We start from the raw sequence: 72,089 nt of genomic DNA, 5'->3' as shown, positions 1-72,089 counted from the left end.
CAGACCTGTTGGCTCTGTATGCAAACTGCAGGGGGTCCAGGAGGGGGGCCGTGAGGGTCTGGAGATAGGGGAGAACCAGGCGCTCAAATGACTTCATGACCACAGATGTCAGAGCCACGGGTCTGTAGTCATTTAGTCCAATGATCCTAGGTTTCTTGGGGACAGGGATTATGGTAGAGGACTTGAAGCAGGCAGGCACATGACATGCCTGCAGAGAGGAGTTGAAAATGCCAGAAAACACTGGGGCCAGCTCGTTTGCACAGTGTCTGAGGGTGGCAGGAGACACACCGTCTGGGCCGGGAGCTTTCTGAGCATTCAGACTCTTAAACTGCTTCCTCACATCTGCTTCATGAATATGAAGAGTTGTGGTGGGAGGAGGTGGTGTGAAATCCTCTTTTGTGCGGGGTGAGGAGGGGGGTGTTGTAGGTGAAGTGTTTGAAGGTGGTGATGGCTCTATGGAGGGGGGAGAGGTGGGGGAATGAGTGTCCAAAGTGTCTCTATTGTTGGGGCCGTTGGAGGTGTGAAGGCTGCCTGATGGCTCGTCAAAACGGCAGTAAAAGTCGTTAAGGGTGTTGGCCAAGAGCGAGTCATCAGTGGAGTGGGGGGTTTTAGGCTTGTAGTTGGTGATATTCCTAAAACCTTTCCACACAGAGGCCGAGTCATTCTCTGAGATCTACTGCTGCATCTTCTCAGAGTGCTGGTGTTTAGCAATGTCCACTTCTTTAGTGAACTTGTACTTGGCCTCTCTGTAGCAGTCCCTGTCTCTGCTTCTGAACGCCTTTCTCTTTTCCAGCCACAGCTTTTTGAGTTTAGGAGTAAACCAGGGTTTGTCATTGTTATAACTCACCCTGGTGCGTGATGGCACAATGCTGTCCTCACAGAAGTGGATATAGGAGGTGACAGTGTCCGTAAACTCGTCCAAGCTGTTAGAAGCAGCCTTCATTGTGTCCCAGTCTGTAGACTCCAAACACGTGCGAAGCTCCTCCACAGACTCGTTGCTCCACAGTTTTTTGGTCCTCACGACAGGTTTGGAGAGCTTCAGCCTCTGTCTGTACGCGGGGATCAGGTGGCTCATGACGTGGTCAGAAAGTCCGAGTGAAGCGGGGGGCACCGCACGATAGGCCCCGCTGATCGTGCTGTAACAGTGGTCTAATGTCCTCACCTCTCTGGTTGGGCATTTAATATACTGCTTGTATTTGGGAAGCTCATGGCTCAGATTGGCTTTGTTAAAGTCCCCAAGAGCAATGATGAGAGAGTCCGGGAATATCCGCTTCTGTCTTTAAAGCATATACAATAGGATTGAGCAAAGGTGGTATGGTGTGTGTCAACGTGTAATTTATCATTCTAGCATTAGGATCAATGTAGAAGGCCATTGCTACTATGTTAGTGATGGCAAGAAGAAAATGACCACAAGGATCAGGTGAGAAGTACAAGTTTTTAACGCTCTGACTCGTTCCTCTCTTGAAGTAGTCCTCCTCAGTGCTATGGAAATACAGATATATGTGACTACTATGAATGCTAGGGGAATGATGAGAATTATAATGACTAGGGAAAATGCTAACTTGAAATTTAAAGATGTATCATTACAAGCTAGATGATAAATTGGTCCATGATCACAATAAAAGCTGTTTATTACTAAAGATCTACAGAATGAAAGACGATTAAGAAGCCCAACCATGGTTGCAATTGCACTCACCAAAAAAATCCATACAAACAGCAGAATAGCAGCAATTGATGTTTCAGTAACAATACTATGATACCTTAAAAGACAAATTGACTTTTATTATATCAAGATAGCACAAGAGTGTGATGATCAAAATGGTGACCACTTCCGGGACAAAAACAACTGTATTATGATGCTAAAACAACTTCTACTCTATTCAAGAATCTGCACAGACAGCAACTTAATGCAAAGCTAGCTAAGAAATCAGAATGTTGACCCCAGCACATCATTCAGTCCAACACCGTCAACAGGTAACAAAGACAGTGATGAGCAGCCCGGGTTGCAGCATTCTACCCTTTATTTCTCAATTTCTCCTCAAAGAGGAGAGGTTAGAAGCCATGGCACAGGGAAGAGAGGCCACAAGTGCTACTTATGCAAAATAATTTATCGCACAGACAGTTTTTTTTTTCATCACATGCGCAGTACAGCCCTGTGTATGCTGCTCTAACACTGTCCACAAACGTAACAGGGCTGGCTGCTTTAAACTTAATTTGCGATTCAAAATGAACCAAGAAGTAGGAATAGATAAAGGAATATTTTGGATTGGCATAATTACATAATTATACATCAATATATGGGCATCTTTATATTAACTCATTCACTGCCATTGACGTCTATAGACGTCAATTGAAAGCATACGTTTGAAAATGGCTGGCAGTGAATGAGTTAATATAAATAGATAAATTATCTATAGATATATAGATAGTGTATATATGTGCATATACAAGAACAAATACATTTGATGAAATATGATAAGCACTCACTTCCTCTTACTTCTTTTCAAATAGGAAATGGTTCATATTTTCTTAGTGGAATTCATTGCCTGAGGTCTGAATGATAAGTTTTGTTCATTGTGTTTATATGTAGGCTTTCTTTCAGATTTTACATATGTCATATAGAAGAACCCATAGTCACATATTCATATGTTTAGGGACATTATTGCTAAAGAAATTTTTTTTTACTTCCTGATCAAATAAAGGTGAATACACAGTTCCAACTGTCCTCCTGGTTTTTATATTTAAATATATAACTTTAAAAAAATCAGGTACATAAATTCAACTTTCATTCATTCATTGCTTTTTTAAAACTTTTTTTCAAGGGTTGTGGGTGTTAAAATTATTTTCCATACAATATACAGTATTCAAAACATTTTATGTAAACATGATATACAGTGAAGAACATAACATAATACACTATTTCTAAATGTAATATTATAGCACAAATAGCTAGAACTTGTTTTTTCTTTTTTTTTAAGTATACTGTAATAGTCCCAAATAGGTCAATATAATAGAAACATTTGGTTCACCATTTTGTGACTGGACTTCTAATATTATTTATTTTCCAAAGCTTCTTGACTGCATTCATTACTTCTTCTGTCTTTAAAGCATATACAATAGGATTGATCAAAGCTGGTAGGGTGTGTGTCAAAGTTGAGTTTATAATTCTGGCATTAGGATGAATGTAGGAGGTCCATACAGCAATGTTTGTACCTACAAATGGTAGGAACAAAATAGCAACAAGGATCAGATGAGAAGTACAAGTTTTCAGTGCTTTAAGTCGTTCCTCTCCTGATGCAATTTTGCTCAGCGCTATGGAAATGCAAACATAAGTGCAGGATATGAATATTAGCGGAATAAAGACTCCTATACTTACAACAACATTTGCCATAATGATATTTAAAGATGGATCATTACATGCCAGACGATATATTGGTCCATGATCACAGAAAAAGCTTTTCACTACAACAGAGTCACAGAAGGAAAGACGATTAATAAGCCCAACAACTAATGTTGTTAGACTCAACATAACAAGCCATATAAACAGCAACATTGATGTAATAGATGTTTTAGTCACAATGCTATGATACCTTAAAGGGAAACAAATTGCTATAAGTCTGTCATATGCCATCGTGACAAGCGTCCATGACTGCACACCTCCAAAAAAAAAAAACAAAGAACATATAACTTAAACAGGCCTCATAAACAATGTATCTCCTGTCAAACAGAAATGTGTCTAATAGTTTTGGGATGAGAGCTGTGCTCCCACACAAATCTGTCAAAGCCATGTTGAACACAATCATGTATTTAGGAGTATGAAGAGTCTTCACCAGCCAAATAACTGAGAGAAGAAAGCCATTCCCCAAAACAGTCATGATGTAGACAAAACACAGGAAAACATAGAAATATTTAACATGAGGGATGTTGGAAAATCCACTGAGATAAAATATTGCAGGGCGAACAAATGTGGAATTAGACTTAGTAGTGGCTTTTTCTTCTGAGTCCATTACAAATAGGTTTCCTTAGTCATAAAAATCACAGATAAAAGCATATAACACAAAGTGAAGCATCTGATCCAAAGTTGCTGTAATAAAATTTTGCCCAAACTACATAAGCAGTGCACTACAGTGAGGCGTCTCATGACCAACCTGGTATTTGTATTTTACCTCTAAGACTGTGATGCAGCAGAAGCAAGTAACTTTGTCACATGGCCATCTTATTTTCTACTCACTGGGTGGCAAAAAAAAAAAAAAGGTAAAATTCCAGCAGCTCAGGTTTCAGTGTAATATAATAAAATTATATAAATTTAACATCACATAAAAATACTTAGCTTTTCAGGAGGTAACATTGGGAAGATTATTTTAGATCAGCATGATAAATTAAAATACAGATGTTTTAGCTTTAAATCACATTAAATCGTAAATTTAACAACTGTACTAACAGATTTTTCATGTTATTTTGCATTAAATATGTTAATGCGCTCTCTTTAATTTTTGCATTTATACTGATATTTCATGCATCCAAGGAATAGCACCAAGAAACTAGAATCTAAGTCATGACAAAGGAAGGCAAGGTAAGGCATACTTGAAGATGTTCAAGTTAAACAGGTTAAAACCTACATCTTTCATTTAGTAGTCTGTTTTCTTTACATAATAAATTCAATTACCATTGTTCTTTGAAAAATATAGTTAATTAATATGCATATTTTATACCTGGCTCTATAGTTTCAATCAAAGCTTTGACACAGTTTTCATTGAAAAAAAAAATGTAATCAATCGCAAAGTAAAATGTGTCGCTATGAATCTAACTGTTAGAAACATCCTTAGCAACATAAGCGTATGTGCCCCAGTAAAAGTAGACTAGTGCCAACAAATTCATTAAAATTATTTGTTAGGATCCCTGGGTTTTTAGACCCAGGGTTTTGTATTTACAGTTCTTTTGGGTTTTGTGATTCCTTGTTTATTGAGAATCTCTTATGCTGTTTGACTCTTCTCGTGTATAAATAATATACTATAGTTTCCTTTATAATTTATTTTATCCTTTGCAGTCTCTGTTTATATTCTGCTTCTTCTTTCCTGTTTTATTGTGAAAGTCTTTTGTCTTGTGTGTCTTGTGTAGAGTTTACTTCCCTTGTCTTGTTATTCCTCAATATTCCCGATTTACTTCGAGTGTGTTTCCTATGTGTCTCCAGTGCTTTGAGTCATTCCTCTCCCGACGCAATTCTGCTCAGTGCTATGGAAATGCAAACATAAGTAAACGCTATTAATATTAGAGGAATACAGATTAAACTAACTAAGGAAACATATGCCATTATGCGGTTTAAAGATGTATCATTGCATGCCAGATAAAACACAGGTCCATGATCACAGAAAAAGCTTTTCTGTCACGTCCGTTGTGGCAGACGTGTGGAGTTAGTAGAAAGGACCCAAAATGCAGCAGCTCTGGTGCAGGTGAGCATTTATTAACAGGAGTGGATACAAACAGCAATGGCGGGGGAACATGAAACTGGAACCTAAACTGGGCAGAGCTAAAGAAAAACAAGAGCACTAGAAGGCCATAAAACAAAACACGAGTCCAAAACCAAAAGAAGACAAAAAAAGAAACACACCGGAGCTCAAGAAAACAAAGTCCAAAACAGAACAGTTCAGGGGGCCGGCCCGGGAGCCGACAACACAGGAGCCTGAACCGTTCAGGAGGCTGACCTTGCGGACGGCAACGGCGGCGACGACGGCACTGGTCCGGGGGCCGGCCGTGCGGAAGGCAATGGCAGTGACGACGGCACTGGTCCGGAGACTGGCCGCGAGGAAGGCAACGGCGGCGGCGACGACAGCACTGTTCCGGAGGCTGGCCTCAGGCGAAGGGGGTCTGGGGGCCGCCCACGACCAGTAGCCTGGAAGGTGGCCGATTAACCACAGACCCAGACGAGGCAGGACCAGACGATGCTGAAGGCAAAGACACGGAGGCAGGACCAGGCGACGCTGAAGGCGAAGACACGGAGGCAGGGCCAGGCGACGCTGAAGCTGGACCAGGCGAAGTCGAAACTGAAGCTGGGCCAGGCGAAGGCATGGACGAAGCCGCTGCTGCAGGAGAGGCTGAAAGCACTGAGGCTAGACCAGCTGAGAATGGCGCTGCAGGCGTCGGCGTGGAAGCCGGAGACGGTGGCGCTGCCGGCGGCGGCGTGGAAGACAGTGGCGCTGCCGGTGGCGCTGCCGGTGGCGCTGCCGGCGGCGGCGTGGAAGCCGGAGACGGTGGCGCTGCAGGCTGGGCGGATCCCTTGGATCCTCCTGCGATGACAGAAGACGAAGGCCGGAGCGGTCCCTCGGACCCTCCAGCAGAGACACGAGACAAAGGCTGGAGCGGTCCCTTGGACCCTCCAGCGGAGACAGGAGACAAAGGCCGGAGCGGTTCCTCGGACCCTCCAGCGGAGACACGAGACAAAGGCCGGAGTGGTCCCTCGGACCCTCCAGCAGAAGCCATCACAAACCCAGCAGGCATGGAGTCCACTAGCTGACATAAAGGCAACTGGCACTGCACTGAGCACTGGCTCTGCCCAGGCAACGCTGACATGGTGCAGTTCTCACTAAACTTCAGGGGTCCAGAATCAGCTGGGGACTGAGACCTAGCCTCTGGGGAAGCCCTGGAGTGGCAAACTGTGCCAATGGCGGCTAAACCATGAAAAGCACCCTGAGTAGAAACAAGACTTTCTCCCTGCATAGAGTGAATGAGTGAAACTGGTAATACCGGAGCCTGAGCTACGGGTAGCGGTGACACAGGAGACTGAGCTACAGGTGACACAGGAGACTGAACTACAGGTGACACAGGAGACTGAACTACAGGTGGCACTGGAGACTGAGCTGAAAGTGACACTGGAGGCGCTGGAGACTGAGCTGAAAGCGACACCGGAGGCGCTGGAGATTGAGTGGAGAGCGAGTGAGCAGCTGACACTGGAGACTGAGTGGAGATATATATATATATATATATATATATATATACACACACACACACTGTGGCTAAGACCATGAAGAAGAACGAGTTAAAGTCTCTTGTGGTCAGTGGGTTGGTTGGGAAAGGTGTGTTCCCTTTAGACGCGGACACTAGGATGCAGCGTCGGTCTTTGAAACCTCTGATCAGCCTGAGGTTTGTACTGGGGATGGGACAGTGACACCTACTGTGGTCAAACCAGGTGGGGGAAAACCCCCAGCCTCTCTTCCACGGTTTGAGCCCTTCTCTGTTGAATCCAGTAATCCCAGTGTTGGTGCACGCTTAAAGGTACGTTTGGCTCGTCTTGAACTTGAACCAAAGAAAGGGAACGTAAGGATGAGCTTGAATTCAAGCTAAAGTGTCGGCAGCTAGAAGCTGAGACATCTATTAGGTTGCGCCAGCTGGAGTTGCAAGCTAACAAATTGTCTCCTGAGCCTTCTGCTCCACCTTCAGTGAAGTATGAAGATAACGTTAGTAATCCCTCAGATAATTCTCCCCCTGCTCCTGCACCTCCAACATTTGATGTAGGCAAAAACATTGCCCTGGTTCCACCATTCAGGGAGACTGAGGTGGAGGCCTATTTTAATGTGTTTGAGCGCATTGCTTTACATTGGCCCAAGGAGGTTTGGTCCCTTTTGCTTCAGTGCAAATTAATTGGTAAAGCACAGGAAGTATGCGCAGCTCTCACTATTGAGGACAGTCTTGTGTATGACAATGTCAAAAGTGCTATACTCAGCCTATGAGTTGGTCCCTGAAGCTTACAGGCAGCGTTTCAGGACCCTGAGGAAATTCACTGCTCAAACATTTCTTGAGTTTGCAAAGGAAAGGGGGATACTATTTGATAGGTGGTGTCAAGCAAGCAAAGTTTCAGAGTTTAACGCACTGCGTGAACTGTTATTGTTGGAGGAATTCAAAAACTGTGTTCCTGAGCATACGGTGCTGTACCTGAATGAACAAAAAGTTGCCACTTTGCAAGAGGCAGCTGTCCTGGCAGAAGAATTTGCTTTGACGCACAAAAGCGTGTTTGTAAATCTGAATCACCCTATCATGAACAAATGAAAGAGGACACAAAGCCGCACCCTCAACAACCTAGGGGTTCCTCGGGTTCCAAGTCTGATAGACAATGTTTTTACTGTCACAAAGTGGGGCATATAGTTTCTGAGTGTTTGGCTCTTAAACATAAACAGTTGAGGTTAGCCTCTGGTTTTTTCAAGGTTGCAGTGAGAAACTTATTTCCTATTCAGGGTGTTGAGTTTATAATGGGAAATGATATTGCTGGGGTCAAGGTACTCCCTGTTCCTGAAGTGGTGGATAAGCCCAGCTGTATCCTAGGAGAAGATGAGCTGTTGAAATCCCACCCTGATGTGTTTTCTGTCAGTGTTCTTACCAGGTTGCAAGCTCATAAGCTGGAGGAAGTGAACTTGAGTGAGACTGTTCTTGGATCTTGCAAAGAAAAGCGTCTGGACTTCTTTAAGTTGCTTGAAGACGTTTCACCTCTCATCCGAGAAGCTTCTTCAGTTCTAAGGTCAAATGGTGGAGAGTCCCAGATATAAACCTAGTGGGAGTAACCCCCCACAGAGGGACAAAAGGACCCCCTGATGATCCTCTAATCGCCTGAGCCAAGGTGTGAAACTGGGTGTGGGTCCCAATCAGCCAGAGTTTCGGGTATGTTCATTGTGAAACCTGGCCCCACCTTATCATGCGAATTCCTGAGGTCAGATGGCCCAGGATGTGAGTGGGCGTCAAGGCGTCTGGGAAGGGATCTCAAAACTGGATTATAGATGGCAGAGAGTTGGTGTCGTAAACCCCCGCCTCTGTTCAAAGATGGTCGCTCACAGTGGACATAGATGGCTTCTTTCACTCCTCTTTCAAACCATCTGTTCTCTCTGTCCAAAATGTGAACATTGGCATCCTCGAAAGAGTGTCCTTTATCCTTAAGCTGCAGATGGACTGCTGAGTCTTGTCCTGTGGAGGTGGCTCTTCTGTGTTGTGCCATGCGCTTGTGAAGTGGCTGTTTGGTCTCTCCAATGTAGAGGTCTGGGCATTCCTCGCTGCACTGTACAGCTCCTTTGACTACAATGACCTGGATGACTGAGAACCTTCACAGACATGTTCTTGGATCTGTTCTAACTGAGGACAGAGAGCCGGCTGCTAGCCTTTCTGAACCAGCACTCGATGAACAGGGTCTGACTACTCTGTCTGACGTTCTTCCTTTGCCAGTCTCATCTGTTCCAAGGATAAAGCTGGAAAACGTGTATGAATAAAACTCACAGGAATACCCTAAACAAGAAATTGCATAGATGTTCACTGTGTATGCTTTTGCATCCTTAATAAAATAAATGCATTGGAACTCGCTACTCCCCTCTGCGAATCTCTACCATATGGCTACCTTTCCTGTGAAGTGGAAGGGTTTGTGTGTCCCAGGAATCCCAGGGGCTATGTTGTCCGGGGGCTTCTGCCCCCTGGTAGGCTCTCCCATAGCAAACTGGTCCTGGGTGAGGGACCAGACAAAGGGTGATTCAGATGACCCCTATGAGAAGAACCCCTTGGGAACAGTTCACCCTGCACGGGATAGGGTTACCAGGGCCCTGCCCTGGAGCCAGGCCTGGGGAGGGTGCCCGAGAGGGAGTATCTGGTGGCCAGGCCTTAGCCCGAAAAAGAGACCCTGGGGGACTGATCCCTGACTACCAAAACTACCAATTGGGACATGGAATGAAACCGTGCAAAACGTTTCGTTGGCATTGTTGTGTTTGTTGAGGAGAAAACTTACAAACATACAGTACATCACTTCAGAGTCACACAACTGGCGATCAAAGATTTATGTAAATTTGACAAGCTAAACGCACTATATACTGCACAGCAGCGGTCCCCAACCTTTTGTGCACCACGGTCCAGTTTAATGTCAGACAATATTTTCACGGACCGGCCTTTAAGGTGTTGCGGATAAATACAACAAAATAAAATGATACAGACAAAGACAAAAACTGTGGTATTTTGTAAATATAATAATAAACGCGAATTCAGCTGTGTAATTGTGTAACTTTATTAGCAGTATACTCCTGAAATGCGCCAACAACATTGAGAATAACATCCTCCTCTCTGCCCCTTAATGCTCTCTGGTCGCTATGGTAACGCGTAAATAATGCTTTCAAAATAAGACACACAACTACAAAACGGGAAAAGACCCAGGGAAACCGACTTAATGATTAAAAACCCTGAAAACCATACACTTCACACCCGAGCCTCAACTCTCGCGGCCTGGTACCAAACGACTCACGGACCGGTACCGGTCCTGTTGGGGACCGTTGCTGTACAGGAGACACGGCACTAGATTGATTGACAATGGTCTCCCACAATACATTGCAGCGTTACGTCAACTCCAAAGCCCTATCGTTGAGTCACTTCCGGTATTTCAGACAATCCCTTTCCGTCAAGAGCCACTTGTTAATTTGTTGCGGACTTGTTAAAGTGTTTTCTTAAATGTTATTTTGTTGTCAATTTTTTTATTTGTTTTTGTTTTTTTAATGTAAAAGTGTTTTCGGAAATGTTATTTTGTTGTTGATGTTGTAAATGTGATTTGCACTTCCCAGCCACCGTACATTTAAGCTTAGAAACATATACTCACATATGCTTGTGCCAACATAAATCTAACATCTCCAATGTTTTGATTCTGCAATAGTAAGGTGGATCATGAAATGAGGCGAACAGAGGACCGGTCCAATAGAATTTAAAGGTAAGCACCATCTGTTAAACCAAAGTTGGATGAATTCTAAATTATCTGTTCGCTGAGTTAACGATCTTCACTGTTAAATTGGCTCAGTAATGCTGAAACATTAGACCAAGAGACGTTTCTTAAGAACTACAGGTTGATGTCTAAGTGTTTCAGGGCAAGTCGAGTATGGACACTAGAGCAAGAGACTTTTGCAAAGATCTACAGGTTGACGTATAAATGTTCCGAGAAGCGTTGGACGCTTTTAAAAAACACAGAATTTAAAGTATTTTGGAAGCCGGGCTCCCTATAAATGCAAAGTTCAGGGATTGGTATCCCCACCTGACTACGGACGCCTAGCGTGACCGGTTGGACCGGAGATCCAGGTTGGCGTACCTCAGGGACTTGGGACCCCGTTAAACGCTAGTGGTTAAGAGACCACTGGGAGTGGTTAGAGTCCACCCCCTTTTTGCCTTTTTTGGACAGCAGAACTGAGCTTGGGTGCTTATAATCTTAAAAAGAAGCGCTGGGCGCACGGCCGGAAATATAGTTGAATTCAACGAGTGTATAGGAATTGTGTGATTCTTGTTGTTAAAATTGTAAATACGTGGCTTCTATGTGAGGTGGCGAACATTCTGACAGACTGTTTCGCTGCGATGAAAATATTTAATGGTAGTGGTTAGAGTCCACTACTTTGCCTAGGACAGAGAATTGGAGTTGAGCAGGAAAACATGGTCGACAACAAGTAATTTTGAGATAATGCTTGTATATTGCTGCTTGGCTAAAGAAGTGTGCTAATTGTGCTAAAGGATTGTGTTAAATTCTGCTAAAGAATTGTGTCAATTGGGCTACTGCGAAGAAAAAAGGGTGTAGAAACTGAGGAAATGCAGTAACGTGGAGAGTGTGTGTGTATGTGACAGGAAGTGAAAGTGTCTGCATGCAGTCTGAAGGAAATTGGCTGATGTGAGTGCAACGAATGACGAGAAAGAGACATTTTAAAATGTGGATAGAAGAATCACAGAATGAAAGTGTCAATAAGTAGTGATGAGAAGGATATTAAATAAATGTCTTAGTTTGTTAGTACAGGTGCCCACGGACCTGGATCAACTTCCTTCACGAGCACAGCGGCCGGGTCAAAATGATAGATTAACATAATTGGCATGATACCCAGGCCAGGTTTTGGCTGAAATTTCACAGCTTCATCTCGATGTACATCTTATCCTGGAAAGAAGCTTTAAGGATGGTCAATCTCTTCCTGAAGATAAAAGGCAGCTCCAGACCAACAGCGTCGACTTCAAGAATCAACAGCTGGTGAACAGACAGCAGCACTGACTTAAAACTCTGAAAGGTTCAGCAGCATGTACAAATACTATCGTGGATGGAAGCATGCGCTCTTAATCACAAGCTGGGAAGTTCACCAGTGACATCCTTGTGTGTGAATGGACTTGAGAGGACCATCTGTTTTGCATTTGCCATGCTGGGAGTTAAGCAGCAAAAGAAGAGACCGAAAAGAAAAGAATGAACAGATAAGAAGAAACAGCTCATTGGTCCTCTGATTGCCAAAATAGTGTAGATTTAACAGACACTTGCTATCAAATGCTGAGGTTATCCATCGCTGAGAAATAACTCTCCAAGCTGCAGGACAACAGGTTGACTTCTGTGAAAAGGAAAATAGACTGGTATGACCAACCAGTGATGAGACAATAAATGTAGTTTTAAAATAGTAAATTGTGAGATGTCTTCTGCTGATTGAGCAATACAAGTGATTTACTGTATGAAGGAGATTCTTTTTTGTGGTAATATTTCAAATATGCATTTCTGTTGTCCTGTCAACTTGGGTTGACAGGACAGTGGGTTATGTGGGTTATGAACTGATATGAAAATTAGGTGATCATTGTTAGATTAGGAATAGATGGTTTGATCTCACAAGTTAACAGGATGTAGCAGAGTCTGTTAGAGTAGAGACTAAAAAAACCGAGTTTCCTGTTTCTGATGCATGGGTGAGGTTGATATACACCTCTGACTATATGAAAATAAACTTGCTTTGTAAAATACATGACAGCATGTTACAATATAATTGAGTAAAGTGATTGGGTCTGTGACTAAAATGAGTGCAGCAGTGCAGACCTGGAGAAGAAATTTACAATCTAGTGATGAAACATTGGCATGAAGTGTTTAGGAAGTGGTTAATGGAGAACATTAGTGTTGTGTGAATTTTGCAGTTGCTAACAAAATTCTCTGTGTATTTAGCAGGTGGAACTATGCCAGTTGATCCCAGACTCTCCAGAATTGTGGAGCACTTGTGGGCAACCGGCAAATATGATGTAGGGAAAATGAACAGAGGGGGTGACACTTAAGTCTGAGTTCAGACCAGATAAGCATCAGCATTTAATTAAAGCTAGAAGCAGTGACGACAGCACTGAATCTCGTGTTACCGGAAGTTCTAATGCCTACATCATATTGTTTTATTGGGAGCAAGAGCTTTTCTGGTTTGTTTTCCCTTTTTAAGAGAAAACAGTTCATTTTGGACGGGTTCTGAAATAGGTCTAATATTTTATATGTAACAGTGCACTTAGACCCATCATTGGTCAAGATGGCGCCAGTGTTTACGGCCTGCCGTCGGACTCTGTTTGTACTAGTGTTTTATTTTTACTTTGTTTTAAAACATGCTAACTCTCTGCTTGTATATGATTGCCAAATGGTGCTGGCTATAAGATCCTCTCAGTTAAAAAACTCTTTATTGCAATCGTGGATATCAGGGAACCTTCTCCCCACCGCTCCTGTCAGGAGTTCCAGCTTGCCTCCGCTGTGTTCCGGTGCTACCTCAACCTAGAGGGCGCCGTGGGAAACGCAGTGGTTTATTGGTGAGAATGAAGGCTACCTGGACACGATTTTGAAAAATACTTCACCCTGACACCTGTTGTCGGGCTTACGACAACAGGTTCCTCAGACACCTGTGAAAGGTTCCTGCAGTTTTTTATCAATAAGATAAAACGTCTTCGATCTATGATCGCTGATCTATGATCAGCTGCAATCTTTTGTAAATGGACGCAATGTTCTTGAGAGGTTTCAGTCTGGTTTTAAAACTCTTCATAGTATAGAAACTGCACGTTTAAGAGTTCTTAATGATCTTTTATTAGCCACTGACTCAGGTGACTCAGCTGTGCTTCTGCTTCTGGATTCTCCATTTATAGGTCTAATTTAATAGCTCTAGGTCTAATTTTTACAAAATATAACATTTGTTTTCATTCATATGCTGATGATACTCAGATCTATCTTCAACTGAAGGGAAATAGTTCTGCCTCACTAGAGGCAGAACTGGAGGCAGTGTATCGGTGAAGTTAAATCTTGGATGGCCTCTAACTTCCTTAACTTCAATGAGAACAAAACCGAAGTGATAATTTTTGGACCAAGTGGCAATCCCAGCACCTCTAATTTTAACCTGCACAGTCTTGAGTCTTTTGTCAAATCGCATGCCAAAAATTTAGGGGTTAATATTTGACAGCAATTTCATCTTTGAAAAACAGATGAGCTCAGTCGTACAGCAGTCTTTCTTCAAACTGGGGCTTTTATCTAAGGTGAGATCATTTTTATCTTTTAAAAACATTCAACGGGTGATTCATGCTTTTATTATATCCCAGCTGGACTATTGTAACTCCTTATATGCTGGAGTTAGCCAGACCTGCCTGGCAAGGCTGCAGTTAGTCCAGAATGCTGCAAACAATGGTTTCTATGATCATTTTTCTATGATTTTATGGTGATTTGTGTGATTACCAATTCAGGTACAGATAAAACGTAAGATTATAATGAACCATGAGTTCCCACAACTCCGGATTTTTTCCTAGAGAACCAGCGAGAATCACAAATCATTCCAGGCATAGCAGACGGCACAATCAGTGATTGAGGTCAAGGGTCGTGTCATTTGGGGTGCAGCAATAACCACGAGGGGGTTGGCGGAAATCCAGAAGGACCAGACCAAGAAGGACCAGCACGCTGAGTCAGTTGAGTAAGAGAAACACCCAGACCTCAACAAAAGGGGGCAGAATAATCCCCCGGTCTGTGGAAAAGACCTCAGGGTAGTAGAAAAAAAGTAGAAGCTGGAAAGTAATGGGAGGTCTGAGAGTATTAGCTTTACTAATAGTCTGTGTGATTTTTATGTTATGTTAATTGCCCGAACACAGTGGTCATCCCACATCTGGTCCACTCGTTAAAGGGGGACAGACTGTCCAGAGAGGGAAAAAAGCGCGGCAACTAAGAAAACTGACATGTAATGGGTATAGAAATAGCAACCTGGGGTTAGATTGGCTAATTCAAAATATAAAGGAACAAAAGGTGTCAGACTGTGCGGCGGGCGTAGCCACTTGCCTAGGGATGGGTATCGTTTAGGTTTTATCCGATACCGGTGCCAAACCGGTACTTTTGAAACAGTGCCGGTGCTTAAACGGTGCTCAAACCAGTGCTTAAAGAATGGAGAACACAAAATTGGTCCAAAAACCTCTCATGTTCAGCTGTTTTTTTGTAAAAAGATAACAATGTTAGCCTTTTCTGCAGCTATGGGGCATATATGGTGTCACTCTTGGCTGGAAGCAGTGCTTAATCAATGGAAAAAACACAAACTTTGTCCAAAAACCTCTCATGTTTAACTGTTTTCCACTTTTTCTTTGGTCATTTTAGCCTTTTTGGCCAGGGTGAAGGGAGTATCTGCCATCAAACAAGAAGACAGCCGCATGTAGCTATGATGATGTTTGCTAGTTCACCTTACATGCATTAATGTAATAACGTGGTTAGCCTACTCAACGTAAATTACACACGAACAACATTAAGCTACTCACGCAGAGAAGAACGGCTGTTGCTGCCATTATCATCCGTCATCATTTCTGCTACACTGGCAGGGCTAGGGGCCAGGACTCTATTCTTCGGGTTTTTGGGGGATGTTGCTCTGGGTCCGATAACTGGCAACCCACCCGCAGTAGATGTTCACGGTGTGAGGTCTTGCAGCAAGCTATCAAATACGGCGCATTTCTTGGCTTTTAAAAAAAACGCTATGCGTCACCAGGTGTTTCATCGGATTTGAGGTGTTACCTCCTTTGACAATATCACCTTAAAGCACTTGTTGCAGGCCGCTGAGTTTGCATCTTTTGCTGTGAAGTACAGCCAGACTTTTGACCGCTTCGCCTTGGGCATTTTAATCTGTAGCTCTGCATAAAAGAACGTACGTACCTAGACCGGCCTACTATCCTCGGAAACGTAAAATGATTGGCTAGAATCTAAAGTGTATCACAGCTTAGGAAAAAAAGCACCGAAATAAAGCACCGAAATGTGCGCTGCTTTTCGGTCTGGTTACTACCGTTTATGTCAGAACCCGGATACCGGTACTCATCCCTACACTTGCCCACACCTCTTCACTGAACCTGGCCCTTTCTATTCAAATGACACGTGGGGATTTGGTTGTATGCTTAAAATAACAAGAAGTGCTGTTTATATAGGAAACTGCTAAACTCTCTCCAGCCTGTTTCCACCAATTGACAATAAAACTAATCTAGGACATTTTACCCCAAGAAAAGCTAACTATACCTGTTTTGATTTTACAGTGAGCAACTAGGGAAGTCAGATGTATGATGCAGGAGAGATCCCAGTGGACTGGTGTACGGTGGTGTATCCAGCCCAAGGGAATGCCTCCAGGGAAAACATGACATAAATTGGCCCATGGGCAAGAGCGGCTTTGTACTATTATGCTGGGTGAAAAGGGGGTAAGGGTCTCAGGAAACAGGGCAGGGCAGCTCACAGCCCAGCGTAGATGCCAGGTGCTGTTCTAAAGGTCCACTTACTTGTTTGACTTATTTGTGGGGTTTCTAACATATATGGACACCATAGGGGTCCCTAGGGGAGTCACATTAATCGCATAGATCGCATTAATTATATACATTACAATGTCCTAAGGTCCTAAGGGGGTGTATGTGCAATGTTTAGAGATATGTGTTGCACTTTCATCCCCAAGAACACTGCTCCAGACAGTTCTGTAACCAGAGCCTGGAAGGCCTCAGAACATTATCCAAAACAATACATGAACAATGAAGAATACACAACCCATTGGAGGAATGCATGATATCTATGTTTGGGCAATGGGAAGGTTTTATTTTGTCTATTATTGGTAAACAGTGGCTCCAGTGTGTCATACTGTGACCTTTACGAGATGGCGCCTGGATTGAAATTAAAGTAGAGCAGAAAAACATGAATGTCAAGCAATTTGCATGACTGTAATGTCGGTGATATCCTACTTGGAGATTGTGTTGAAACCCCATGAAGAGAATCTATAAGAAATTAAATTGATAATTGACTTTGAACATGGGATTGAAATCACTACATTCGTAGCAATTCCTATCCCTACACACACTGAAAAGCTAATTTGACCTCCTAAATCTGTTTTCACATAGAATGTGTAAATGTCACAAGCTTTTTAAAGTTAAGAGTGTGTCTTTGTTTGGAGTAGACTTCATCTGCTATTACCTTTTTAATTAACCATAAGCAGTGGATGATTGTAAATGCCAGTCAAGTATAATTTCTTATGTGTTGAACTGGAATGTTCTGGTGAGCACAGGTACCAGTAGTACTACACTAAAGTACCAAGAAAGGAGATTTTTGCAATAAAATAACTGTAATATATCATACAGTTGTGTTTTCCAATGAGAAAGGCCGAAATTAGATTTACAGTTTTTATTTTACTTTTAAAATGATTTACCTTAAACTGGTTTAAAGTGCATTTAATGCTAAGGTGTCACAGCTAAATCATACTCTGGACATAAGTTTCCACCATAAAAAGTGACAATTAAATAACTACACAAAACTTAGAGACCAAGACCATACACAAAACAGAAACTTCCACTAACAAGTCTAGATATCTTGAAAGTCACAGTAGGGCTTTTATTAACTGCCTTGAGGTTTAAAGTCAAATGCATATTTACACTTTGTAATGTTCATTGACCAGCATCAAATACACTATTACATTAGACTCTTTCACAGACTCTTTTACATTTAAAATAGTCTCAATTTTCAATAACAATTATAAAATGTTATATTGTTATTATGAGACATGAAACATTGTTTTGTTTGCCATATTTTGGATTATTTTATATGAAATTTTCTATGTTTTCAGCTTTTTAAACCCCTCCGCAAAGGATGATTGGGTACTGCTAAGGTTCAAATCTGAATGCTTTTTATTTGTTTGCAGAAATTTTAAATTGCATTTTAACTTTTAATAACTTCTTCAACGATTCTTTGATTTCCTGTGTCTGAAGACCATAGATTATTGGATTTAAAGTCAAAGGCATGACAGTGGCCAAAGACAGACTTATAGTCCTTGCATTTGGAAGTATTGTACTCCCAAAGGTAAAGATAAATAGTGCAGGGAGGAAATAAATTGCCACTAATGAAAGGTGACTTGTGCAGGTTTTTAAAGCCTTTAGTCTTTCCCTACATGTAGCAGTTTTTGACAAAGAATAACCAATACAGCAGTAACTTCCCACGATAAATGCCAGTGGAACCCAAAGAACAAGAACTGGTGCCAAATGAGCAATTACACGATTTGGAGTAAGATCATTGCAGCCAAGCCGATACACAGGTCCATGATCACAGAAATAGCTCTGAATAACCACAGAGTCACAGAAAGAAAGTCTTGTGAGAAGACCAACTGCAGTGAGTATGATAGTAATTGCAAGAAGCCAGAAAAAAGCGATCAAAGATAAAATGAGCTTGTGGCTGATTCTCATTTGGTAGTGCAGCGGGTACATGATAGCCATGACTCTGTCAAAGGACAACACAACCAGATTAAAAGCCTGAGCTGCAAAAAAGGTCAAGCAGAAAAACATGAATGCCAAGCAGTCATTGTAGGAGATATGGTGATGGTTAAACAGAAAAATGTCAACAAGCTTTGGCATCAAAGCAGAGCTACTTAACAGGTCTGTAAATGCAAAGTTCACAACTCCAATATGTTTTGGACCTCTCAATGTATGATCCAAAATTATGCCAATCATCAGTAGTGTGTTTCCCACCACTGAAAAAATGTAGATAAAGCACAGAAAGACAAAGTAATACCTAATATTAGCTATGCCATTAAATGCACTTATTATGAAATATGCAGGTTTCACAAATGTGATGTTTTTCCCAACAGCTGAATTAAAAAATTCCATTTGAATAATTTTTTTTTTAATGTTGAAGGTTAAAGTTAATGTCCTTTATTTTATGTTTCAGCAAACCTTCTTTAGTTAAGACTGGCTCCAAATGGAAGCAGAGCACGTTTGTGTTCTGTCCCTTATAGTCACTTTGCATTCCCCTATGACATCAAACCATATGGTTACAGCTTTGTGCAGACAATTTAACTAATAGGAATATTACATAATGGTTAATATTTTCTGACTGCCATCTTACTATCCCGAATTTTCTTCCGAATGCTGGTCAACCTCAGACTGACAATACAACTCAAAATCATGTTGTTTTGGATTAATTAAAAAGCTGGAAAGGGTACTTTGTGAAAATGTGTGCCCTTTTTCTACTCCTGATATTAATCTAAGATTATCAAATACCGGCTTTGCTGTCCTGCCAAGCTTGCTGTTGGGCACTGTTATTTTGTGTCAATAAGCTCGTAAGTAGCAAATTTAGTTAATAGAAGTCAGTCAATAATGGTAAACGCTAACATGTGTTAAGACTCATCAAAGGTAATGTATTTTTTCATGAAACAGAAGAGGATGGATGGCTGGAATGGAATGAAAAGATAGATAGATGTTGTGCACTGCCTTGGAAGTTTGGAGTGGAGCAGATGTTGTGATGGGCCAACTCACAGTTTTTTTTCCTCCAGAAGTCAACCACCATCTCTTTTATTAATCTAAGCTTACCAAATACCGGCTTTGCTGTCCTGCCAAGCTTGCTGTTGGGCACTGTTACCTGTGTCAATAAGCTCGTAGGTAATGTTGTGTTAAAGCAGGTGTAATTGGTCTTCACCCATGATGTTGTGATGGGCCAACTCACCATCTATTTTGTCTTGCTGACATTCAGAAAGAGGTGTTTCTTTCGGACCATTCTACAGTTGCCCTCACCAGATCCCTGTACTCAGACTCCTGCCCCCCCCCCCCCCCCCCCCCCTTAATGCACCCAACCACTGCAGTGTCATCAGAAGTGTACAAGGTAAAGAGGAATGGAGATGTAGACCGTGTCATGTGGTGCCCCAATATTACTAACCAGCACATCAGAAAGGGTGCCCCCCAGAGTTACAAACTGAGGCCTCTCTGACAGATAGTCAGCAAATCAGGAGACAGTAGAAGTTGTGATATCCATCCCGAGAAGCTTCTCACTTAGCAGAAATGGCTGGATTGTTATTTACTTTGCTTTTGTTTCCTTGTCGTTTGTTACTGGAAGACTGACTATGATTCTATTACCAGCAAATTACATATTACAGTATGTCAGCTAACACAGTTGCTCTTGTGGAGACTGGGGAGATTTTCTTTTCCACCCCTTAAAGAGCACCCAGTGTGCACATTGCCCGACTAATATTACACCAGACCAGTAGAGATAAAAAACAAACCCAGAATTTAAAAAAACATCAGTTTTAAAAGGCGGCTCTACTCTAAAACTGTGACACAACCATGTGCAGTCCGTCCTCCAGCTGACTACTATGTTTGCTGCACAACTTGCTTGAGGTCTTCTAAAATCACTTCTTGAGTCTCTGCTGTAAGGACATAACCACAGTGTGTGTGAATGGCTACTCAATCATCTCAGGCTCTTCACCTTCACAGTTGCTCCTCAGTGCAAATGAGAGAAAAACAGCACCTGCTAGTGATGTGTGGATCAATCCTGAAATATCGATTCCTCTGATACCAATCATTTATGTTCTAGAATCAATTCTTACATTAAAATATCGATATTTTAGTAATTTAGGGTAAATTTGTAGTTTATCATTAACAGGAACACAGTGGAAAGAAACTATAACATTCGGATTGTCTACATTCAAATTCAGAGGCTGCTTCCACCTGAGGACCCGGCCTTCGCGGTCTAAAGAAAGCCGGGTAGTACGGCACGAGCTCCCTCCTTGGAGTGAAATGCTGCCGTCTGCTCCTTGCTATCTAAAATATAACCGGGCGCTGACGTAAACTCTCGACCGTCTCACACTTCTGTTTAATCAGTTTTCTGTTTGTGTGAAAACCCCGAAGGAACCCACCCAAGGGATTAAAAAAGTTACATTTAATTTAATCTAATCTAATAACTTTAATCTCAGCCAAACCGATTGACCCACGAACAAATAAAACACTGAAAAAGCCAAACAACATTTTTAAGTTATCAAAGGGACTTATATATCATGTTTAACCTGAGTAGCGAAAGACAGCGGTGGGTTTGAAAAGGATTAGCCAGGAGTCCGGTGTTCTCACTGGCTCTAGTGAGCCTTGAACCCCCACTCGCTATCGAGCTGGTGAGACGTCTGTTACCTACGTCGGAGCGCAAAACGTCGGAGCGCTTTTGAAAATATGTGGTGTCTTGATAAACCCTAGCAGATATTTGAAGTTTACACAGCTGACACATTTTTATCATATTTTAACATATGTTCACCTGAAAATATGTTAAACGTTTATTTTGTGACCCAAAAAGAATAATAAGAGTAATATTAACACTAACTAGCTGCCACCATTATTGACTACTGCGCTGGGCTGCGCTACGAATTCTGGGACACAGCTTCTTCTTCTTCGGGGTTTAATGGCAGCTGGCATCCTTGTACATGCAGTGCTGCCATCTTCTGTTTCAGTCCGTTATTACACTCTTAAATCCTGCTACTTATTCCTGCGTCTTTTGGGATCTTACAAAGCTTCAAACGACACGTCAACTATTAAATTAGTTGTCGACAATTTTAATAGTCGACGTAATCGTGACTAGGGCTGGGCAAAACGATTATTTTCCTAATCGATGAATCTAGCGATTAATTTTTCGATGCATCGATTAATCTAATGATTAATTTTTCAATCCGATTCGATTTTGATTTGATTCGATTATCGATTATTTCCATATTTTTTGACTTGTATAGCAATTTCACATTTACTAATTTATGTATATCAATGAAAAACACAAATTTCTTCATTTGAAGACCTTTTAATAAAAAAAAATTGCAAAATAAAATTGTAGAGGTCATACAATCAATAGCATTTAACAAGAAATGAAATGTGCAAACATATAAAATTAAGGAAAAGTTAACAAAACATTTCAAATAAATAGCAACAATGGTGTCTTTAAACAAACAAAATGTAACATTCACTTTGCTTTCTCCCAAAAAGTGCTCTTCATTCACAAAACAAAATCCACAATAACACTGTAGTACAATCTTCTGTTTTTAACAAAAAATTAAATGTTGTGCAGAACAAATATGAACAAAGGAAATCATAGCAAAAAATTAATAAAATATAAACAGCAGCAATGGCGTCTTTGAACAAATACAACGTAACATTCACTTTGCTCTCTGCAAAAAAAGTGCTCTTTGTTAACAAAATATCCATTTTGCTGCCTTCTCTCCTATTTGTGTGTGTGTTTGTGTGTGTGTGTGTTCAATCATGTTCATCACATGAAGTAGTTATGCATTGGAGTGGAGAAATGTTAGCATTTCTACATGCTCAGCAGTCAGGCTTGCCCTTTTTTTGGTGACAATGTTTCCAGCAACTGAAAAAAGCCTTTCAGATGGTGTTGATGTGGCAGGTACAGCCAAATATGATTTGGCTAAATTAGCCAGTGTGGGGAATCTTGTTGCATTATTCTTCCACCATGTAAGGGGGTCATTATCCCTTGGAATAGGGGCTTCCCCAAAATACAGCAGTGCTTCTTTCCTCACCGCCTCATTTTCTCCATCCCCACCCTGGTCAGTGTTTTCATTACAATCTTCCTCCTCAGAATCTGTACCCAACAAAGTGTCCAACACAGACCTCTTCTTTGTTGGGGGACTTGCTGAGGCTTCCTGTCCCACATGTTCCTGCTGTAACTGTGATCTCTGCTCCCTTTTGAGATCAAGTGCCTCCCTCTGTACTGTTACTTGCAGTTTCAGAGCATCTTCTGGAGAAAGGAATTTCAGTTTACGAAAACGTGGATCAAGGGCAGCAGCAATGAGTGACACATTTTTTCCATCTGCTTGAAATGCAGATACCTCTGGCTGCCACCTATACAAGATTTCCTCTTCTGCACAGTTCTGGAAAGAGTTCACTGCAGCAGAATCAAATGATTTGTTTTTGGTGGATTTCAGGAGACCTTTCAGCAGGGGGGGAAGAACAGAGACTGTGACATAAGACTGTCCACTAAGAACATTAGTGGCTTGCTCATAAGGCTTGAGCACCTCCTTCAATTCATCCAGAAGAATCCACTGATCACTTTTCAGATCTAGGTACTGTTTCCCACGCTGTGTGACTTTTGGATCTGAAAGCGTCGCAACCACTGGCCATCTCTGTTCCAACAGACGTTCAATCATGTAGTATGAACTGTTCCATCTGACAGCGACATCCTGGATTAGTTTATGCTCAGCTGTACCCATCTGCTTTTGCTTCTGCTTAAGTTTGGTGCAAGCTGGCTCACTTTTCCTGATGTGCTTTACAAGGCCCCGTGCAGCTGATAGTGCCTTATCAATCTTGGGGTCTTTCAGTGCATGGTTTACAACCAGTTGCAGTGTATGCCCGGCACACCGATAGGACACCACTCCAAACTTCTCTTTCAGGATGTGGAGAGCTGCAACTATGTTACTTGCATTATCATGCACAATGGCAAGGACATTATGCAAGGAAATGTGGAATTTCTCTGCCACCTTCTCCACCCAGGAGGCAAGGTTTTCTGCAGTGTGGCGCTCTTCAACTGGCAGTGTTGCTAAATTGAAGGAGAGAAGATCCCAATTGTCATTAATGAAATGACAAGTTACCCCTAAGTAGGACTCTGTGACCAGACTTGTCCAAGCATCAGTGGTAAGGGAGATTTTGGATGTGGCCTTTTTTAGTTCATTCCTTAGTTTCTCAACTGAAGTTTCATACTTTCTCTCCATCATGCTTGTAAAATGACGCCTAGACGGCAGAGTGTATCCCGGTTGGAAAGTGGTCAGCATTTCTTTGAATCCCTCACCCTCAACCACAGCAAGTGGTCTCATGTCTTTTAAAATCATAGTTAAGACGCTCTCGGTAAGTACAGCCGCCTCCTGGGGGGTGCATGGTGTACTTCTTCTCTGACAGTAGTCCTCCAGACTTTTCTGTTTGTTCCTGAAATCATAAATCACACACAGCACACAGATGAATTCAAATAATTACAAAATAATTATATGGAAAGCATAATATCAAAATAATTAGATAAGGATCTGGTTGTTATAATAAATAAATATAAACCATGTATGTGCCTTACTGTTGTTGAAATCTCCCAATTCTTTGAATCTTTGGGCTGAAGGAAGGACAATACTCGGTGTATTTATGCTCAATCAACAATCATTTATTTCCATACAATTCAACACTTAAGAGCATAAGGACCATCATGATGGGGAGACCTGCCTGCAGAGGGTCACAGCAAGTCTCAAAATGGTGACGGGTTGCTCAGCTTTTTATAGTCTCTAGTGGCCCCCACCTAGTCGTAAAAGACCAAACATTAACATTCTTTCTCTCTTACGGCGCCTCAGTTATGACCTCGGCAGTTGTTTCTCTGCTTTCTGTAAGGTGGGGGTGTGGAATGTGGTCTGTCTATCTCCCCTGTCTTAGACACAGAGTCTCCTGCTTACAACCTTCTCTTTATGATTCAACAATAGAACATGTCAAGAAAACAGTGTAACACATTCCCAGCAGATCAAGGATACAGAGTGATGCACACTTATCTAATAAACTAATAAGTGAATATGTTCTTTTAACTCAAAAGTATAATGAGAACTAAACTACATACAGCTCACACACTCTATATTAAAGGGTATAATATGATCTACAGCAGTATTCTAATTCAACTACTTTGATTACATATATAAGGTAACATATAATAACAGAATAATCTAATACTGTTATGCCATGTGCTTTCATAGCATAACAGTAAGAGATTAATGATAATCACCAATGTTGAACATATGATATGGCTGCAAAAAATAACTGCAAAAAATAGCGTTTAAACAGCCATAGCTGATGGCACATTTACTGGTGCACTGCTTTCTAGTCATTAGATGGCATAACTTTGACCTATAAGATCAAGCTGAAGAAGCATTATGTATAAAAACAGCATTCAAATAGGATGAAAGACATTAAACTTGACAAATCAAGAGTTCGTTGTCATTTTGCTTTTGCAAGCACTTTAACGATGTTGTAACATTGTCCACGACGGCTACGTTTAGGTGGTGGTGAATTATCCTTGTTAACATTTCTCCTGCGGCCAATTCTATGTCTCACATTTTCATCTTTCGCCGATTCTGATAATCAGCCTGCGCGCATTCCGACTCATTTTGCCAGCATGGGCCACAAATTAAAAAAACAACTAAACAGCAGCTGCTATATGTTACTGCTAAGCAGCTTAAATTAGTTTTGTATTTATGGAGGTTGGGTGTTTATCTCTGTCTATGAGTGAGTGTATGTCTAGGGGAGGGGGGGGAGGGGTCGGATGAATTAACGGGTAAAAACCAGCGTTAGTAAAAAAGTTGAAAACTTACGGTGGTTTGTCCTTTTCAGAAGCTGCTCCTGGATGTCGTCGTTTGAGGTGCTGGTGCATAGCCGTCGTGCTTTTATGATAGGCCATTTCCACCTTACAAAGCCGGCAAACGACTGAATCACTTCCTTTTCGGTTAAAATATCCCCATACTGTAGAACTGCGTGTTCGGGTGCAGTGGTTTAAGTCGACTGCGACTACCTCACTCATGTTACCGCTACTCGCTGCCGCCATGTATTTTTTTGAAAGTGACGACGCATCGACGTAAATTGTTTTACGTCGACGTATTTTACGCGTCGACGTAATCGATTACGTCGACGCGTTGTCCCAGCCCTAATCGTGACTAGTCGACTAATCGTGGCAGCCCTAGCTGGGAATGCCTAGCAGAGGCCCCAGTCCGTGAGATCTTTAATGCACACCTCCAGCAGAGCTTCAACAGCATTCCAAGGGAGACTGGGGACATTGTGCACGAATGAACAATGACAATGCTGCCCTTTGTAACTGATTTCAAATCTATCACTATCTATCTAGTGTGGACGTAGCCCCAGGGTCCTGTTCGCGAGTGATGGGAGAAGGTAGTGGAAGATTGACAGACGGATTGGTGCTGCGGCTGCAGTGATGCAGATGTTGCACCGGTCTGGTGTGGTGAAGAGGGAGCTGAGTGTAAAAGTGAAGCTCTCAAAATTAGTTTTGTCGCTGATTCATTTTTGACCTCTTGCCTCAATTTTATTCTGCAACTTAGACATCCACATTACGCACACTCTCACATAACACATACATATAGGGCCTTGGAGGTGGGCATGTTTTACAGCATCCAGAGGATGGTCGGTGTATTCCAACCCACCTCTGGCGCTGGTGCCCTACCCTCAATTTTAAATGCATATAGACACTGAGGGTTTTCGGGAGGAGCCGTGCTGCTCTCTGATAGGAAGCAGGAACCACGCTCTCCTGTGTTTTAAATGCACTTTAGAACAGCACACAGCAACACTACATATGAGTGGGCGGAGGGAGGTTTGGGGTCTTCACTCACCCTGGTTCTGTTAGCCGTCAGGGCTGGGGGGCTGGGAGGAGGTGCTGGCCGTCAGATTGGGTTTTGGGATGCGGGGCCTCCCTGCTACTGCAGAGAAGGAGGTGGTCCGCTTGCCTCCATCCCAGAGAGAAGGGTTACATCTCCTGGGTCTAGGTGCGGCTTGGCCCTCTGGGGGCGGGGGTACCTGGACCTAGGTTATAGAGTATGTTTGGGGAGTGTGACTGTCTGTGCAGTGTCTATTTGTGTCTGTCTACACGTTGGGTGAGTGCCAAGTATTTGGTTGTGTATATGGGGGTGGGAATGCACGTTTGTGTCCGCGTGCGCCTGTTCGTCTGTGTCTATATGTCAGGTTGGGTCTTAGACTCCACCTCTCTGGGTACATCTCAGGCCCTCCAAAGTACGGAGGCCTATCTCCCCTCACCACACTCCCTGCCGGTGGCTGATGCCCTCAGACGTTGGTGTGTTGGTGGTTCTTGTCGACTGGGGCAGGGCGCTCATGTATGTACCGGCTTACTCCTGGTGGCCGATTGGCAGGGCCTGGCGCCTGTGGCCCGGTTGGGCCCCTTCTGGGGGGTGGGGTGCCCTCAGGCCTCTGGGCCTGAAGCTCGGTCCTCTCTGGCACAGCTGGCTGCCGGCAGAGCCCGTGGGCACGCCACTGAAACCCCCTCTGGCCTCTGCTCCGTAGCTGCTGGGTGACCTCTCGTTTGGAGCTCTACTCAGCTCTTCCCAGGAGGGTGGCACGGTTCCCCCCCTTTGGTGGTCCTCCTCGAGTCCTCGTACTCTGGGGCCTCTGGATGTCTGGGGCCTGGATCTCCTCCATACCTGCTTCATACCCTGGGGGACGGGGCTATGGCTCCCCACACTCCCTAGCAGATCGTTACATGGAGAAACCTTTGGAATACAAGCATGCTGATCCACACAGGTGTGCACACGGGTGTTCACAGACGCGGACTACACCTTTCTTGGCTGCTGCCTCAAAGCACATTGTGCGCTGTCTATCTTGCGTGCTGCACAATAGCGTTTAATATTTCGTATCTACTGTTATCTACTGTTAGCTAGTTTATTGTGATGGTGCTGTATTTATTATGTTGCTCTTTTTTTGTTTGCTTTCTCTTCTGTTTTTTTTTCTCCATACAGGTGATCCAGGTGCTTTGTTTGTTTTTCTTTCTTTCTTCCCCACTTTCTCACCGTCTCTTCTCCCCTCTGTTTTTATTTCTCTCCCTCTCTTTCTTTCATTCTTTCTCCCTGTCCTATCCCCCAGTCATGTCTGTCCCGTTTGTAGCAACCAAAAATAAAATAAAATAAGTACATACAGTGGGGCAAAAAAGTATTTAGTCAGCCACCGATTGTGCAAGTTCCCCCACTTAAAATGATGACAGAGGTCAGTAATTTGCACCAGAGGTACACTTCAACTGTGAGAGACAGAATGTGAAAAAAAAATCCATGAATTCACATGGTAGGATTTGTAAAGAATTTATTCGTAAATCAGGGTGGAAAATAAGTATTTGGTCACCTCAAACATGGAAAATCTCTGGCCCTCACAGACCTGTAACGTCTTCTGTAAGAAGCCTTTCTGTCCCCCACTCGTTACCTGTATGAATGGCACCTGTTTGAACTCATCATCTGTATAAAAGACACCTGTCCACAGCCTCAAACAGTCAGACTCCAAACCCCGCCATGGCCAAGACCAAAGAGCTTTCGAAGGACACCAGGAAAAGTATTGTAGACCTGCACCAGACTGGGAAGAGTGAATCTACAATAGGCAAGCAGCTTGGTGTGAAAAAATCAACTGTGGGAGCAATCATCAGAAAATGGAAGACATACAAGACCACTGATAATCTCCCTCGATCTGGGGCTCCACGCAAGATCTCATCCCGTGGGGTCAAAATGATCATGAGAACGGTGAGCAAAGATCCCAGAACCACACGGGGGGACCTGGTGAATGACCTGCAGAGAGCTGGGACCACAGTAACAAAGGTCACCATCAGTAACACACTACAACGGCAGGGAATCAAATCCCGCAGTGCCAGACGTGTTCCGCTGCTGAAGCCAGTGCATGTCCAGGCCCGTCTGAAGTTTGCCAGAGAGCACATGGGTGATACAGCAGAGGATTGGGAGAATGTCATGTGGTCAGATGAAACCAAAGTAGAACTTTTTGGTATAAACTCAACTCGTCGTGTTTGGAGGAAGAAGAATACTGAGTTGCATCCCAAGAACACCATACCTACTGTGAAGCATGGGGGTGGAAACATCATGCTATGGGGCTGTTTTTCTGCCAAGGGGACAGGACAACTGATCCGCGTTAAGGACAGAATGAATGGGGCCATGTATCATGAGATTTTGAGCCAAAACCTCCTTCCATCAGTGAGAACTTTGAAGATGAAACGAGGCTGGGTCTTCCAACATGACAATGATCACACCGCCCGGGCAACAAAGGAGTGGCTCCGTAAGAAGCATTTGAAAGTCCTGGAGTGGCCTAGCCAGTCGCCAGACCTCAACCCCATAGCAAAACATCACTGCTCTCGAGAAGATCTGCATGGAGGAATGGGCCAAAATACCAGCTACTGTGTGTGCAAACCTGGTAAAGACCTATAGTAAACGTTTGACCTCTGTTATTGCCAACAAAGGTTATGTTACAAAGTATTGAGTTGTATTTTTGTTATTGACCAAATACTTATTTTCCACCCTGATTTACGAATAAATTCTTTACAAATCCTACCATGTGGATCCATGGATTTTTTTTTCACATTCTGTCTCTCACAGTTGAAGTGTACCTCTGGTGCAAATTACTGACCTCTGTCATCATTTTAGGTGGGGGAACTTGCACAATCGGTGGCTGACTAAATACTTTTTTGCCCCACTGTAATTATAATAAAGGTCAATCAAATGGACCAATATGGCAAGGCTATGATGATCCACTTGGTAAAATAAATCCGCTTGGCATCTTTCTTGGCCTTAAGACAACAATTCTGATGGCTAAAGATCCAAACTGAACAACAAAAAAATAAAAAATAATCCCCTGATCTAACCCTCTACTGCATGACTTTTTAATTTTGGGGAAAAAAAATATTTCTCCCTATTTTGGGGGAGCTTTAGGGTCCCTAATAATATATCAATCATAAAATTTGACACCCTGCCAGATATTGGTTTGTTGCTTCAAGGCAACACTGTGCAACAAGGGTAGTAAAATGCCAAGTTATTCTATAATAAGTTGTATTAGTACAACAAGGATGAACAAATAAATAAACAACAAATAAACAATGTAAACATTTCACAAAACAATAAAACACCAAAATACATCCAACATTTGACCCTAACCCCATGCACGTGCGCACACACACACACACATGCACACACACACGCGCGTTGTGTTCCCATCACTTTTGGGGACATTACATTAACTTACATTAATTTCCTGGAGACTTATCCTAACTCTACCCATCACAAGTCCCTGCCTGAACCTTACCCTAACCCTGACTCAAGCCTTCACCCTAAAATTGAATGATTTACCTTGCAATTTGTCATAAAGTAGGCGAGACCTCACAATATGAGTGTGTAAACAAATTTGTGTCCCCACAACAATAAGTAATACATGACCACACACACTGATACCCACACAGCAATATTGGTATGGCAGGGATCTGGCCCACACAATGTGCTTACACATGGCCCATATACTGCAATGAATAATGGCCCTTTGGTGGCCTAGACCTTGTTTGCCAGAGGTGGCCCACGCATGGACCAGCACAAGGCCAGTTTCAGACACCCTGGTCGTCCTGTGCTGGCCCATGTGTGGATTACCTCTGGCAAACCTGATCTGGGCCACCAAAGGGCCATTATTCATTGCGGTATGTGGGCCATCTGTAGGTGGTGTGCAGCCACGGGCCAGTTGTAGACACACTGCTGGCCCTGTGCTGGCCCAGAACGGTTTCAGCTCTGGCCCTAGATGTCAGCATAATGTGTACCTTAATCAAGCCATGCAATAACAGCCTGTGCCAGAACATGCAAAACAGTGCAAAAGTAACATGCCGAAACTCTGTTCAGACAGTGAATGGACTGATTTTTATGTAGCGCTTTTCTACTCTCCCAGATTACTCAAAGTGCCGGTTTGATACCAGATCCTGGCCAGACCTGCTTGCTATGTGGGCACTAACACACACACAGACACAGTTACTTTACCAACTGACCCCTGAGCTCCTAAGTGTCTCTCAAACCTCATTCAGGGATCCACTCCTCTACTTCACTGTTACTCCCTGAAAGCTCACTGTCCTCACTTTCTGAGGACAGAAAGTGCACATTCCCTTGGTTTCCTTGCATAAAAAGTTTTTGTTTGGAAAAAAAAAAGTTGTTTTTTTTTGAAGGGCCACTGTAAGGCATGAAAATGTGGTTTGTTGCCTCAGGGCAACGCTATGCAGTAGAGGGTTCTAATGTCACTATCAAGTAAAAATTTCAACTCTTCTCCAATGTTTTGATTCTACAAAAGTAATCACATCACTTAACTTTCCACCTTATAAACACCAGCACTACCATTGCAAGCATTTTACATGCTGATATTTGGCTTTCAGTCAAAGCAGTGTTTGCCTTTGTGCTGCCTCACAGAGAGACAAGCTGGCACAGCGAATTTATTAGAAATCGTGGATATGAAAAAGTAAAAAAAAAATGCATATATGTTTTGCTTTCTTCACTAAAAAAAACCCTCCTAGAAGAAAATTAGACCAAGATAAAATAATTGCATTCTGTTTTGAAATGATTATCAACACAGAGACAAAAAAATAGGTGAGACATTCAATGATTTTTTAGATACTATTGCTTTTTAAACACCCCATAATCACCTTGATCACAAATAATACGTGCATCCTAACAGACTTTTTGTGTTATCGTTGATTACATTTTGTTTAAGAAATAATCTCCATTCCTATGAAATTACTTGTTCTTTTATTGCAAACAGTCTTAACTCATAATGACATTAGACAATTCTACTTTAAATTCTATTTCAAAGGACAGATTTCAAAGAAACACAAACATACACAATATATAGTGCAAACAAATGCTCACATCACTGCTAGTATTAAATTGTTATTTTGGATTTTCCTCGCCTTTTTAATAACCTTTTTAAAGATTCTTTTATTTCTTGTGTTTGCAGAACATAAATTATTGGGTTCAACATGGGAGGGAAGACCGAAGTCAAAGACAGGTTTATGATCCTAGCATTTGGTTGTATTTTTTCCATCAAAGTAAACGTAGTTAACAGTGGAATAAAATAGATTGCCACTAATGAAAGATGGCCAATGCATGTTTTAAAAGCCTTGAGTCCTTCTTGAAGTGTGGCCACTTTAACCAGCGTATAGCCAATATAAAGGTAACTTAACAGGATAAAAGCTAGAGGAAGCCAAAATATAATCACTGGGTACAAGCAAGCAATGACATAGCTGGGGAAATGGTCATTGCAAGCAAGTCGGTATATCTGACCATGGTCACAAAAATAACTATTAATAACCACAGATTTACAGAAAGAAAGTCTTGTAAGTAGTCCAACTGAAATTAATACAGCAATAATAGTAAAAACCCAAAGTGAGGCAATCAAAGAAAACATGAACCTGTGGGTCACCTTTACTTGATAGTGGAGTGGAAAGATGATGGCCACCATTCTGTCATACGAGAGTGCCACCAGATTAAATGACTGCAGTGACAGACAAGTGTAGCAAAAAAACAGGAATGTTAAACAATCGTTGTAGGGGATATAGTAGTGCCCAAACAGAAAGATGTCAAGAACCTTTGGCACCAGGGCAGTGTTACCAAACAGGTCCACAAATGCAAGGTTAAAAACTGCAATATACTTTGGAGTTCTCAGATTATGATCCAAGTATATTACAGCCATCACAACTGTGTTTCCCACCACAGAAACAATATAAACAAAAAATAGAAAGACATAATATAATGTTATGTTTGGGATTCCAGTTAAACCACCTATAATGAAAAATGCAGGATGTACAAAAGTTATATTTTTTCCAAGAGCTGAGTTGAATAACTCCATTGCAAAGATGCCTACAGCACAGTGGTGTCCACACAGATGCCTCTCCTTTGCGCTAGTATCATGACTCTATACTCTTATGTAGATGGAGGAAAGCACCTTACTCTCAGGGGGAAGAGCTCTGTTTATGTTTACCTGTTTTCAAAGAGGATGCTAAAGAGAAGCTGTCTTCTTCTGGATATCTGGTAAATAATGTGTTTAAATGCATTTAAATCATTAAATGTGAAGTTTATTTCAGTACATCTGAATGCAATCATGTTAAAAATATACACAGAACCGTCAATGCATTTTTTATATTTCATGTTGCAATTGGATGGATGATGTTTCAACTAGTTTACTGTTTTTATATGAGCAATTAGTGTAAGAAATAAACAGCAGTCAGGAAAGTGTGAAAAGATACACTTTATTATCACATCAGTCTATAACGTTGCACAACTACGACTTTGAAGTTTTGATAGAAATATTGTGATGAACACTAATATTTTTTTTTTTTTAATTTCCCCACTCGCCCATGTGGGCAGACTTTTAGCCTTCAATCTCAGGTTCTCTACCAGAGGCCTTGGAGGTTGAGGGTCTTTGCTGTCCCTAGGACTGTATTCTTCTGGACAGAGATCTCAGATGTCATTTCAGAATCAGAATCAGAATCAGAAAGGGTTTTATTGACAAATGTTGAGCAGGTTTACAACATTAGGAAATTGCTGCGGTGCTTCAGTGCAAACATACTGTCATAAATTACGCTTAGACATGAAAATAAAAATAAGAATAAGAATTAAAAGTGCTAAGTAGATAGATATATACATGAGTGCAGGTGGTGATCAGTGCCAAACATGGAATGATGCAGTGAACACAGCGTAGGGTCATGTGTTAGTGGTGGGAACAGTCATACGGTTATTATACACAGAACCGTCAATGCATTTTTTATATTTCATGTTGCAATTGGATGGATCTCCTCCTAGGATCTCCTTTTCTTTCTCAGGTTTCTGCTGCCTGAGATATTCACTAAGCACATAGTCAGTTGAATCTTTGTTGTTTCAAATAACAAAGATAGCTGGATAGTGGTTCTGACATTCATTAGTCCTCGGCCTCCTTCCTTCCACTTAGCGTGCAATCTCATGGTGCTGGACCTGGCGTGAAACCCTCCATTTGTCGCAAGGAGATTTCTTTTCTTGATGTCAGTGGATTCCATTTCCTCTTCTGGCTAGCTTATTATCCCAGCAGGGTATCTATTAACTGGCAGGGCATAGATGTTGATTGTCCCATTCTTGCTCTTCTCATTCAGCTGACTCTTCAGGACTTGCCCGTCACTATGCAGGTATTTGCCAGTTGCAGCTTTCCTGGTGATCTTGTTTCGGTTCCCATTTGCCTGTGGGATTCCAAGACACTCATAACTATTCTCGATGTCTCCAATGTTGCCTTCTGGTTGTGCAATTTAGCGACCGTTGTCCCAGTGGCCCCATGGTTATGGTTTGTTACCATCCAACCATGCTTCTCCAGTCCCAATGACGCTCATACAACATAACAGAGGTTAAAGAGGTATTTATAATCCTAGCATTTGAAGGTACTATATATAAATAAATATACATATACTAAGGAGGAAATCGATTTATTTTAATTAAAGATGACCTGTGCAGGTTTTAAAGCCTTCATTCTTCTCTATATGTATAAATTATTAAGAAAGAATGGCCAGTACTTAAACTATGTAAGATGCACAAAGGATATATTTTTCTGAACAGCTGAGTTTAAAAAAAAGAAAACATAAAAACTTTTTTTGTGTTAATCTTCTATAAAATCAAAGCCCTGTATTCTTTGTTCAGGCAAGCTTTGTTTAGTGAAGACTGGATCCACATAGATGCAACACTGTTCTGTCACTTACAGCAGCTGCCTGTTCCCCGGCATCTTCAAATCAGGTAATCTAAGCTTTATGCAGAGAATTTAGTGAATAGTGGTCACTAGGGCTGGGTATCGTCACTGATTTCTAGAATCGATTCAATTCCGATTCACAAGGTCCCGAATCGATTCGATCCACGATTCGATTTAATTCGATTCGATTCGATTCGATTTGAATCTGGGAAATTTTGACAGTCAGAAATATTATAATTCAGATCAGTACATTTACATATTTTTGTATCTATAAAAAGGAAGCTGACACACGCAAGACTTTATCAAAGGTGTAAGCGTCACAGCAGATGCCTTTGTGTCAAAGTAGCTGAGGATAAAACACAGAAAAACATGAAGGCGATTTTCCTGGCCTGGGATTTTATAAAAATATTCTGCAGTACATCAAAAACGAAAGAAAACCATTAATCAGCATATGAACATTACCTCTGAAGTTACAGGGGTTTTATTAGAGACACGGCGTTTTGCATTTTGCATAATTTTAAAAAGTTTACATTTGTTCAGTATTGAACAGCAGAAATTAGGTTTTCTTTTCGGAAGTATATAAAACGAAAAAAAAACGTAGGCCGACAGCGCTGTAAACAACGGTAGACTTGTGCCTAACAAGCAAGTGAATAATGAAGTACAGAGAGAGAGAAAGGGGTGGGAGAGGGAGAGAGAGAGAGAGAGAGAGAGCAAAACAGTAAAAGTCAGAGTGAATTCATGACGATGTTTATGTGAAGCGTAGTTTGGATCTTCTTTTGCTGCTGGTTCGGTCAATATTGTTTTGGAGAGACATCAAACTAACAGCTTTAGAATCAGCGCGTAAAGGGCGTGAACACAAAGCGCGGACCTGCCGACAGATCAGAATCAGCGAACTGTCGGCTTTCAGCCCCGACTATGAGAAATGCGACATCTAACTGATTCTGATCCGCGGGTTGCACTGTGTGTCTAAGTCTTTGTGCAGAATCCGTGTTCCTGCTCTCATTTACTGTCTTAGCTGTTTGGTGGTTGTTGAAAGTTTGTGAGATTTCACCAGAGATTCTGGCATTTCGGGCAAAATAAATTTATATTAAAAAATCGATTCAGGATTTTACCCAAATTGTCACTAGGTGTAAATGTCCAAATGAATGTGAGTGTGAATGGTTGTTTGTCCCTGTGTGTTAGCCTTGCGACAGACTGGCGACCTGTCCAGGGTGTACCCCGCCTCTCGCCCTATGACAGCTGGGATAGGCTCCAGCGCCCCCCGCGACCCTGAAAAGGATAAGCGGAAGTGAATGGATGGATGGATGGATGGATTCAGGATTTTAATGAATCGATTTTACGTTATCCAAGCCAGAATCGATTTTAATCGATAAATCGATTATAAGAACCCACCCCTAGTGGTCACTAAGTAATGGCTGAGCTTGCTTGACATTTCTAGCTTTCTTTCAGTTTGGTCAGATCTTCACATTTTATTAAAAAATCGGTCAGACTTTTGTTAAAATGGTATTTGCAGTAATATATATACATTTTCATGACAGACAAAGGCAGGAGTACATGCTGAAATATTCTTAGATCAAACAATAAATAAATGTCTTTAGCAAGTTACTTTTAGTTTCAGTGTGAACTCCGATAAAACAAAGTATAGAAGAGAAAATATGTTTCTCTACATACCTGTTTCAAAAAAGTATACTTTAAACCAGTGGTTCCCAAACTTTTTTTGCTAGGCCCCACACCGAAAATGGAGATTTTTTAAAACTCATTTTTTTCCGTTTATGTGTGGACGAGGAATACAGAGTGTCACGCAACATCAAAGGTATGTGCCTTTTTTCACGTCACGGTGTGCGCCACGTTTACATGAGATAAATTGCAGAATGGGAGATAAAGACAAAATACTGTTACTGTTAATCTTACTATCTTCTGGTTTTACACGCTTACATATACACACGCAGTTACGGTCCCTCCATTTAGAAAGGCAGAGGCGTCACGGTGTGATTATTTTACTGTAGTTGGTTTTTTTCATGTGTAATAATATTCAACATTGCTATTAATTCATTTTTCAAAAAACGCCTCTCTGTGCAAAATGGGTTTAAAAACATAAACAACTGTAGGATACTGTTTGTCTGTGATTTGAACAGCCCAGCGCGTGCTCCCGACACAAGGAAAACCAATTCTGCAGGGGAGACCTACCTCGGCACTTGTGCAGGTGAAACCAAAAAGAAGATATGCTTCACCATATTTTCTAGTCTTTGGCTTAGAATGAAGTTGGTTTGGAAACATATTCAGCTATGCTTCATCTCCTGCTTTGCGTTTCTGTGGGCGCCCCGTGCTAGCAGTGTCCAAGCGTTTTGTCCCCCCCCCCCCCCCGCAATGGCTCTGCGCCCCCCCCCCCCCCCTCTCCTCCTAGGGGGTGGGCCCCACACTTTGGGAAGGTCTGCTTTAAATAATGGTTCATTATGTTCTAAAATGGCGACACTTACATTTAACCCAAGATTATTACAAAAAGTTCATAAATCACAACATAAAACTCAAATAATTTTTCCTGATGTACGTATAATGCATTGATATTAGAAAGATGCCCCAAATATCAAGCCTTTAGTATTCTTTCTAGAAAAACAAAATTCATTTTTCCCTTTTAATTTCTTTAATGAAAAACGTTAAAAAAAACCCAAACAAACTTCATATGCACAGCAGCTAGCTTTTGATTGTGGAAAGGTATAATGAAGAAAGGTTAGTCCTGCTGCTACTTTTTTCATTGGATACAGTTGCAATAATTTCTACATGTTAAGGGAAGGAATTACCCCTGCAGAATTCAATTAAGAAACATTCAAATAAAATATTAATTTACTTATTTTAGGATTTCCCACTTTAATTTTCAAATGGTTGTCCTTTTTAGTGTCATGGTTATATGTTACATTTTACAAATTACACACTGAATTATAAATGTTTTGCTACATGCGTTTCATTAAACTACAGCACTCTGTGTGATATTTGTATTTTAGCTTTTAACAACTTTTTCAAAGATTTTTTTATTTCTGCAGTTTGAAAGACATAGATTATTGGGTTTAACATGGGAGGCGTGACACTGGCTAAAGATAGGTTTACAATCCTTGCATTTGGATGCATTGTACTCCCAAAACTATAAACAACTAAAATAGGAATGAAATATATTGCCACTAATGAAAGGTGACCTGTACAGGTTTTCAAAGCCTTCACTCTTTCCTTACATGTAGAAATTCTTGACAAAGAATAACCTATACAGCAGTAACTTCCCAGGATAAATATCAGAGGAAGCCATAGAACAAAAGCTCTTGACCAAGCAGAAATTGTTTTGTTAGGGGTAACATCATTGCAGCTAAGCCGATATATAGGGCCATGGTCACAATAATAGCTATTAATAACCACAGATTCACAAAAATATAGTCTTGTGAGAAGGCCAACTGCAGTTCCTGTTAGAGCAATAGCAAGAAGCCAGAAAAAAGCAATCAAAGACAGAATGATTTTGTGGCTCGCTCTCATTTGATAGTGCAACGGGTACATGATAGCCATGATTCTGTCAAAGGACAGAACGACCAGATTAAAAGCTTGCATTGAAATTAAAGTGAAGCAGAAAAACATGAATGTCAAGCAGTTGTTGTAAGAAATATAATGATGGTTAAACAGAGAAATGTCAAGAACCTTTGGCACCAAAGCAGAGTTACTTAACAGGTCTGTAAATGCAAGATTAAAAACTGCAATATATTTAGGACTTCTTAATGTATGGTCAAAAATGATTATAAGCATCACAGCTGTGTTTCCCACCACTGAAAAAATGTAAATGAAACACAGAAAGACAAAGTAATACCTAATATTAGGTATGCCAACAAATCCACTTATTATAAAATTTGCTGGTTGCACAAAAGTGGTGTTTTTCTCAGCAGCTGAGTTTAAAAAATCCATTTCAAGACGTTTTTGTCATCTTCTTTTTTTTCCAATTCAGCCAAGCTTTCTTTAGTGAAGCCTGCCTCTGAATAGAAGGAGAACAGCTTTGTGTTTTGTTCCTTATAGCAGCTATCTGTTCCCTTGTGGAAGTAACAGGGTGATTAAGGCTGAATACAGAAAGGCTAGGCAATAGGGGTAACTTAATAAGGGTCAAGCTTGTCTGACTATAGCAGAAAGTTTCTCAATTTCCTTACAGAAAAAAAACTCATATATAACTGCTAAAAAGCCCACAACAGTTATGATTAAAAACACAATATTACAGTTTTTCTCAAATGCTAAAACACAAAAGCCAATCCTCTAAACCAAATGACCAGTTGTCTAAACACATTTAGTAAATCTAGCCATCATTTACCAATATCATAAACACATGTCACATGAAGACACAATTCACAGAACACAATCCTCCGTTGTCATAAATCTAAACACATCTTTCCTTTAGTGATGTGTCCTGTGTGTCGAAACATCGAATATTGGTCGTGTCCAAATTCATGGGCTGCATCCTCCTGAGGTCGCATTTGTAGACCGATTACGTCACAGCGACGCGCCGAAGGCTGTCCAAATTCGTAGACTCCTCCGAATGCAGCTGACAAATGCGTCCTCCTTTTCCCCGAATTTGAAGGATGGGTCGGGTGTGTCCTTCGTGGCCTACCATATCCCAGAATTCATAGCGCGGCCCAGCCAAACTCCAGTTTCCAACAATGGCGGCCGCTACTAAGTTTTAAAATTACTCTTACTAATCTTTCTGGGTCACAAAATAAACCTTTAACATATTTTCAGGCGAGAAAGTACCTGTGTAAACATCAAATATCTGCTCGGTTTATCAAGATATCGCATATTTGCAAAAGTGCTTCGACGTTTTCGGAGACGTCTGCTACCAACCAGCTCGATAGCTAGTCGGGAGCTCGAGGGTCACTGAGGCCGCCGAGAACGGCACAACTCCCGGTACATCATTTTCAGATCACCACGGACTTTCGCTACTCGGGTTAAACATAATATATAAGTCACTTAGACAACCTAAAAATGTTATTGTTTGGCTTTTTTCAGTGTTTTATTTGTTCGTGAGTAAATCGGTTTGGCTGAGATTAAAGTTATTAGATTAGATTAGATAAAATAAAAGTTTATTAATCCCCCGGGTGGGTTCCTCCTTGGTTTTTACACAGCTGAATAAACATCAAACAGAAAACTGATTAAACAGAAGTATGAGACGGTCGAGAATTTACGCCAGTGTCCTGTTATATTTTAGATAGCAAGGAGCAGACGGCTGAGTTTATTAAACTCCACCGAGACAGCGGTGACGCTAATCAGAAGACTAGACCGTCCAATTTCACAGCCGTTTACTCCCGCCGTACCCGACCTTCTGAGGACCCGGCCCACGTAGACCACGAAGGCTGGGTCCTCAGGAGGATGCAGCCCATGAATTTGGACACGACCCGTGTGTCGGGTAATCTCGGGGGCGTTTTTGTGAAGCGCGTATCGAGGCTTGCTTTGATTACGTATGCAGTGACGTTCGAGGCCTCGCGGGCAGTCCGTACCACGTGACTGATTCAGGGACTGGTTCACCGATTCGCGCCAGATTCGAAATAAAATGGGCAGAAAAACACAGCTGATTTTCCCATCACACTGTGTTGTGGAATTGGATTACGTACGTGTTACAGCAATATTTGAACACAATGAACACACCTGGCGTCATTCATTACACACAACGACTCAAAATTGAAGACACCTGTTGCTAATGCTGTGACCACATGTATAAAAGCAAGTTCAGAGTGCACAGTATGCTGAAGATTCCAGACAAACACAATGGATGTAGGTAGAGTCAGGGGAAGAGGAATTCGATGCAGAGGAGGGAGAAGAGCTGGTCCTGGAAGAAGAGGAGCAGGCCAACGAGGAAGAGGAGTTCAAATGAGAGTAGGAAGAGAAGCAGGCCAGTAGCACTCACTCCCATCATCACTAAGTGCTTAGAGCAGCTGGTCCTAGCACACTTCAAATCCTGTCTCCCCCCCACCCTGGACCCCCACCAATTCGCATACCGCCAGAACAGGAGCACAGAGGATGCAGTCTCCATCGCACGGCACTCTGTCCTCTCACACCTGGACAACAACAATACCTACGCCAGAATGCTGTTTATAGACTTCAGTTCAGCATTCAATACAATCCACCCCTCACAACTGATCAGGAAACTGACAGACCTGGGCATCAGTTCCCTCATCTGCAAATGGTTACTGGACTTCCTGACCAACCGCCCCCAACATGTCCGGCTGGATAACCACTGCTCATCTACCATCACAATGAACACCGGTGTACCACAAGGCTGTGTGATGAGCCCTTTCCTCTACTCCCTCTTCACCCACGACTGCAGACCTGCTGATAGTTCCAACACCATCATTAAGTTTGCAGATGACACCACGGTGATTGGCCTCATCAGTGACAACGATGAGGCCGCCTACAGGGAGGAGGTGGATCGTCTGGCTGAGTGGTGCGACACAAACAACCTGCTGCTTAACACCGAGAAGACCAATGAGCTTATTGTGGACTACAGGAGGAATGCTGACCCACATCCACCCATCCACATTAAGGGGACGGCTGTGGAGCATGTGAGCAGCTTCAAGTTCCTGGGAGTCCACATCTCCGAGGATCTCACCTGGACGACCAACTGCTCCAAGCTGGTCAAGAAGGCTCACCAGCGCCTCTTCTTCTTGAGGACTCTGAGGAAGAATCACCTGTCCTCAGACATCCTGGTGAACTTCTATCGCTGCACCATCGAGAGCATCCTGACCAACTGTATAACAGTCTGGTACGGGAACTGCTCTGCCTCGGGCCGGAAGGCGTTACAGAGGGTCGTGAAAACTGCCCAGCGCATCGCCGGAGCACCACTTCCTGCCACAAAAGACATCTACAGGAAGCGGTGTCTGAAAAGGGCTGGGAAAATCATCAGAGACCCCAGTCACCCATCACATGGACTCTTCACCCTCCTGCCCTCTGGGAGGCGCTACAGGAGCCACCGGACTAAGACCACCAGGTACTGGAACAGCTTCTTCCCCACAGCTGTCAGACTCCTGAACTCTGCCTCCTGACATCTGACCCACGTTAAACTCATGGACTGAACATACACACACCCACAATGGACAACTGTACCCTCAAACACACAATAATAACATGGACTGAACCACCACTCACAACCACTAGCACTTTATATAGCCTCTGTAGAAACTATCTACACCCTCACTTATCTTAACTGCACTACTGTATAGCTCTGTGTAAATAATCATTCTGTACATACGATAATTTTTAACCCTATGATAGGTTTGTAGCTTGTACCTATCCGCTGGAACGTTAAAGACAATACAATTACACTGCAAAGCAAGACACAAGTAGGCAAAGTTCTTCATGTTACTCGTGCACGGGAGAGAACCGGACAAACGCCGTTCCTTCGTCTGACCCCAGTTGCTCTCGTCCGTCCTCCCGTACCACTGTCCTTTTATTGAGGTTACATGAATATGCATAGGTTCATTAACATATGACATCTACATACAAACAAAGAGTACCTTGCCTGTGTGTGTGTGTGTGTGTGTGTGGTGGATGTGTTTGTGTGTGTGGTGGGTGTGTGTGTGTGTGTGTGTGTGGTGGGTGTGTGTGTGTGTGTGGTGGGTGTGTGTGTGTGTGTGTGTGTTGCTGATCAAAGGGTCAAACATCCTTGGTCAGGAAGAGGGTAGACTAGACCCCCCCCGGTGAGGAAGTCCATCTATGGTTAAATATTTCTAAGCATAAATAACAATCAACAATACAAACTCTAACACCCTACAACTGTTTACAACTTGCATAGTTCCCATTTCTGTATAACTGTATATCTCAGATTTCTGTAAAGTTATTTATTTCATATTCTGTATAGTTTTTCATATTTATATCCTGTTCATATCCTGTGCATAGCTTGTACTCACTACAGCCTGTACATACGTATAGTTATAGAATATTCACAACATACTTCATACCATTTACATTATAACATACCATAATAGACCCATTTCTGTAATATACTTACATATCTATATTATTGCTAATATATATTGTAATATATCTGTTACAGGAAAAATGATTCTATGTTTCTTTACCTTCTTTTAAATGTACAAAGATGCCCTTTGTCTATGGTTAGATTAGTTTAGAATTATCCTTTTAGACTTTCCCAGCAGACATATTGTTTTGGGACATATTGTTTTAGATTGTTTTATCTCTCACAGCTTTCTCCCAGCTCTCTGCTGACGAGAGCTGGGAGTTGTTTATTTTATCTGTTTATTATTTTCTTATCCTGTTCTCACTGTCTCTCCTATAAAAAGTGCCAAGCCTCTGTTCATGGTGTGAGTTGTTCTCAGCAGCTCACCCGTGTTCACGTTAAAGCATAAAAAGTAACCTTGTCTCATTGTGTCTTTATTTCTCCTGGGTTTTTTACAGAGTTTTCCCCCAACATTTCTTGGTCCTTCGGAGCCGGAGCACCTCCATCGTGTCCCATCTCCGTGACCAGTCCACGTTGTTCGCCTGTCGACAGCTCACACACCAGGTGTGTGGAAAAAGACCAAGAGCGTTAAATTCGGGTCTTGGCCAACGTCTTAGAAAGCGACCCACGGTGGTGGGACCCGATCGAGGTGGACCAGACCCGGCGACACTGACCAGGTAGATACAGACACACTGACACAATCTTGCGTAAAAGCGCATTTTAAATTCAGGGAATTTAAAATAGCGGAAGTAGCTCGTCGACTGGTAGCTCTGGGAGCTCGTCGACTGGTAGCGTAGCTCGTCGACTGGTAGCTCTGGGAGCTCGTCGACTGGTAGCTTTGGAGCTCTGGGTAGCTCCCCCAGCTGGGTCTAGACTGGGTCTAGGGAGTAAGTAGCTCTGGGAGCTCCCCTTATCATAAGGGTTCCGGTCGCGCGCGCGTCGAAGCTGTGAATGTGGGTGTGTGTGTGTGTGTGTGTGTGTGTGTGTGTATTGTTTTAATTAACGGAGCAAGCTGAATTTTCACGGTCCAATAAGAGACTGAGCTGCTCCTACTGTGTTTTTCTTTTACTGCTATTCACTGACGTGCTGGTGAGTTGAGAGAACGGTCGAGTTCCGTCTCGTAAAGTTCACACCGCTTTCGGAACTAGTCCGAAAGTAGAAGGGCGTGTGAGCAACCACTCTCGTCTCTAATACCAGCGAAGGTGATAGCAGCTGTATCGTGTATATATTACTTAAACAAAAAATAAGTAAATACATAAATAAGATGGGTAATCTTGTGAAATTAAAACTCACTCCTGCTGACGAGCAGTGGTGAGAAAAGAAAAGTCCAGGCGCCGGACAAAACAATGTCTGTAAATTGAGAAATTTAAGAAAACAAAATATAAACAGTCAGAAGAATAGAACTCAACTGCCAGTTTAGTAAAACCAGAAGACGAGACACTGTGCAGTGCCCACAATCCTTTTAGTAAACCAACACTCATTCCTGCAGCCGCATCTGCAGCAACACCCATATCAGGAAGAACATAAAATCCCTTATTAAGTGAAAACTAGAGATCACAGTAGTTTGGGGTAGTTTAAAAGGGTTGAAAACAGACCCCACTGAGTAGATATAAATATAAAAAGTACGAAATAAAGATAAACAAAGGGAAAATTACAGTAGAAATTATCTTTAGAGTATTTGAAATTAATAATAGCAAGGATAACAACCTGTAAAGTGATATTAACAATGAAACACAGTTGGCATGATGACCATGCCCACAATGTATAAAATGGATATAAAGCAAATAATTCACACGAAAATATTTTAATAACATAAATAAGGTATATTAAGACTGTGTCACTGTTCAGCCAAGGACAGTGTGTGAAAAGGTAACTGTCTCCACCTTGGGAAAAGGATGATACTGCAGGTCATCTGAAGCCCTTGATGGATACAAAATAAAATATAAATAATATAATAGAACTGCCTGGTCCGCCATGCAACAGAGAGAACAAATGTGACCGCAGATTGGATGAATTCTAAATTATCTGTTTGCTGAATAAGATGATCCTAACTAACAAATTGGCTCAGTAGTAGTATAATGGTACACACTAATAAAACATTATAATATGCTATTGCTGTTATATAAGACAAAGAGGATAATATTAACAATGACATAATATTAATATGAAGAGGCACCTTAGTCGGTTATGATGTGAGGTGGATAATTGTTAAACAGTAGTCTGCATCAAGCTTAAGGTTTGCTGAAACTCAGTGTAATGACATGTGAGATGAAGACAATACAGAGAATAACTAAACTAATGAAGTGCACAGAGGCACTTGACCAGCTTGAAACCTATCATCCTAGAATGACACATTGCTGAGATATAGAGCACACCTATAATAACAACCAATAAGCAAAACCCTGTAGACAACAGCTAAAACTACAGGATTGAGAAGCTGAATTAAATATGTAGACACTGCTAAACTGATGAGCATGTTCCACATGTTCTTTTTCTTTTTTGTTTCTTTTAGAGCAGAAGCTGCTGTAACACACCCAAAGAAAGACTCTAGGTCTGACCAACCGTCTCAGTCGTGGGCAAAAAGATGACAGTCAATAAAATTCTAAAAGATAATTTATTGACGAAAAATATATCAAGAGATAAAAGATAAAACAGTCCAGTGTCCCACTTATGAATTGTATAAAAACACACAGTCCCAAGGCCAGAGCCAGCTATGCCACACGGCCAAGTTGCACTCCACATGTTGCCTTTAACAGGGTTAGAAGTTGTCCTTGGAGACCCACCACCCTGCAAGCATATAGTCAGTGGTCACTCAAGCCTCTGCAACTCTGCTGCCTTTAGGCTGTGGCATATAATAGGCCCTGGACTGCACAGAGAGACAAAACGACACACAAAACCACTCCCAACCCAGTGCAACTTCACACAATAATATGGAGCTGAATTAACACAGGCACATTAGTCTACCATGTTACAAGCTGCATGCTATTAAAAGCCAACATATGCAGACTTCTGCCTTGTTCGGATGGCAGCATTTTTCTTTTTTTCTTTTGTGTCCTGACACGTTTATGTTTTTGTTTTTGTTTGATTATTTTGTTGGTTTTGGAAACAAATTTAAACGAACTTGTGACAATACTTGACACATGGTGATTAGGCATATGATTGAAAAATGCCTAGGTTTAGAGCTGTGAGCAATGCAAAGTTAAATATATATATGTATAAATGGGAAACAACCCTAACTTGAAAGTTTGAAATGTGTGAGATCCATGATTTGTTTGAAAAACTAGAAATTATTTAAAACTGCCTTAAGTGAAAATGTAGTGTTGCATCTATTCTCCCAAACCAAGAAAAAAAAGAAGAAGCATTCTGTAACTTAAAAATAAGGCTGACGTGTTGACAATAGACTAAAACACTAATTCGCAGGTGGCTATCAGGAACAGAGAGGCGAGCAAAGTCACAAACACCAAGGCTGCAGACAGCCACGCAGAAACAGCAGATAACATAGAGACAACGCCTGCTAGAACTGTGGAGAGGAAGGTCACTTCACACGAGATTGTAGGAGTAGGCCACAGAGAAATAATGCAAAACAGTTTTGAGGCAGCCACTTAAGAACTTACAGTTTTCAAAGGACAAATTAGTTGTAAAGTCAGCTGCAGGCCACACAACTGTACAACAATTAACTGCTGAGTGCATGCTAAATGACACCCCACCAGAGCTAAAAGCACTACACGATGTGGCCCATCAACACACACACGCCACATCCACTTTCCAGAAACCAACCGAGTATCACAACATTCTGAGATTTAAACAAACTCCAGGCCCAGATCCACCTTATGATCAGCAAGTGTGGAAGCTAGGAGAACAGCCTCTAAAGATAACACAGGCCGCAATTGTGTAGGTTACGCAGTGACCACAGACAGCAGGATACTAGAAGCAAAACCACTTTCTTCTTCATATTCTGCACAGAGCGCTGAGCTGATAGCTGTGATTCGCGCATGTGAAATACACAAAGATAAACAAATAAACATTTACACAGACAGCCAGTATGTTTTCTCTGCGGTGCATCATTTCGCAAAATTATGGCAAAACAGGGGAATGATTACATCAACCGGAAAGCCGGTTCAGCATGCCAGCCTGCTACAACGCCTACTGACTGTAATAAATTTACCACAACAACTCGCATTGTGTAAATGTGCAGCTCACAAAACTGATGGCTCTTTCATTACTACAGGCAACAATTTTGCTGACAGAGCAGCAAAACAGGCGGCACAAAAGACAAACTTCACACTGATGGCAGTGGACACACATCAGATTCCGCTGGATGTGTTGCAAACTGAACAAAAAGCGGCAAGCACAGCAGAGCAGGCAAACTGGCTAAAACACGGTGCAGTTCTGACAAACGACTTAATGATGTGTTATGGCAAGCCAGTGTTGCCAAAATCTCTCCACAAAATGGCGGCGTTAGTGACTCATGGCTGTACGCATTTGTCATCGGGGGGAATGACCTGTATTGTCAACTCTCATTTCTACACTGTAAATTTTGAAACTTCAGCAAAACAATTTGTCAGAACATGCATGACGTGTCAAAAATATAATGCTCAGGGTAACCTGCGAGTAAAAAGAGGCCGCTTTCCCACTCCACCTCACCCTTTTCACACAATTCATATGGATTTTATTGAGCTAAGCGAATGTCAAGGGTCGAAATATGCCCTAGTGGTCATAGACGTGTTCTCAAAGTGGCCAGAAATTTACCCAGTGAAAAAGGCAGATGCAATTTCAGTAGCAAAGTGCCTGTGCAATCACTTCATACCCACATATGGCATCCCAGCTTTGATACGATCAGACAACGGCACTCATTTTGTAAATGATGTCATCACTAAGGTCTCTGAAGCACTCGGTTTCAGCATAAAACACCATTGTGCATATCACCCTCAGAGCGCAGGCCTTGTAGAGAGAACTAACGGCACTATAAAACAAAGGCTCAGGAAATGCATCGCAGAAACAGGAAGGCCGTGGCCTGAATGTTTGGGTTTAGTGAAAATGTGGATGCGCTTAACGCAAGGCTCCCATAAACTAACTCCATTTGAAATTATTCATGGTAGGCCGTTCCCACTGCCCAGCACCAGTCAACCAATAGACAAATCAATCAGAGAAAACACATTAGCAGAATGGATGTCTAAGCTGTTAGAAAACAAGGAGATCATTGTACATAATCAACAACCTGATGATGTTTCTCCAGTGTCTTGCAGATTACAGCCCGGTGACTGGGTTCTGATCAAGGTGCTCCAAAGGAAAAACTGGAGCGCACCCAGGTGGGAGGGACCACATCAGGTTCTCCTCACCACGCCCACCGCTTGCAAAATTGCGGAACGACCATCCTGGATCCATCAGAGTCACTGCAGGCGAGTAAGTGAAGCCATCTAAACTCAGTCGACACAGGCTCGCCCAACTGTTGTGATCTCGCCCGGTGGAGGGAACAGCCTTTCTGGCCGGGGGGTCTACTCACGACAGGAGGGTGTGTCCTGTTGTCATGAGGTGGTGGCTCCTAATAACTGCAGCGGCCCTGACCCTGGCCGGGCTCCTCATCTTTGCTTCCGTGAGGGACAACAAGTCACGCTATATGAAGAAAAGGCAGACACTGTATGACAAAGGAAAGTACACCAAGTTTCCCCATGGCTACGCCACTAACTTCTGGTGGCAGTTTATGAACACTACAGCTCACTTGAATAATAAAACTGACTGCTATGCATGTACCCATATGCCCCTATCCTCACAGACGTCTGGCCTGTGGCCATACAGCATACCTGAAGATCGCAGTTGGTGCCTGTTGGGCCTGGCAACACATCCAGGCTACGGTACTCTTTGGTCCAAGGCCAACTACAGCATCCCAGCAAAAGCAACCTGGAGGTCATCATCACCCACAAATGTGAACTGTTCCGGACAGACCTACCTACTGACCTGGCCCCAAGTCTCAGACCCACTGCCTGATGTAATTCTACTGAACAAACTGAACGCATCACAACTGCCAGTATGTGTGATGAACAATGGATCGCGGGCAGTGGGGGAGCTGCCTACACACCTATGTAAGTACATATACACTTTCTGCCCACCAAGGAACGAGAGGAAGTGTATGGCCTGTTCAATCAACGACACCTGTGCCAGTAACACGACGCTGATGAGCCTCAACTGTCGCTCCGACTACAGCTACCGAATGCCACTACAAACAAAGACTTAGTACCAGACAGGATGTGCACGGACGGCACCCAGCAGTAGAGGAACCAGAGTTTTGGCTGACTGGTACTTCCTATGTGGCAATAAGGCTTATCTGTCACTCCCTGAAGGTTGGGGGGGTCTGTGCGCCCTGGTGCAATTATCAGATCACGTCTTCTTCATGCAAAGTGTTGCACATCACCCAAGCAGCCGACAGAGACGTGAAGTGGACATCGCCTCACCCAATTCTTTCGGCATTACAGTGGACACTGGAGTGCCGGGAGAGTTTCGCATCTGGGGAGGAGGAGTGAAATTCTTACAGAGCTTGATCCCCGGCATTGGAGTTGCCGAGGTGCGGGATCACGTGGAAATCAACCGCTATGTTCTGCTACGACACATCAACTTAACTAAAACCCTGGGAACGGCCTTAGCAGGAGAACAGAAGGCCATCAGAACGATGGTGCTGCAGAACAGACTGACACTAGACCTGCTAACAGCATCACAAGGAGGAGTTTGCAAGCTGATCGGGGAGACATGTTGCACTTTTATCCCTGATGGATACGAAGCTGGAGGAGACATTTATGAAGCTTTGCAGAATTTGACCGTTCTGCAACAATATCTCATTGACCACACACCTGGAGCAGCTACAGCACAAGGCTGGCTGGACTGGCTGTTCGGCGGTTCATGGCTGGCTGCTGTAGCAAAACAGTTTGTCCTTCTAGGTCTCATCATGATAGCACTGCTCATATTAGTGTTGTGTGTGTTGCCATGTCTAAGAGTAATGATTTCAAAGATGATAACAACTACAATGACTGCTTATGTTGCCGTGCCTCAAGAAGAACAGCATCCCGTTGCAATTCTGTTAGAGGAGAACTTGCAATAGCTGCTAATAAATGACGTGGTGATTAAAAATGACTTGTCAAGTGATCATGCACTGATTAACACATTAGTAGTTTATACAGGTACAACATAAGGTTTTCTTATTCTTTTATTTTCTTTTATTTTTTGTAGTTTTAGTTTTATTATTTTTCTTCATTATTATTTTTATACTTTCTTTTACTGTATTTTCCTTAATTCTTTTATTCTTTTATTTGTTTCATTCTTTAGCCCACATGATTTACATTTCTGCTATGCTGACATTTTGACAATTAAAAAATTGCTAAAGATACTTAATAAATAACCTTTACAGACAATTGTTGTATACATTTAAAATAAGTTAAAACAGGAGGGAATATGTTACAGGAAAAATGATTCTATGTTTCTTTACCTTCTTTTAAATGTACAAAGATGCCCTTTGTCTATGGTTAGATTAGTTTAGAATTATCCTTTTAGACTTTCCCAGCAGACATATTGTTTTGGGACATATTGTTTTAGATTGTTTTATCTCTCACAGCTTTCTCCCAGCTCTCTGCTGACGAGAGCTGGGAGTTGTTTATTTTATCTGTTTATTATTTTCTTATCCTGTTCTCACTGTCTCTCCTATAAAAAGTGCCAAGCCTCTGTTCATGGTGTGAGTTGTTCTCAGCAGCTCACCCGTGTTCACGTTAAAGCATAAAAAGTAACCTTGTCTCATTGTGTCTTTATTTCTCCTGGGTTTTTTACAGAGTTTTCCCCCAACAATATCTATATCACTAAAGCACTTCTGGATGGATGCAAACTGCATTTCGTTGCCCTGTACCTGTGCATGTGCAATGACAATAAAGTTGAATTCTATTCTATTCTATTCTATTCAATGAGGAAGAGGAGTTCAAATGAGAGGAGGAAGAGGAGCAGGCCAACGAGGAAGAGGAGGCCAACATGGGAGAGGAGAAGGTCCAGGAGGGAGAGCAAGACAACCTCGCACCATCATTACGGACGAGATGCGAGCAACAGTCATTGACCATGTCATTGTCCATGGCATGACAATGGCTGAAGCAGGACTAAGAGTCCGTCCAAACCTGAGTAGGTTCACCGTGGCCACCATTATCAGGGCATTCAGACAACACAACAGGTATTGTACTCGATTGCTTTCTTTGTCACAAAACAGTTTTACAAACCTGTGAAAGTAGTCTATTGGTTTCAAATCAGTTGTGACTGTATTGTAACACATGTCAATTGACAACACATGTTTCTTTCTTTAGAGTTGAAAGAATGCCACATAGAGGTGGGAGGGTTGCCATATTTACAGCAGCACAAGAAACCCTCATTGTGGATATGGTTTGTGGGAACAACCTCATCAGACTCCCTGACATCAGAGACAAAGTCATTGCCGATAATGTCAACTTTGAGAGCATTGACGATGTCAGCTTGGCCACAATAGACCGAGTTCTCCGGTGCAAAAAGACGCGGATGAAACAGGTCTATAGGGTTCCCTTTAAGCGCAACACTGCGCGACACAAAGACCTATGTTACGAGTATGTGCAAGTAAGTATACATCCATGGTCACAGTGCAGTTAGTGGACATACTGTGTTGCTCAGTGGCCTACATTACTTCTGGACAATACTGTGCTACCTGATTGACTGTTGTTCTGAACACCTGTGCACTTTCACATTTTCACAGAGGATATTACAGTTGGATGCGATGACCAGACCTCATGAGTACCTCTTCCTGGATGAGGCTGGCTTCAACCTGCAGAAACGAAGGCAAAGAGGCCATAACATCATTGGCCAAAGAGCCATCACTGAGGTCCCTGGCCAATGGGGGGGTAATATTACCCTTTGTGCGGCCATGGGTTCGGAGGGGCTTGTCCACCGGTATGCTGTCCTTGGGTCTTACAACATCAAACGTCTCCTTACCTTCCTAGAGGAGCTAAAAGGCATCCTCCTGGACTGCCAACAACACCATCCTGGGCCCGCACATCACATTTATGTGATCATTTGGGACAATGTCCGCTTCCACAGAACAAACCAAATCAGAGAGGTTCACCACCAACAGTGACCACTTTTTAAACGTCTGTCTGCCACCCTACTCCCCTTTCCTGAACCCTATAGAGGAGTTCTTCTCATCGTGGAGATGGAAGGTTTATGACAGACAACCATACACAAGAGAGAACCTCCTAAGGACAAGGGAGCTGGCCTGTGTTGACATCCCAGCGGAGGCCTTCCAAGGATGGATTCGCCATTCCAGGGCGTTTTTCCCGCGGTGCCTGGCAAGAGACAATATAGCCTGCGATGTGGCCCGATGCAGCTCAGCGACATGATGCCACACAGTGATTGTGGTGTGTGTGTGGTGTGAATAACGTAAATAAAAAAAACTTCACACCCTGATCATGTTTTCACGAGTGCTGTTGTGTGCAATAGATTCTGTTTTTGCATTGGGTACATACATGCAGGATTTTCTATAGATTTATACTCTTCATATGAAACTCACAAAAAGATCTACGACGATCCGTTACTGTATGGTTTCTAAAAATATGCATTCACAGTTATGAAACAAAGAACTTTCTCACAAATTGAGCATTGTGTTTTCAATTGTTTTGCTGTAGTGTTTAATGATGTGTATAGTGTTTACATTTTTGAAAGCTTCGAGCTGCTCTTTTGGTGTGAAAGTTTGAGTTTTGCAGTGGGAAGGTGTGGTTGTGTTTATGTAGCTTTATAAAAGGGTGTTGTGTTTAGACATAGGGGAAAATGGTGGAAACGTTTGTGAAATGTGTTTTAGCATTTGAGAAAAACTGTAACTTCTAGTGCATTGTTTAGGTCCCACTCGCAAATGCATAGTTCAGATGGTCCAAACAGTCCTATATCAAAGAAAAAAAGAAACCAGAAACTGCACCATGTTTAGTCAAAGTGAGAACTGAACAAGAAATAACCTAATGATTTTTAACTCATTGTAAACTATAAAGCTTGACAACCCATTCACATGAAACATATACAAATACATCTTCATTTGGAGGCACATAGAAGCGTACATCATAGTATTCTACCTAAAATCACTGGCTTATTCCAAATGCCTTATGTGGCCCCCTGCTTGGTCTGACTGAGCAGAACAAAAGAACTTCCTGTTTGCCATCCAAAGCAAATAAAGCAAATATAGTTCCCTTACAGTTCTTTCATGGTATCACAGTCCTGGGTCCGTGACCCAGTGTTTATGTATTCAGACAGTTTGAATCTGGTTTAAGTAATATTCTTTGTGGTTTTCTGTTTTATGATATATTTGCACTTTCTGGTCTTTAGGTTGTTTCCATGACTCCCCTGTGTTCCACGTTCCATGTTTGCCAGCCTTGTGTGTTTAAGTCTCGTCTTCTCATTCAGTGTTCCCTTTCTGTGGCCCAATCAGTTGTGTTCCCATGTCTGTTTCTCCCCCAGTCCCAGTGTCAAGCCTGCATGTCTTAATCTTTGTCTCCATGGTTATCGTACGTCCTGTTTTATTTTGACAGTCTCTCATCCACTGTTTAGTATGTTCAGCTTTGCTTCGACCCCGTCTTGTTATGTCTGATTAGTTCCAGCTGTGTTCCCTCCTGTTTCCCATACTCTCATTACCCTGTGCTTATTTTAGCCCTTTGTCTTGCTCTGCTTGTTGTCCGTGTTGCTGTGTGTTTCCCTGTGCTCCTCATGTTCCTGGCTGCTCCTAGTCCTCTGTTCTCATTTCTTAATTCCATGTTTCTAGTTTAGGTTTTGTTTTCTTGTTTGTAGCGTTCAAGTTTTTTGTACAGCAATAAAGCTGCCTCTTGTACTTTATCCCTTCGATTTTTGAGTCTTGCATTCGGCTCCTACTCCTGCCTGCCACACAGCTATCCATGACAGAATGACACGACCACAACATGAACTCAGCGGACTCAAATCACCCCGGGAGGGACAGAGATCTGGTCCACTTCTAGAGTCTTGTGAGGCACATTGCCCACACCTCGGGGCATTCATGGACTGTCAGTTGGCATCTTCTGGAAGAACCCTCATCTGCGGCAGGTTAAATTACTCTGGACCACCGAAGGTATCCTTTCCTGCATCTACTGGGAGCTCAGCCGAGCCGTCTCAGACTTCTGTGTCAGCTGGGAGCTCAGCTGAGCCGACCCAGCCTATTGCAGACTCCACACTGTCGCCTGAGCCTGCAGGTTTCCATCTGCCTGAGCCTGAGGAACACCCATCATCTGTTCACAAATTTAAACTCTAGGGTCCCTGTTTGCCCGAATCTGGGAAGCATCTGGAAGAGGCTGTGTGCCACGCGCAGCCCCCTGTGCCCCTGCACTGCCCCAGCCAGCTAAGTCTCCACAACAATTGGTACTGTTTCCACAAAAGGTCTCTACACCATACTGTCCTGCTCCACCAGAGCCAGAGGTCTGCACTCTGCCCGATGCTCACTGCATTACCAGGTCCTGAGTAGGGATGGGTATCGTTTAGGTTTTATCCGATACCGGTGCCAAACCGGTACTTTTGAAACGGTGCCGGTGCTTAAACGGTGCTCGAACCGGTGCTTAAAGAATGGAAAACATAAACTTTGTCCTAAAACCTCTTATGTTTAGCTGGGGGGGGTTTGTAAAAAGATAAAGTTAGCCTTTTCTGCAGCTATAGGGCACATATGGTATCACTCTATCAAACAAGAAGACATCCGCATGTAACTATGACGATGTTTGCTAGTTCACCTTACATGCATTAATTTAATAACATGGTTAGCCTACTCAACATAAATTACACACGAACAACATTAAGCTACTCATCCAGAGAAGACCGTCTGCTGCTGCCTTTATCATCCGTCATCATTTCTGCTACACTGGCAGGGCTTGGGCCAGGACTCTCTTCTTCGGATTCTTGGGCGATGTTGCTAACTCCGGGTCCGATAACAGGCACCACTCCCGCAGTAGATGTGCCTGGTGCTCGGTCTTGCAGCAAGCTATCAAATGCAGTGCATTTCTCGGCTTTTAAAAAACGCTATGCATCGCCAGGTGTTTCATCAGATTCGAGGTGTTACCTCATTTGCACAGAATCACCTTAAAGCACTTGTTGCAGGCTGCTGAGTTTGCATCTTTTGCTGTGAAGTACAGCCAGACTTTTGACCGCTTCGCCTTGGGCATTTTTAATCTGTTTTGCTGCTCTAAAAGAACGTACATACCTGGGCCCGCCTACTATCCTTGGAAAGGTAAAATGATTGGCTAGAATCCAAACAATCCAAAGAATCGAAATGTGCGCTGCTTTTCGGTCTAGTTACTACCGTTTATGTCATAATGGCACCGGATACTGGTACCCATCCCTAGTCCTGACCCAGAGGTCTGGGCTCCACCCGAGTCGGTAGCCAATGCACTGCCAAGTCCTGCTTCGCCAAAACCCAGTCCTGCTCAATCAAGGGTCTCCATCCTCATCGATGTCAGCCTCCAGCAAAGCCACCTAAGGGTCTCTGTCAATGGCCATCTGCCAGGCCACAACAGTGCAGGCCATCTTCCAAGCCACCTTATAGTTTCCGTCTCTGTCTTCTCCATTGTCAGCCTCCGGTCCCGTGAGCTGAGGATCTTCGCCATCATTGTCAGCCTCCAGATCTGCTCCGTCTTCATCACTGGCCTCTCAGTCGGCCTCCCGGTGAGCCTCCTGATGTGCTCCATCTTTGTCACTGGCCTCCCGTTCAACCCCCTGAACTTTTTCATCTCTGCAGCTGGCCACACGGCCATGAATTGGTAGTGAATGTGTGGTGTGTTGGGTTCTGCGTACTAGTCATGACCAAAAGATTTTAGTCAGATTTCCTTCTGATTCTGCTTTAGTGCCACATATAGGACTCAATTATTGCGGACAAGTTGCTCTTTTAGTTGCAAGAAAATTCAGAGTCCTCGTTAATTGCAGTAGATAGTCAGACCCAATTTAGTCAGCAGGTCACAGCCCAGTAGGTTGAGTGGGCAATCTGGTGCATACAGAAACTGATGTTCAAATTTTGATCTCCACAAGTCACATCAAATGGTTTTGTGAAATACTGATATTGTGGTTCCCCTGAGTATCCAACTTTCAGTGAAGCTGTTGTGGGTCAGTCGTTTCATTGAGTTGATGGAGAAATGGCTGTCCCTGTGTCAGCTATCAACACAAGTGTCTCATTATCTATTGTGTAGTTCACCACTGGCTGGGGGTGGGTGGTATGGGCAGAAATCTGTGCCATCAGAAACTGAATTTGAATAAGTTAAATTTGAATTTGAATTGCTCAGATTGAATCTGAATTGTAACTTGAATAAATGCTTTTGAAAACTGAATTTGAATTAGTCTAATTTGAAATTGAATTTCTGGTTTGAAAATGATCATCACTAAATTGAAATTGCATTTTATATTTTGAAAATGAATTGATTTGCTTTGAAACGGCATTTTATCCTTTAAAAAGTCAGCTCTCGAATAATTTCAGTTTCACTTCTCACCATTCAGTTTCAGTTCTACAATTCAATTTCAGTTCCAAAATTCAGTTTTTTGGAACTTACATCCGGTTCCGGTTCAAGCGCAGATTAATAGAACTACGTTTTACTAGCGGACCGAAAGTGTTACTGACGGGAATCTACAGCGTCTTGAGCTGAATTAAGACTTCAGAAGTCATTCGTCATGTCGAATGACCAGCGGATAAATTCTCAGGTTGGTAATAAATGTATTACATGTATAAGAACAAGCGTCATGTTAACAAATGATAGCCGTAAGGTAACTTTTATGCTTATTGTAGCTGCTAGCTCAAAACGCTAATTTAGCGTAGTTTGCCCTGAATTCAGCTTTGACAAACAAATATGATCGACTGTTTCTAGAATTCCAAAGTTGTCATCTTGGACCCTCTCAGAGTACCCCCTCTGTATGCTTGCAGAGACCCCTACAGTAGGGAAACATGCAAAACGGTGCCCAAACCTTTGTATTTTAGCTTTATTTATGTCTTACACAGCATCCCAACTCTTTAGCTGACTTAATAACTTTAGCTAAAGTGAATAGTTAGTCTAATTCATTAGTGCAGCATTACTGGATCATCTCTGTTTGAATCAATCAGAATCAGAATACTTTATTGATCCCTGGGGGAAATTATTTTTTGTTACAGTGCTCCATTATAACCAACATTAAGACAAGACAGACAATACACTAACTAAGAATAGTACAATATATACATATATATACATACATACATAAGTCACTCATAAATAAATAGCTGGAAAAGAAACATGTGTAGTTGTAGCAGTAAACAGTGTGTTAAGTGGATGCGTTGTACAGGGAGATGGCCACAGGCAGGAAAGATTTCCTGTGTCGTTCAGTGGTTCTTTTGGGTAATCTCAGTCTCTCACTGAACGTGCTCCTGTGACTGACCAGCATGTCATGGAGTGGGTGGGAGGTGTTATCCAACATTGTCTTTATCTTGGACAGAATCCGCCTCTCCGACACCACCTTGAGGGAGTCCAGCTCCATCCCCACAACATTGCTGGCCTTACGGATCAGTTTATTGAGTCTGTTGGCATTTGCGACCCTCAGCCTGCTCCCCCAGCATGCAACAGCATAGAGGATCGCACTGGCCACAACAGACTCATAGAAAATCCTCAGCATTTTCTGGCATATGTTGAAGGACCTCAGTCGCCTCAAAAAATAGAGACGACTCTGGCCCTTCCTGTAAAGTGCTGTGGTGTTTTTAGCCCAGTCCAGTTTATTGTCAATGTGTACTCCAAGGTATTTATAGTCCTCCACAATGTCAACACTGACCCCCTGGATTGAAACAGGGGTCAAGTGTTTCCTGGTCTTCCTGAAGTCCACGATCAGTTCCTTGGTCTTTGCCACGTTGAGCTGCAGATGATTCTGCTCACACCACGTGACAAAGGAGTCGACCACAGCCCGGTACTCTGTCTCATCATCCCTGCTGATGCATCCAACCACCGCAGAGTCATCAGAAAACTTCTGAAGATGGCAGGTCTCTGTGCAGTGGCTGAAGTCTGTGGTGTAGAGGGTGAAGAGGAAGGGGGAGAGGACAGTCCCCTGTGGTGCCCCTGTGTTGCTGATCACCTTGTCAGACACACACTGTGGGAGACGTACATATTGTGGTCAGGTAATCAACAATCCAGGACACCAGAGAAGCATCCACCTGCATCGCTGCTAACTTATCACCCAGGAGGGTCGGCCTGATGGTGTTGAAAGCACTGGAAAAGTCAAAAAACATGACCCTCACAGTGCTTGCCGGCTGGTCCAGATGGGTGTAGACACGATTGAGCAGGTAGATGATGGCGTCCTCAGTTCCGAGACGAGGCTGATAAGCGAACTGAAGGGGATCCAGATGTGGTCTTACTATGGGTCGCAGCTGGTCCAGGATGAGCCTTTCCAGGGTCTTCATGATGTGGGAGGTCAGTGCCACGGGCCTGTAATCCTGGGGGCCACTGGGACGTGGCGTCTTTGGTACAGGGACGAGGCATGATGTCTTCCACATCACCGGGACCCTCTGCAGACTCAGACTCAGCATAAACAGTTTATGAAAGACTCCACATAGCTGGGGGGCACAGGTCTTGGTTTGGGCACCGTTTTGCATGTTTCCCTACTGTAGGGGTCTCTGCAAGCATACAGAGGGGGTACTCTGAGAGGGTCCAAGATGACAACTTTGGAATTCTAGAAACAGTCGATCATATTTGTTTGTCAAAGCTGAATTCAGGGCAAACTACGCTAAATTAGCGTTTTGAGCTAGCAGCTACAATAAGCATAAAAGTTACCTTACGGCTATCATTTGTTAACATGACGCTTGTTCTTATACATGTAATACATTTATTACCAACCTGAGAATTTATCCGCTGGTCATTCGACATGACGAATGACTTCTGAAGTCTTAATTCAGCTCAAGACGCTGTAGATTCCCGTCAGTAACACTTTCGGTCCGCTAGTAAAACGTAGTTCTATTAATCTGCGCTTGAACCGGAACCGGATGTAAGTTCCAAAAAACTGAATTTTGGAACTGAAATTGAATTGTAGAACTGAAACTGAATGGTGAGAAGTGAAACTGAAATTATTCGAGAGCTGAATTTTTAAAGGATAAAATGCCGTTTCAAAGCAAATCAATTCATTTTCAAAATATAAAATGCAATTTCAATTTAGTGATGATCATTTTCAAACCAGAAATTCAATTTCAAATTAGACTAATTCAAATTCAGTTTTCAAAAGCATTTATTCAAGTTACAATTCAGATTCAATCTGAGCAATTCAAATTCAAATTTAACTTATTCAAATTCAGTTTCTGATGGCACAGATTTCTGCCCATATGGGTGGTGTCATTTGGCCTGCACTGAATTGGTTCTTGCACTCTCACAAGAACCGATAATACTGTTAACACAACTTCAACTCTTCATAGCTCTGCAAAGCTAGCATGCTAACGCTAAGCTAGCCAAGAACCCGGAGTGACGTTAAAGTGAAGTAAATGCTTACCCCAGCCCAACACAGTGCTAAAGTGGGCCGTCATTTGGGATAAAGTCAGCTGCTGATGAACTTCAACAGGTAAGAAAATGTTGAGAAGTCAGGCTGCAGTCCATTTCTACCCGTTCATGTTTCTACAGTAGAATCATTGTGGTGATCACTTTAAAGTCTGTTTGTGCTGGTGTACAACTTTGATTTTGGTGCTGTTGACTTTGTGTTCATAACTAAACACTGTAACGATTGTTAAAGGTTATTTTACTGTGACAGGTTAACTATCTCTGTGGACTGTTTTTGTTTCTTTAAGAGACATGTTTGGTTGTGCTGCAGAAAAAGTGAGTGACTGTGTGCAGGAAGGGGACGGGGTTCTTGCTGTTGTTATTGTTTGGAGCTGGAGAGTGAGGACGCTCCTCGGGGTTAATGGCTTGTTTTCCTTTACCTATACAATAAATCGTGGTGAGATCAAAACCTCTGGTGCTTGAGAGCATATGTGAATGGTAAATGGTAAATGGCCTGTATTTGTATAGCGCTTTACTAGTCCCTAAGGACCCCAAAGCGCTTTACACATCCAGTCATCCACCCATCCACACACACATTCACACACTAGTGATGGCAAGCTACATTGTAGCCTCAGCCACCCTGGGGCGCACTGACAGTGGCGAGGCTGCCGGACACTGGCGCCACCGGGCCCTCTGACCACCACCAGTACGCAACGGGTCAAGGGTCTTGCCCAAGGACACAACGACCGAGACTGTTGGAGCCGGTGCTCGAACCGGCAACCTTCCGATTACAAGACAAACTGCCAACTGTTGAGCCACGATCACCCCTAATGTTAGAATACTAAGAGAAAGATCACGTCTGTCCTAATTAGGATAGATATTTTTTGCTGGTGTGTGGGGCTGTAGCCTGTAGGTTTATATTGTTAAATAGTAATTACGAGACAGTGTGTTTCAGATCATTTAACAGAGTAACATGAGAGCAATGTAACAAGAAATATAATGAATCTCTTTCTTCTGGGTGTAATTAAGTAGCGTACTTCATTGCTTTTAAGAAAAGTGTTCTGTGTAATATTTGCAATAATTACTTTTTTGAGTAATGACCCTTAGTAACACTGATCACAACAAAGAGGGGAAAGACCTCCAACATGCCCAAACATTTGGCTACGCAGCACATAATTAACTTGCATGTACTTGAATGTAATGTCTTTGATATGCTGATATGCCCTCAAAGTGCTTTACAATTCCACTATTCATTCACTCTCACATTCATACACTGATGGAGGCAAGCTACAGTTGTAGCCACAGCTGCCCTGGGGAAGACTGACAGAAGCGAGGCTGCCATATCGCGCCATCGGCCCCTCTGGCCATCACCAGTTGGCTGTAAGTGAAGTGTCTTGCCCAAGGACACAACGACCGAGACTGTTTATTGATAGCATACTGTGGTATGGAGACGACTGTTTATAATATTTGTAGTTATACTCAAAAGGTCTCACCAAGTCCTGATTTAATTCAATTTATGCTATGTTATCAGTGTTTGCAATGATAGAATGGCTCTGGTGTCATATCAATGTATTTTCTCAGTGTTTGCTGATATCAAACTGTGGTATGAGGACCACTGTTGGTAATCTTTGAAGTGATATTCAGAAGGTCTATCTTATAAAGAGACACACACAACAGCTCTGAGCCACCCACAAACCTCTAAAGAGCGTTCCTGCCTTTTTAAAAGTTTTCTTAATAAATGGAGCTTGCCTCCAAAATAAACTAACCTCTCTTTATTCTCTTAAATAATTGGTCTTCACTATGTTCCTATATAGTAGTATATTTTTTCATTAGTATAATATGAAATAAATTCTACATGTGTCAAGTTGTGTGCCAATATTTGCTGTGTAGTAGAACCGAGACATTAGTCATTAGAAAAATTTATTTGAAATAATATTAAAATTCTCAAACAGAAAAAGATTAAACATAAATATATAAAATATAACTATTTACAGAGAGACAGGAATAAAAAGGACCTAGATTAAAGTGGAAGAGCCTCAGGGAGAAGGATGAGAAAAATAAGAACATTGTTTCTGCCCTGGAGAGCCTGCTGCCTCATCAGAAAACTACTGATTGCTAGGGTCCAATGTTTCCAAATTTTAACACAGCTGTGCTGTTTTCAAAAACTAATTTATAAATTTGAAATTTCACTAATACTCTCGTCTGAGGCGGCATTGCTCTCCAGAGCAGGAACAAGGTTGAGGAGGAAATACTCTGTTGGAGACTGGCGTGGCCTCTTCAGGGACTCCAGGATGGCCAGCTCCACCACCGATGGACCGTCCTGGGATCCGTCCCTTGTCCACCTCGGAGCTGTCCTCCTCTGTGGGCCTGTAAAACAAAGCACAAAACAACACAAAGAAATGAGAAGGCTGCTACTAGATTTTCATTTTCAACATTGAAAAAAAAACAGGATATAATCAGATTGGTTGTAGATATTTAGTAAAGGTAATCAAAAGGGAATCCAACTGAGTAAAAAGCTATCAGTGCTGTACATCTGTTGCTACAATTACATACCTGTGAGTGCAGCAGCAGGAGCAGAGGGACCAGGGACTGGGGAGCCAGGAGAAGCAACAGGGGATGGCTCTGTTGCAGAATCCGTTGGCTCTGTCAAGACAATATTAAATGTTAACAGGTTGAAAATAATAGATAGAGAAATAGAGAAAATATATACAGTGGTCCCTCATTTATTGCAGCAGGGGTTCTCAGAATAACTAGCCCCTCGCCACTCACTTTATATACTTTTTTTCACACACATGAACATTACTCACAGTTCTCACAAGTTGATTCTCAAAGTACAAACCTTTGTAGATTTCAAAATGTAAAAGTAAAATGGTAAATGGCCTGTATTTGTATAGCACTTTACTAGTCCCTAAGGACCCCAAAGCGCTTTACACATCCAGTCATCCACCCATTCACACACTCACACACTGGTGATGGCAAGCTACATTGTAGCCACAGCCACCCTGGGGCGCACTGACAGAGGCGAGGCTGTCAGACACTGGCGCCACCACCAGGGCTCGAACTGGCAACCTTCCGATTACGAGGCAAACTCCTAACTCTTGAGCCACGATAGCCGCATTTTATCTTCGTCTGCGTGCCACTTTTGTGCGCCTTTTCCCCTCCCAGTGCAGGTGTCTATTTCCAAATGAGGGTTATGAGTTATGGGTGTTTTTGTGCTGTTTTTTCTATTGGACTTGATGGTTATCAAAACCAAACATGATAAATTTGGCAAGCACAGGAGAAACGACACGGAGGAGATTTGTCAATCAGGCTGGAGAATAGGGATGGGTATTGATAAGATTTTCACGATCCTGATTCCATTTTCGATTCTGTTTAACGATTCGATTCTTTATCGATTCTCTTATCGATTCTTTTTTTAAAAAGGAGAACACTAAGGTCGATTAGCTTAGAACTTTGTTTTATATGTTCTCCTTGAACAAGATAGAAATTTAGGAGTAACATGGCCTTACAAACCCAGCAGTGAGATCTTAAGAGATCCAGCCTACGGCTCTTCAATGGGGTGTCAGAGGGTCCCCAGGAAAAATTTCCTAATTTTTCCAGCAATTTCCTAATGTTGTAAACCTGCTCAACATTTGGCAATAAAACCCTTTCTGATTCTGATTCTGAAAAAAAATTGTAAATGTAAAATAATAAAATAAATATTCTTCTGTAGCAATAACAAAGTATAACATAAATTATTCTGTAGCAATTACACAGGAATATCCAGTAATGTCCCTGCCTACAATTAAACACATTCACTTACCGAAAATTGGGGGCATCTGCTGTGGCAAATGGGTGCAAGCCTTTTACCACAAACTTAGTGACTGCTCGGTGACATTCGTCTATCCTGGCCTGAAAGGAGACGCTACCGGTAGACTGTAGAGCTGGGCGATATGAGATTTTTTCATATCACGATATGTTTTTTTCATTTCAGGCGATAACGATATATATCACGATATAAGCCAAATAACTATATTTGTAAGATTTAAATGTGCCGTTGCTCACAAGTAAAATGTGAAATAATCAGCAGCTTGTTTTTATTGAAATATTTATTTCCCATAATAAGTTCAACAGGGGAGATGTACTTAAGGAACATGAGACTTTTTCAGATAAATAAAGGCAAATATTGCAAACTACACAAAAGGCAGCCGCTAAAGCGTTTAAGTTTCAAAATAGAACAAACGAAACAGACTACTAAATTGTCAATTCCACTTAGAAACAAAATATTAATTCTAAAAATAAATCTTAGTTTGTTTTACAGAAGAACAGACAAAACTGACTAACTTTTGTCAATATCAAATAAACTGAGAACTAAAAGGAAATTCTCAATCTCTCCTTGTTGTATAGCTGAGCTTTTCAAACAGTTTTAACAGTTACTTTAGTCTGACAAAAGCCGAATGACGAATTAGCGCTTCCAGTCAGAGACTGAGGCTACGTCCACACGTACACGGGTATTTTTGAAAACGGAGATTTTCCGTTTTCGTTTTAAAAAATAATCCCGTCCACACATAAAGGCAGAAATGAAGGAAAACGCTGCTATGAACATGCCAAAGCAGCAGGTGGAGCTAGATTCCTAACCGTGCAGAAATGTTGGCCAACCGAGTCGTATGTGTGGAGGGACAGTAACTGTGTGTATATGTAAGTATTTAAACACTGCAGAGAGTAGAATTAACAGTATTGTAGAAATTCATTTCACCGAAACAATAACGTGGCGCACAGTGTGACGCATGCACCAGTTTATTGTATTTCCAGAATTGCTTTCGGCACAATTTACAGTGCACGCTACTCTGTTTTTTGTCAGACTTGAAATAGCCGAAATACCTTCAAACTACGGAACCGCTATGGCTCTTCCGTTCGACAATCTCTCCGGCATTGGAACCATCATCTGTTTTCTCTTCGGTCACGCTCGGTTGATTTTTCTAGTCGGCACACTCATTTCCTCCATTACGCGCTGGCTCCATTACCCGCTGGCTGCTTCCCAAACAAACACACGTGCGGCTTGGCACTTGTGCTGTACGTAACAAGTCACGCGACGTGACGCTGCGGCTGTGATTGGTTCGGCTCTGCGCTACTTAATTTGGATTGGCTGACCTTTTTTTTTTTTTTTAAGAGGACAAGAGCGGCGAGGTCTATCGCGATAGCTTAATTTCTCTATCGAGTAAAAGTTATATCGCGATACATATCGTTATCGTTTTATCGCCCAGCTCTAGTAGACTGCAGCGAGAACTGCCAGCATCTGAGCCAGACTCTGTCTGTCTCTCTCATCATGGTCACCTAAATGCACAGTAATAGCAGGTTTTGTAATAAGGCAGATCGCGCTAACATAATATGCACTGTTAGTTGATTATTTACCTGCCGAATTAACGGGAGAAGACGTGCAAACGTTACCGCTGCTGCTGGGTTGAGATTCACGAGTCTGGAGCGGAATTAAAAACATGACATTCATTTAAGGTCATCGTGTGTTTTGTGAGCAAATGCTTTTGCATATTCGTAGTGTTTCCTCCCTTAAATGAAATATCTACTTTGCAAGTATTGCAAGTTGCCCTGTTGTCATCCGTTCTGGTAAAGTATAACCAAACTTTTGAGCGTTTGAGCCGCCATGTTTCCTGCCAGGTAAATGACGCTCCGCAACGTGGTGACGTCATTCGGGGAAACTGGAATCGATAAGGGAATTGTTTGCAAAAATGGCAAACAATTCCAAGGAACTAAAACAGTGGGAACTGGTTCTCAACAAGAACCAGTTTTCGATACCCATCCCTACTGCAGGATGCAATACGCATTGTTGAAAGTTGTACAGTACAATAACAAAATCTGCGAAAAAGCGAGGCAGTGAAGGATGAACAGTGGGACCACTGTATACTGTTTATTAATAAACAATAACATATATTTCTATATGACAACATGCATAAATTAACTGCCTACATTAATTCATTGTAAACATACCTTCTGACTGGGTCTCCCCTGCTGCCTCTTCGGGCTGTCCCTGATCCTCGGGGGGGAAGTTCTCCGCGGTCCCCACCATATTGCTGCTAGTCTCCCGCGGGGTGAGGAAGGAGTCCAGAAACCCCATGACCGCAAAAAACTTCCATCTCCTCCCCGATCCTGCTGCAGACCCACTCCTCTTCTTTCTCCTGCGGGTTTCCTCTAATTAAACACATTATCTTGTTACCGGAAAGGTATTTGTACATCAGTGGGAAAATAGCAGGACAGTAGGTGGGCTTGCTAGCTTTTGTGCGGCTTCCCTGGGTCAGTCAAAAATTTCAAAAGAGAAATGAATGAACTTACCAGGTTGCCCGATCTCTTCACATATCTTCCACCAAGCTCGGTCCTTTTTATTCCTGTCTCGGTACAGAAAGCAGCTGGTGTCGTACAGCTCCGGGTGGTTTGCTATGGCGTTGATTAGCCTTTCCTCCATATTGAATGAAGAATGAAGGGCTTTGGCTGGATCTGCCCCTCTGAACTAGGTCAGAGCATCACGTCACCAGGCTCCTGATTGGTTGTTGCGGCGCGACTTGACGCTGGAGTTCAGATTTTTCCAACTCGAGCGGTTGACGCGATACGCGCGAATGCACAAAATGCACCACACAAACTGACGTGCATATTTTTATTCGCGCGTCACTCGCGCTACTTGGACGCGCAACTGATGCGTTTTCGTGACGCAAATCTGCTTCTGAATTTTCGCGGGACCCCCAGTCGCGCGGCATCGCGCTTCTCCATTGACTTTACATGTAAACCTGACACTCTGGTCGCGTCTACCGCGTTCGGTGTGAACACACCGTAAGAAATCAAATTGATAATTGACTTTGAAAATGGGATTCAAATCAGTAAATTTGTAGCAATTCCCATCCCTAGACATATTGGAAACTAATTTGATCTCTTAAATCTGTTTTCACATAGAATGTCAAATGAGAATGTAAAGAAATGATTAAAATTAATAATTATGCTTTGTAATGTTCATTGACCAGCATCAAATACACTATTACATTACAGTCTTTCACAAAAACACACACAATAACCGTATACGTGATGTTTTAAGAGCAAAAAATTATAGCATAAATTGTGACATTGTACCACTGAATATAATGACCTAAACACTGGAAATTAGATTTTAAATACTTTCTACTTGTAAATATATTACTCCAGCACAATTGTGTTCACAATAACATGTTCACATATTGTTTTTAGGATTTTTATACATTACATTTTAAATAGTCTCACTTTTCAACACCAATTATAAAATGTTATATTATTATTATGAGACATGAAACATTGTTTTGTTTGCCATATTTTGGATTATTTTACATGAAATTTTCTATGTTTTCAGCTTTTTAAAACCCCCCACAAAGGATGATTGGGTACTGCCAAGGTTCAAATCTGAATGCTGTTTATTTCTTTGCAGAAATTTAAAATTGCATTTTAACTTTAATAACTTCTGAATAATTTTTTTGTTAATGTTGAACGTTAAAGTTAATGTCCTTTATGGTAAACACTAACATGTGTTAAAAGACTCATCAAAGGTAATGTATTTTTTCATGAAACAGAAGAGGATGGATGGCTGGAATGGAATGGAAAGACAGATAGATGTTGTGCACTGCCTTGGAAGTTTGGAGTGGAGCAGATGTTGTGATGGGCCAACTCACAGTTTTTTTTCCTCCAGAAGTCAACCACCATCTCTTTTGTCTTGCAGAAATTCAGAAATAAGTGTTTCTTTCGGACCATTCTACAAACTTGCTCACCAGATCCCTGTACTCAAACTCCTTCCCACCCCTAATGCGCCCAACCACTATTGTCATCAGAAGATTTCTGCAAGTGGCATATTCCACTGTTGTACTGGAAATCTCACTTAGTGTCATGGCTGAGGAGGCGAGCCGTGTGGTGTGGAGGAAGGAGGACCCAAGATGCAAGCAGTGGATGAAAATGCTAGTGAAGTTTATTTACAAGGTGGTGTAGTGGCAAACGAGCAGTGGGGCATGACAAAATAACTGAAGACACCTAAAGTGGGAGAACTAAAATAACAGACCTGGGAGCATACGACAAAGGGATGAGAGGCAGAGAGAGGCAGACGAAGAGCAGAACACCGAGGGACACAGAGTAACATAGACGAACCGGCAACAGGCAGGAGAACACACAGGGCTTAAATACACACACCAGTAATCGGGGGATGAGAGACAGGAGGGCAACACAGCTAGGAGAAATCAGAGCTGACGGGACAGGGGAAACGTAAACTGAACACACTCACATGAGACGGAGACCTTCACAATAAAACAGGAAACTCACAGACACAGAACCAGACAAGACACAGAACTAAACAGGCAGATTCACAAGCAGACAGTGTGGCACCATGGACAGACGGAGGGAACACAGAGAAGTGGGAGCAGGCAGGCAAAGAACAGAAACCTAACAAATGGCAATTCACAACAGAATACATACAACAAAAGCATAAAACACTGAGTCGGACCATGAGTCGGACCATGACACTTAGCAGAAATGGCTGGGTGGTATATAGGGTACTGAAATTATTATTATTTTTTTTTTTTAAACATGTTTCTCGCTATGCCACCAGTATCATCCAGGTGAGAGTGACAGCAGCACAGAAAATGAATAATTGTACGCTTCCATTTACTTATTTATTTTTATTTATTTTTTAGTTAGGGCACCCTTGCATATGTGCACTTACAGGTATAAACACATTTATATTTAACCATGTTGTTTGTCATGGACAGTATGTTCATGTTCAGACTGGGTGTAGGACATTCCTCCCAATCACCCCACTGTTATTGACCAAGAAAAGTCCCCCAGTATAATAATGGAGCCCCGAAGTGGGGTGACTTTCACCAGCTTACCAAGAACTCCAAGAATACTGGGTCCCCGCAATAGCGACCCTGAGCCTGCTCACTATCACTCACATCCAGCTTTAAGGACACTAGTACATATAACATGATTCAATTCAGCAGGTAGAGTGAGTACAATTAGTGAGTACAGCATGTGTTGTACTCAAGTGTTCTTAGTGCAAGTGTTTTGTATGAGTTACAACCTTCTGTCCATTGACCTGATATGTTTAGGCATTTTTCTGTAAGTAGTCTCCCAGGATTATTGTTTCCTTTGCATATGTTTCTTTGTCCTTTGTTACTGGAAGACTGACTGTGATTCTATTACCAGCAAATTACATATTACAGTATGTGAGCTAACACACTTGGTTAGACCTCGCTCTTGTACAGACTGGCGAGAGTTTCTTTTCCACCCCTTGAAGAGTACCCAGTATGTAGAGTCTACACTTTGAGTTTACACTTTGGGTGGTTGTTACTGGGGATTTATGCTTTAGCAGGAAAACTAACATCATAGCTACTACTAACTGCAAATCACTCAGAAACCCTACTGTGTAATCTGATTACCAGATAGCAATTGGCCTGTTCAGTACTCCTGATTCCTCCTGTGCTTTTTAAACTTTTTTTCACCAATGTTTTTTAATTTATTAGTGAGAGAATACAAATTTTCTCATCAATATAAAGAATACGACTCGTAGTCTCAACTTAAGGACTCAAAGAATTCCTGCTTATAAAACACCAGCACATGACCACGAGGAGCAGCTCAAAAGGTGGCATGTTAATGTCTTCACTCAGAGAACCAATGTTAAAGTGTAACCACATGGTCTTTCACTTTTATTAGCCCTGTGTTCCCTCTGTAATCAAACCATGTGATTATATTGCTATAAGTAGAATTTACTCAATCGGGTCACTACACAATGATTCAGTTTATTTGCCACAAAAAATAACATTTCTGGGTTTCTACCAGTTTAGTCAGTCCTTTACATTATATTTACATTTTGGTTGGACATTCTTTGAAACACTAATCAAAGGCGGCCCATATCCACATAGAAGCTGGAAGAAGAGACGTTGGAAGGCTTCCTGACATATTCTCATAGCAGAAAATTATCTATTTAAACAGTCATTAAAATGTATTTCTGTAGTTATATAGTAGCTTTACTGAATCTCACTTTGAAAAAAAAACAAAAACAAGCATATGTCATGCTGCAATGCATATTTCTCAGAAAGGCAACCCTTACATTTGGCTAAAGATAAATGTGATTAGTTATCACTATCACCTCACAGCATAAAGGTCCCTACTTTGAATCTAATCTTTCACCTTTCCATGCTTTCCCTGTTTGTGCATGACTTGTCAACAGGCTTTATTTTATTTTATTTTATTTTATTTATGATAAACTCCTAAGCTTTCACGTTCATAAACTGACCATAGTTGTGAATAAGTATCTGTATGTCTCTCTGTGTTGGTCTTAACAGTAACAATTACAGTTGCTTAAAAAATTACAAATCACAAATCTTTGCTACAGGATGTGTTTTCAAATCAATCACACACTGCCCCGTGAAGTGTGACATTTGTAATTTGGGTTCTATTTGGAAGTACTTAAACATACTTGAACATTTTTATTTTATTTTATATGCATTCCTTAAATAAACAAAGGGGTAAAAATATTTATGCCAAATTTATTCTTACTTTTTAAATTTGACTTTTCTATTTTTGTAGTGTGTTGTGATTCTTCCCTTTAACTTTTTTAGAGATTCTTTGATTTCTTGTGTCTGAAGAACATATATGATAGGGTTCAGCATTGGAGGAAAGACTGATGTCAGAGACAGGTTTATGATTCTGGCATTTGGCTCTATGTTTAAACGTAGAGTGATTAATATTGGGAGGAAATAGATTGCCACTAATGAAAGATGAGCTGTGCAGGTTTTAAAGCCCTTCATTCTTTCTCGAACTGTGGCTACCTTAGCTAAAGCATAGCTTATACTCAGATAACTCAACAAAACAAACAAAAGAGGAATCCAAAGAATAAGAGCTGGCAAAATCCAAGCAGTTATATCGCTGGGTGTATAATCATTGCATGCAAGCCGGTATATCTGACCATGGTCACAAAAAAAGCTTTTAATAACGACTGACTCACAGAGGGAAAGCCTTGTAAGAAGGCCAGTTGCAATAAGTACAACAATAATGACAAACACCCAGAAGGAGGCAATTAAACAGAGCATGAACTTTTGAGTCACCTTCAGTTGACAATGCAGTGGGTAAACGATCGCCATAACTCTGTCATATGACAGTGCAACCAGATTTAGAGCTTGCATCGAAAGGAATACATAGCAGAAAAACAGGAATGTCAAGCAGTCATTATAGGAAATGTGAGGGTGATTAAACAAAAAGATATCGAGAACCTTTGGCACCATGGCAGAGTTACCTAACAGATCAACCAATGCAAGATTGAAAACTGCAATATATTTCGGTGTTCTTAGATTGTGATCCAAATATATTGCGGCCATGACAGCTGTGTTTGCCAGGACAGAAATAATATAAACAAAAAACAGAAAGGCATAATAATATTTTATATTAGGAATGCCAATAAATCCACTTATAATGAAAAATGCAGGACGCAAAAAAGTGATATTTTTTCCAAGTGCAGAGTTGAAAAGATCCATTGGCAAAAAATCTTAGAGTCTTATATTGCCTAAGCTGTGATAATGCAGACAGCAGTACTGCACATCATGATTCTGTTATGCAAACTGGAGTACCCCAGATGATGAAGTTCTAGCTGGTCCCCTCAGTGTTTATATTTATCAAACCAATAGCTACTCTGGTTTGATAGCTGGTGTGTGTGTGTGTGTGTGTGTGTGTGTGTGTGTGTGTGTGTGTGTGTGTGTGTGTGTGTGTGTGTGTGTGTGTGTGTTATCAGTGGGGGTGAGGTGGGTGGGTGGTGGGAGGTAGTTTCACATGTTGCTTTTTTCCTTTGTTGTTTGATATAGGTTTTTAAATGTTCAGCATTTTTCAATAATTCAAAATTTATACTGTGCCAATATGTTACAAAGTGAGAGGTCTGAACTGCCAGAACAGTTTAAAACCTGGACTCTTGCTCTATGTAGCAATGCTGTTGCACTACTTGTCACAATGACTCTGTGTGGCAGGCAGTGTATGGGCCCTAATGCAGGACTTGGATGCAGAACTAAACTCAAAAGTCATCTTTATTGCTGGAACCTTTCAAAAAACAAAGTAAAGCTGGGTTAAAGTTGGGCCCAAGTCAATTTCACTCACATTTGTGGAGGAATGTGGAGAGACAGTATCAATTGCTGCAGTTGGGGAGCAGTCTCTGCAGGCGGTGAGATGTGCAGAGACAGAATATCCAGGGTGAGCCACACCCTGGATATTCTGGGACAGCAAATGCCTCCAACAAGCTCAAGCGTGAAACCTCTGATGAACAGGTAGGCATCTTCGAAGCAGTAGTTCTTTCACTAGGCTGAAGTGATACACCATTATTGGGAAGTGGGAAGGAAAAACTCCCTTTTAACAGGAAAAAATCCTCAGACAGAAGGGAAGGTCAGCCATCTGCTGCGACTGGCTGGAGGTGAGCAGAGGAACAGTAGACAAAACCAGACTGTAGAAGCAAGCCAGAGATTAATAATAACCAATGATTAAATGCAAAGTTGTGTATAAACAGTCAGTCAAAAAAGATGAGGAAAAAGAAATAGTGCATCTCAGGAACCCCCCCAGAAGCCCAGGACTTTTAAGGGTGGATATCAAGGTCACCCACTCCCATTCTATGATATGGTACCATGAGGCCTTTAAGATAAGATGGGTTCAGATTTGTCATGGTCTGGGTGGTTACCTGCAGGTCTCCAACAGCGGCTCCTCCTCCTTTAGGCAGAGATTGGTTGCTCCTCCCTGGCTGACCACCTGTGGGCAATTATTCCGGCAGCATATAAGACCTGCGCACTCAACCGTTCATCGTCTGAGTATCTGCTATCCCCATGTTAGTCAAGTGGAGTGTGATTGCTTTGTCCAGAACCTCAGAGGTAGCTCCTGGAGTGGAGGTCTCGCCTCCCTCATCCCCGCCTTCCTGGACCTGGGCCACCTGCTGCTGGTACGACGTTGCCAACTGGCCCGCCACTCACTTGAATGCCTCCCCACGCCTCGACCGCATCCGGGCCTTCCGCCCCACCTGTCCCCTTCACCTGAAACCAAGTAAGGCAACTCAGTTTGACTGTGGAGGATCGCCGATTGTCTGCTGGATCCCGTTGACTGTGCTCTCCTCTCATTACAGTGCCCCGGCCACTTCATAGCCCAGTTTCCACCTCTCCACTGCCTCAGTTGTTCAGCTGCACCCTAGAGTTGTCTAGGTCACCCTTAGTTAACTTAGTTTTTCTGCGCGCCTCTAGTGTGGTGGCGTCGTGTTGTTTTGCTGGTGTTTAACTGTGGGGGGGGGAATAAGCCTTCTGTTCACTTACAGTCTCGCTTCCGGTTTGGTTTCTGCACTTGTG

The 72,089-nt window shown here is 42.2% G+C and overlaps 5 protein-coding genes and 4 pseudogenes across 5 annotated transcripts; 2 read left to right on the top strand and 7 right to left on the bottom strand.

Moving 5' to 3' along the window:
• Positions 1-1,226: 1,226 nt before the first annotated feature.
• On the bottom strand, positions 1,227-2,331 carry LOC146624326 (olfactory receptor 52B2-like; annotated as a pseudogene).
• Positions 2,332-3,025: 694 nt separating this feature from the next.
• Positions 3,026-4,007, bottom strand: LOC146624325 (olfactory receptor 1-like; annotated as a pseudogene).
• Positions 4,008-17,904: 13,897 nt separating this feature from the next.
• On the bottom strand, positions 17,905-18,876 carry LOC146624324 (olfactory receptor 1500-like). The gene has a single exon (XM_085363435.1). It carries the CDS (start codon positions 18,874-18,876, stop codon positions 17,905-17,907), a length of 972 nt encoding a protein of 323 aa, XP_085219561.1.
• Positions 18,877-22,292: 3,416 nt separating this feature from the next.
• On the bottom strand, positions 22,293-23,738 carry LOC146624323 (E3 SUMO-protein ligase ZBED1-like). The gene has a single exon (XM_085363434.1). The coding sequence runs from the start codon at positions 23,736-23,738 to the stop codon at positions 22,293-22,295; it is 1,446 nt and encodes a 481-aa protein (XP_085219560.1).
• Positions 23,739-31,452: 7,714 nt separating this feature from the next.
• On the bottom strand, positions 31,453-32,418 carry LOC146624322 (olfactory receptor 1E16-like). Its single transcript, XM_085363432.1, has one exon. It carries the CDS (start codon positions 32,416-32,418, stop codon positions 31,453-31,455), a length of 966 nt encoding a protein of 321 aa, XP_085219558.1.
• Positions 32,419-37,242: 4,824 nt separating this feature from the next.
• Positions 37,243-38,211, bottom strand: LOC146624321 (olfactory receptor 1C1-like). The gene has a single exon (XM_085363849.1). The coding sequence runs from the start codon at positions 38,209-38,211 to the stop codon at positions 37,243-37,245; it is 969 nt and encodes a 322-aa protein (XP_085219975.1).
• Positions 38,212-47,768: 9,557 nt separating this feature from the next.
• On the top strand, positions 47,769-49,331 carry LOC146624320 (uncharacterized; annotated as a pseudogene).
• Positions 49,332-50,641: 1,310 nt separating this feature from the next.
• LOC146624319 (uncharacterized) lies at positions 50,642-51,455 on the top strand (annotated as a pseudogene).
• A 17,823-nt stretch (positions 51,456-69,278) lies between these two features.
• LOC146624318 (olfactory receptor 1500-like) lies at positions 69,279-70,256 on the bottom strand. The gene has a single exon (XM_085363431.1). It carries the CDS (start codon positions 70,254-70,256, stop codon positions 69,279-69,281), a length of 978 nt encoding a protein of 325 aa, XP_085219557.1.
• Positions 70,257-72,089: the final 1,833 nt, after the last annotated feature.

The sequence above is a fragment of the Diplotaxodon limnothrissa genome, linkage group LG10, assembly GCF_057381915.1.
Source record: "Diplotaxodon limnothrissa isolate DT_005_m linkage group LG10, D_limnothrissa_male_GT1.1, whole genome shotgun sequence".
Classification (NCBI taxonomy): Eukaryota; Metazoa; Chordata; class Actinopteri; order Cichliformes; family Cichlidae; genus Diplotaxodon; species Diplotaxodon limnothrissa.
Note: the sequence above shows the minus strand (reverse complement) of the source record. Positions and strands in the feature narration are given on the sequence as shown.

Excerpts from the sequence above, each read along its gene's own strand:
- LOC146624324 (XM_085363435.1), bottom strand. The coding sequence starts at position 18,876 with ATGGAATTTTTTAATTCAGCTGTTGGGAAAAACATCACATTTGTGAAA.
- LOC146624323 (XM_085363434.1), bottom strand. The coding sequence starts at position 23,738 with ATGATGGAGAGAAAGTATGAAACTTCAGTTGAGAAACTAAGGAATGAA.
- LOC146624322 (XM_085363432.1), bottom strand. The coding sequence starts at position 32,418 with ATGGAGTTATTCAACTCAGCTCTTGGAAAAAATATAACTTTTGTACAT.
- LOC146624321 (XM_085363849.1), bottom strand. The coding sequence starts at position 38,211 with ATGGATTTTTTAAACTCAGCTGCTGAGAAAAACACCACTTTTGTGCAA.
- LOC146624318 (XM_085363431.1), bottom strand. The coding sequence starts at position 70,256 with ATGGATCTTTTCAACTCTGCACTTGGAAAAAATATCACTTTTTTGCGT.